Source organism: Aedes aegypti, chromosome 2, assembly GCF_002204515.2.
Source record: "Aedes aegypti strain LVP_AGWG chromosome 2, AaegL5.0 Primary Assembly, whole genome shotgun sequence".
NCBI classification, from domain to species: domain Eukaryota; kingdom Metazoa; phylum Arthropoda; class Insecta; order Diptera; family Culicidae; genus Aedes; species Aedes aegypti.
The window spans coordinates 374,058,807-374,130,895 of record NC_035108.1 but is presented as its reverse complement, the minus strand read 5'-3'; the positions used below and the strand labels follow the sequence as shown (position 1 = coordinate 374,130,895).

Genomic DNA, 72,089 nt, shown 5'->3' with positions numbered 1-72,089 from the left:
AGTAATCAATATCAAACTTTGTATTGAGCTTCTCAATTCCATTTTTTTGTTTCAACCCAGTCACTAAGGAAAACAAATAAAAAAAATATAGAGGGGGGGGGGTGTGCTCAATATGCTACGTATTTTCCAGGGGGGAGTACCAGCATTTGTGACGAAATGCTACGAGGGGGGAGGGGGTGTAAAAAACAGTGAAAAAATGCTACGTCATTTATGGACGGCCCCTTTATGGCTTTACAAATTGGACAAATAAACAAGATGTCAGAATGCTTTCTTCAGCGGGACCTTCCACAGAGAAACGAATTTTTCAACATTGCGTTCTACGTCGTTGTTCTGCTGGTGCTCGAGCTAAGTCAATCTATGGAGTGAACCTATTTTTTCTCCCCCACTTTTAAGAATCGTTCGATTGTACGAAATTAATAGAAAATAGTACCAAACTATTTCCATATACTAGCCTTCTACGTCTAGCTCACTCTAAAAGTCGGTGGTGTTGAATGAGGTGTCAAAACTCGACACACAAATAACAGGTCAATACTAGTCATCTCATGTTACTCGAGGTGGCAGCAACTCGTTTTTAACTCCCCTGATTCTCAGAAGAACCCTATGCGTTTGAACAAGTCTTCCAGAATATTCCGATTGGGCTACCAATCATGTACGGCTCATATTCATGGGCGCTACCATATTGGTCCATACTAGGCATGTTAGAGAATGATGCATATTCTTATCGTATCCATTATTTTGCTCATCCCGAAGTTTTTAAGATTCAGTCATTGTATTCCTAAAAAAAAATCAAATACTGAAAAAAAGTAAAATGTTTGAAAACAAGAAACTGAAGCTCCTGTAACTACCATTATAAGTACAAACAAATGTAAATAGTGAAAATTCTTAACAGTCCAATCAACAATCTTAAATAACAGCCTACTGAGATCAAGCTATAAAACGTGTTGGCAAGAAATGTCAAATAAAATTCACCCCCTGTAGTTTTATAGCTAGCGTAAAAAGCTGGTTACGTGAACATAAACATAGGATACCGATTTTCTTTTTGTAATCGCAATACGCAAACCAGACACGAACCTGATTTCGTCGCTCGCTCAACACGAGCATGCAACCGATTCAACGGACAAGACCAGAAAAGTGATCCACATGTTTGAGCAAATCAAAAAAGTCGTTTGTGTTCTCGAGACTGTTGGAACTTGTAACATTATCTATGGAGCTGTGTGGAGATTTACTTCGTCAGTATGTACTACGGGCGATGGAAACCAACCAGCCTCCACTTTGAGGGAGGTTTAGGATTCCATTCACCAGCTCAAGAACAATAAAGCTGCTGGTAATGATGGTATCGGAGCTGAACTCATAAAGATGGGCCCGGAGAGGCTGGCTATATATCTGCACCGGTTGATAAGCACAATCTGTGAAACAGGATAGCTACCGGGGTAGTTGAAGGAAGGGGTAATATGCCCCACCTACAAGTAAAGCGACAAGTCAGATTGTGAGAACTTTCGAATCATTACCATTCTAAATGCGGTCTACAATGTATTATCCCAGATCATTTTCAGTCGTCTGTCACCTGTAGTAAACGAGTTCGATGGAAATTATCAAGCCGACTTCGTTGACGGCCGATCGACAACGGACCAGATCTTTACTGTACGGCAAATCCTCCAAAAATGTCGAGAATACCAGGTCTCTCCGCATTACCTTTTCATCGATTCCAAGGCAGCATACGATAGTATCGACCACATAGAGCTATGGAAAATCATGGACGAGAACAGCTTTCTTGGGAAGCTCACAAGACTGATAAGAGCGACCTTATAATTTAACCTTTGATGTGACAATTCCGCAATCCGATACAAATGATTGATATTTTTATGAATTTCTTGCATAATTTTAACTTCTAGCTCAATTTTGAAGCATACAGATTTAAAATACAGATATTTTGTTCTAGGATACAGATATACAGATAATTGGAAGAAATAATACAGATTTAAATGTGGCAAATTTTACACTTCAAATTCGAACTCCCTGTTTTACACTCCTATCTTTATTTGCGTTCCTCCAAGAGGCAGCGTAGAAAAGGTTCTGCTCTCTTAGTCTAAGGATTTTCCGTGAATTATGACATAAAGATCTTTTCCTTTAACTGTTCCTTTGAGTTCAAGTTGGAGAATACAAATTCTTTGTCACTTCCGTGATAAAATTTTGTTAGCATCCTTGTAGAATATATTACACAGTTACATAATGTTCAGTTATTTCTAAAGATACATCGATCAAAGAAAATTTCATCTCAATCAGCACTACTCGAGATAAAACGCAACTCATGACAGAAACCATAGCGAAGAAAAAAAATGGCACACCACTGCTACAAGGCATCGGCTGCGGCGATTACGATCTTGGAGTATGCGCGCACAAACAAAATGGAGCTACCTAGTTTAACACATCCATAAAACATCCTGTGATCGGTTCGTCTGCACAAACCCCAAGAAGACAGACCGGCACAGTTGGGAGTAATTTGTTTACGTGCACTGGAAAACAGTCTCCTATCAATCTCTCTAAACTCTCAACGATGAATGTTCAATTTATCATTGTAATCAATCATTTTGTGAAGTCTTAAATGTTATCATTTTGCATTGAGGTTGCAGCGTCGCACGATAAACCCTAGGGACCAAAGAAATAGAACCATGTGTAACCGTGTAGACTGACTGGGGTCTGGCTGGGGTAGAGCATCAATAACCACATCATCCGCGCTATAGCTATTAGTCTCCTGTTTGTGAGGAAGCGTCTGCCGATCGGTTGGATCACTCGCTAGAGCGAAGCAAGAGTATGATATTAAACGTTGAGTAGCTTATTTTTTTCGTCATATATTATACGTTTTTTTTTCTTCCACATTTGCCATAGGCCTATTTCTGCACATAGTGACAACTAGCGACGCCTGGTATATGGATTCTACTAGCAGTTGCGCTTCCGCCAGTGTGACAAAAATGAAGAATTACCTACTGTAGGTCTCTGAGTGGTAACCGTTCAGGAGTTTCGCGACAAAATCAATTTATTAGAGTGGATCAAAATATATTTAAATTATAACAAACTTCGAATATTTGTAGTTTCAAACAAGTAAAGTGTGCATTGTAATTCATCATATACAGGTCGGACTCGATTATCCGGAGTATCGATTTTTATTTCACTCCGGATAAACGAATCCTCCGGATAATCGAATCACTAAAAAAACAATTAAAATCATTGACAAAAGAACTTAAATAATATCTTTTTTTGTTATTTTATTTATATGATGCGGTGGCGTAGCCAGAATTTTTTTTTCTAGCAATAGTAGGGGTCTTTACAAGAAAAAAAGAATTTGACCAGCATACACAAAAAATCACTTTTTCAAACCCCTGTTTTCTTAAATATGTTCTAAACTGCAAAACCATTCATATTGTATATTGCAATACCCAATTATCTCAGATTTATGGATAAAAATTGAAAAACAAGAACATCAAAAAACAAATTCCGGATAATCGAGTCTAAAATTCCGGATAATCGAATCCCGGATAATCGAGTCCCCGGATAATCGAGTCTCCGGATAATCGAGTCCGACCTGTATTATTCCCACTCTATTCAAAAGCTCTTTATTTGAAACATCATGCTAGATACAAATTTAACTCTCAAAAATCAATTTGAGGGCATTCAAGCTAATTGTAGCAAACAGGTCGACCCGTTAATAAAATGTCTGTATCTACACATTAACAGAACATCATAACTTTCTCTCAATAACAAGTTTTTTTAAATAACAGAAAGGCATCCATATTTTGACTAAAAATGAATGTAAGAAATTTTTTGTTTCGTATTACCCTAGCATGTGCAACGATGCACGCGTAAACCTCCCATTTAGGAGCAGGTCGTTCTTGAAAGACCGTACATAACGTCCCCGGAGGCGTCCACAGTCTGGATAGACCGGCGAAGCTTATGCGCCACCACACTATTATTACACCCTATGATACCGGCTACAGTACGACAGGGTCCAATCGAATGTCATCTGAAATGATAATGCGTTCAACAATCTATCAGTTCGAACTTTATCTTGAGAAAGTAAGTAATTGATTTTCATATTTTTAAGTTTATCAAATTACATTTTTCAGTTTAGATCCACTTTGTCGTATACTTCGAAGGTTACTTCAACCATGTCCTATCCCTACTTCTAGGGAGGCACGCACCCCGCTCAATTAAGACGGCGTCTGCATTCGCATTCCACCCGATAAGACATTGATGGAGCAAATATCGAGGCAACGTGCAATAATAACTCTTGTGGTCCACCAGTTTTCGACCTTCCTGGCAGCTCTCATCGGATGGCATCGCTCGCATGACAGGTATTGGACTAGTAGTGTGACGACGACGGATGGAGCGAGATACACAATAATGACTAATGCGCACGCAATTGCGCAGTCAACAGCTGCGTAGGTAAGGGGGAATCCGACAAAATGCTCCACAACTTAATTGTTCTAAACCTTATTTCAAGGTGGGACGATACCTTACTCACCTTGATACCTTGGCTACAGGATTGCATCACGTCATTGCCGGACCTATTGTAGACCTCCATCTAAGTCGATCTTGGGTGATAATTTTCCACTGTAATCTCCAGTTGCTCGAACGTCGATCCCCAAATCCTCTTTCACTGCATAAGGTGTCGGCCAGGGTAGACGCGTCACGCGAAGCGACGCGAAAATTGCACGGGAAGGAATAACAATTATTAATAATGAAATGTCAAACTCCAAAGGATTTTCGCGTCGCTTCGCGTGACGCGTCTACCCTGGCCGACACCTAAAGCTAGCGTATGCGTGGCTTTACATGAAAACGACGACCTTTACCTGGTTTCATGCTAAATATTGTGTTCGTGATTCTTTCTTCCAATACTCGCACTAAAAGACCAGCCCACTGAAGTTTTATACAATCAACAATATTCCTTTCTTTTTACACTCGTGATCAATGCGTCTGCGGCACATTTTTTAGTTTCCCCCCAAATATTGTGTGCAGCACTTTATGCTCGAAAACGCCAAACGTTTCCCGGTCTGCCACTTCAAGTATAAATATTTCATGTAGGGTGAATTTTGTTTCCATTTGCAAGTTGCGAGACCTAAACTGCCCGTACTCGCATAACAGTTATATTATATGGGATTTCCTATATAAATGGGACTGCGAATATAGGCAGTAAACTATTTACGTAACTCGTGAGAAGCATGATCCGCAACCGTAACAGTTTTTTTACTTCACAGGAAACGCCATTGTCACATGTCACAGAAGTCCAAAATATTCAAATTTCTTGCAGAAAGTCAGATATGGGTATTTTTTCTGTTATGATAGCATAATATGTTTTTTATGGATCATCATACTTCATATATCTTCTTCTGATTGTGAACAAATCTCCATCAAACTCTACCTTTACAACAACTTCATCTATCTATACAGTAGAAGCATTAGCCTTAGATTGTTAATGTCGCGACTGTTCATGTGATCAACATCTAGTTTGCCACGCTCTGACAGCTTGAGTATCGGGATTATAAGTGTCAAATCAATTTGTTTAACCAAGATAAAATATTCTCTACAACATTGCACTTAATAAACAGTCAACAACTTCAATCGTAAGTATTAAGAAAATAATTCTGTTTTGTGATAACAGCGCCGTTAGCGTCATACTACTTATATTTCTATTTTCTATACCTGCAACCACGTACTTCATTGCGGTAGAATTAATATTCAGGCCTATCCTCACTTTCTCTCTTCAGAGGCACAAAGGCCACTTCCTCTTACCTACGATCAATTCCAATGAGGACGATACCGTCCGCAAAGCAGAATCCTTTAGGGTGATCCGTTAGTTGTGGGTGTTTCTGTAGTTGCGGTAGTGCCATTTACACTGATTTAATTGAATTAGCTGCAAATCCAACACCGCCAATCGACGTATTGACTTAGTGATACACGAAATAGCTGAAATCATCGTTCAAATTACTTCAAAATTGATAAAATACCACCAATATTACCTAAGCTTTCCAACTTGTGCCAATAGTTGCGGTAAAGTGTTCCTATTATGGAGGATCCCATAAAAAATAACGGATACCACAACTATGGGAACAACAATTTAACCTCAACTAAAGGGACAGTATACCAATGGTGAAGGTATTATTTTCCACTGATATGCCTATGGTTACTGCGATGAAATCCATTTTCTCATTAAGTGAATAGTCAGTAATTTCATTGAACTACTTGAATTTTGAGGGGTTAAACGAAGTTGGACCGTGCTTAGTACCTCCACTATTGGAACATTTACCCTATACCACCCTCTATAAAGTTAAATGGTGCCCAGTAAATTTGAAAGGGCTTCTCCATGGTTTGATCTGTCAAACGTCACAAACAAGGTTGATATCTTGCATATAAGCCGGACACCTAGATTCAAACCATTCATTGTCATTATTAGTTGATTTATAATACGGGCAACGGCCTAATTAGTTTCGCCGGAGAACCATATCCAGATATTATCTGACAAAGCTCATTTCTTTTCACTGAATCTTACGCTGCCTTGTAATCGATATACATATAATATGGCGGATCAGGCGGACACTCAGATCATTTTTGCGAAAATTTTGAGATTGACAGCATCCTGACTGCTTGTTGATTTCCATTTCGCATCCCCCAGGTTACTACTAACAGCATTATTAAGTAAAATGCAATATTTGGAGATGCTATTTGCTCTGATATATACAGTATCAAAGTCAAAAATGAATGCAAAAATTGAACTTTTCAGCGAAAAAACCCTTTTTCTTCAAATTCATCACACAATTACATTTTTCATTAATTCATTAAAGGTTTTACATAGGCTTTCTGCTGGACTATTAAAATCAATATCAATATCATGAATAAAAACAATATTGAAAATGAAATAAACTGAGAATTTCCGAAAATAATGCCAATTTTAAACTTTGATAGTCAAGAACTTGTTTCCTCGCATTTCCCCACACTTCAATTAAGATAGAAATCAAGCTTAAAACTTCAACAAACATATCCCGCAGAAAAATATTGCAACAAATTGCAACTTAATATTTAATATCCTAATTTTCTATGTCTTTTGATTTTTTTTAACGTGTATGCTTGAAATTAGTTTCCTTTCACGTTAACAAAATTGGTCAGAATCTCGTTATTTTTAGTTGGCCCACAGACTTTTGATTTATTTCGGGCCAATATTTTATTTTGCCTTTAGGGTGATCATTTTCATGATAGGGTGGCCAGAAAACATGATTTCAGAATATATAAATTGTTAGGGGAAGTGGAGTAGAAATATAAGTAGTAGAACGCTAGTGGCGCTGTTATCACAAAACAGAATAAGTTTATCAATACTTACTATTGAAGTTTTTGATTGTTTATTTGGTGTCATGTTGTAGAGAATGTTTTATTTTGGTTAAACAAATTGATTTGACACATATAGACCCGGTACTCAAGCTGTCAGAGCGTGGCAAACTAGATGTTGGTCACACGAACAGTCGCGACATTAGCATTCTAAGGCTAATGCTTCTACTGGAAGTGGTGGTAAAATGAACAGGGGTGGTAAAATGAACACCTTGCCGAGATTTTAGAAAATCACATTTGAAAATTAGAACTGACGTAACTTTTATCTGTGGTGAACATTTTACCACCAACCGCTGTTCATTTTACCCACACACTGCACTGCCAATAACTGCAAAACAGTCACATTCGACATTTTTGACAAAATGGAGTTAATACCATGGAGAGTCATCAAATGATAAATATTTTCGATCAACTTACTGAAATCTGTGAGATTGTTCTAGAAAATTCGAAAAAATACCCAGTTGTTTTGTCACATTGGTAATTATAATCGCATAACAGTCACATTGAGATTATAAATGAGCCTCGTAATGTGATAGCAATGAAATTTCTATCAGAATTATTTTCTGACAATTCACCTAGTATGCGATATGAGTTATACAAAATATCAGCCTCAAATAAGCATTTTTGAGTTCCCGGTAATTTTTTGAAATTTTAGTTTCCTTCCATACTGCCATAAAATGCACATTTGGTATTCCATTTACTCAATGCCTACTTTTGTCGAATGTTACAAATATGCAGTTATAGGCAGGCTGCAGGTCCGTTTTGATTCATATTACGGACAGCTTCTTATTCCGGACACTCTATTTTGTATGGGAAACTTTTCACATGAAATGTTTCAATTATTGCCGTTCAAAAGTTCACAATTTCGAAGTTCGTTTAAGTAAGCTATTTCCATAAATATCTATACAAATTTATTATGCCCAACTGCCTTAGACGTCTCCTTAGTGGTTTAACGATTTCAATTGTTGATTTGACTTTGCCATTAATGATTTTCATGAGATGTCCGGATTTTGAATCAAAGTGTCCGGAATATGAAGCAAAAGTGAGGAAACGTCCGGAATAAGAATCATCAAATAGCCATACATATCGATTTATTTAAAATTATTCAAGTTGCGGAAGCGTCCTCTTTACCCACCATTCGAAAGTTAAGGGTTTTTGGCGCTCGATAACGTTGAGGAATGGCTAAAATATTAACGTCCCATAAAAAAATATAAAATTTCCATAAAAAATGCAAAATTTGCCAGTAAAGAAACAAGGGTAAAATCAACAGAAAAGTGTAAAATTTACATAAAAAATAAAGAAGTGCATAGGAAAAACAAAATTTTCCATAAATAAAAAAAATTTGAGCAATAAATAGATTCAAAAGTGCAGTAGAATCGACAATAATCTCACTAAAAAATATCGAATTTTACATTTGAAAACCTCAAAATGTCCCTATTTTCTTCACAAAAAGCAAGAAATAATTATAAATTTTCCACAAAAAAAGCCAAAATTTGCAATAATAAATAATAATTCGCCCACAATAAATCAAAAATTTCCATTCAAAAAATCAAAAAGAGCAATAGCAGTAAATGCAAAGTTGCAATAAACAAACCCAACTGAGCAATTCAAAATGACAATCAATACATGAAAATGTTGTAGAAAATTCCAATATTTAAGTAAAACTTTCCATAAAAATAACGTAATTTTCCAATAATTTTCAGTCAAACTGAAGCATTGTTTTCACAATTGGAGCTAATTGGTCGTCGTTTGTAGATGTAGTAATTGCATTTTAGAGTTCGATAATTAATTACGTAAGAATTTAGGGGAGGGGAGAGCGGGGAGATTGGCCGGGTTTGAAAAAATATTTCTTGCCATATAGAAAAAATTAATGTTTCATACAAAATATCATACATGGAGGGGAGGCGAGGTTTCGAAAAATCACAAAAAAATGTTTTTAATACACCCCATCGTTAGGCGCTACAATTTTAATTATTTCGGCAAAGTTGAAATGAAACATGGAACATGGGATATCTAATCTTTCAATATTAGGAACACTTATGTCACTGCTTGGGTTATGTCCAACTACATTGATGAGCGTATTATTTTTTTCTATATGGCAAGAAATATTATTTTTTTCTATATGGCAAGAAATATTTTTTCAAACCCGGCCAATCTCCCCGCTCTCCCCTCCCCTAAATTCTTACGTAATTAATTATCGAACTCTAAAATGCAATTACTACATCTACATATGTACGACGACTAATTAGCTCCAATTGTAAAAACAATGCTTCAGTTTGACTGAAAATTTATGAAATCCATTACACACATTATTACTCATTGTTGGAAAATTACGTTATTTGTATGGAAAGTTTTACTTAAATATTGGAATTTTCTACAACTTTTTTATGTATTGATTGTCATTTTGAATTGCTCAGTTGGGTTTGTTTATTGTAACTTTGCATTTACTGCTATTGCTCTTTTTGATTTTTTGAATGAAAATGTTTGATTTATTGTGGGCGAATTATTATTTATTTATTGCAAATTTTGGCTTTTTTTGTGGAAAATTTATAATTATTTCTTGCTTTTTGTGAAGAAAATAGTGACATTTTGAGGTTTTAAATGTAAAATTCGATATTTTTTAGTGAGATTATTGTCGATTCTACTGCACTTTTGAATCTATTTATTGCTCAAATTTTTTTTATTTATGGAAAATTTTATTTTTTCTATGCACTTCTTTATTTTTTTATGTAAATTTTTAACTTTTCTGTTGATTTTACCCTTGTTTCTTTACTAGCAAATTTTGCATTTTTTATGGAAATTTTATATTTTTTTATGGAACGATTAATTGTCTGCCTTGAGGAATCATACAGAATGATTTATTTTGTGTGCTCTATGCTGCGTTATACTTCCATGAGGCCTTAAGTGTCCGTAATATGAATCAAAACGGTAAAATGAACATTCGCATCGCTTTTTGATAGCGATGAAAATATGTGAAAATTTAGCTATTTTAGGCTGAATCCATGTCGCTGCTATAGATTACATCCCTATTTTTGATATTGTGCAATAGAACTATACAAATTCCTTGTTTTTCTATATAAAAACAAGATGATTTCCTTATGGTGTTCATTTAACCACCCCTTCCCCTGCTTGTTTATTTATAATCACGACCACCACTATGTGTTTCGGAATAACACTTCTCCATTTAATACCTATAGGACACATGAATCGCTCTTTGTTGAGCACAAACAAAAAAGTGCTTGTTTGATTTCTTCGACAACAGTCACTACCTAATACTGGCAATTGAATTTTATATATGAGTAGAGCATTTAACTGTCAGCGCTTCTGAGAATGATGCTATTGTTGAAAAACTAGAACAAGTGTGAGCACCGGCAAAAATCGTGTTAAGTGAAGCTATAGATCAGCGATTCACAAAGTGGGCGAATTCACCCCCCTGGGGGCGATTTTCGGGTTAAGGGGGGCGAAAATTTGTAAAACTGAATTTGGGGGGCGAAAATGCAAAGAAAGGGGGTGAAAGTACTAGTACTTATCTATGTTACCTTTATTTAATGAAATTACAGAATCATGCAAATTATAGGAGACTTATCTATGTTACCTTTATTTGTTTATACTTTTAAGCATCTTTATGTTTCAATCCTGACAGAAAAAAACTTGATGAATGTCAAAAACAAAATGTTTGTGTTTTTGGAACATGAATCAGATACTGAGATTTTATCAAAAGATAACGAAGATTTGAATAATTTTTAGTCAGATATATCATTGAAAGTATTTTTAAAGTGAGACATTTGGAGCTGTTGGATTTTTTTGGAACCAGAACAAATATTTAGTTACTTTTTTGTAGGGATACTTAAAATTAGGTAGCTCAATTTTTTATTGGTGGAATCAGGTTTTTCACAAAAAAAAATCAACATTATTAATTTTGTAGTTTTATCAGTTATCATGATACCAACTATTTTAAAACTTTTGTCAAATTTGACTGACGGGTTCGATGGATAAATACACTAATTGCCAAAAACGGACAATTTCAAACATGGCTGATACAAATATTTATTTTTTATTATGTCACACACCATCCAACTCCTTCAAAATGTAGAAAAATATGGAAGGGAGAAAAAAAAACATTATATTTGTGACTTCCATAAGATATTTAAAATCTTTAAGTCACTAAGCCCGGTAAAACGATGATCGAAAATGGTGCGCTATTTCTTATGTGTTTCTTCCATAGATTTGGAAATAGAAGCTCGTTGAATTAGCTTTTTTGCTTTCAATTTTTTAGTTCCTTATTTACGTTTAACATGTTGTGGAAATCTGTAATGTGATTGATATGCGGATGCGTTTCGTTACGGGACAATTAAATATAGTGGTTTTCCTAATCTTACTGAAGAAATATTTTGGTATTGTTAGTGCAGCTGAGAGATTAATGGAAAATAGGTTGAAAAATGACATCAATTTAATTTGGACGAAAATGTATTGGACTGATTTGCAATTCCAAATTATAGGGTGTCCGCAAATTATCCGAACAGCATAATATGGGAAAGATGATCTCGCACTCAAAACAATGAAAAATTAATGTCAGTGTACGTTTTATAATACATCTATATGGTAATACAACACACAACTTTAAATAATTTGGGATGGATTGCTTGTTACTGAGATATGCAAATTTAATTTTTTCTACTACGTTTTTCCTGAGGGCCGCTAGTCATGCAGGAGATGTGTTGTCCCTAAAATCTAAAAGAGATGAATCCAAATGTCCTACTATTATTTGAAGTAACCTACAGTTTAGTGGCTTCAAGTTAGGCTTGAAATAGAAAATTATACGGTTCAAATCCAATGAGTTCAGTGGACATTTCTCTTCTGTCATAAAACTCGAAAAGCAGCTTATTTTTAGAAACCTCTACACAATTGGCTTGGTTTTGCAAATATTTGAAATAGGAAATGTGTCAAACTTACTTCTTAAGGATATAATTAGCCAATGTTTGAAACCATACAAACATTTTGGTTATATTATGCTCGATTGTAAAGAGCCATGTCTTCAAAGTTTGTACGGATAATTTGCGGACACCCTGTACTACACTAGTAAACCTGATATCTTCGAAAATTCAACTCATAATGGCGTTTTATGCATATATACATTTAGGGGGGGAATCTGAAATATGTTGGCCTCAAGGGGACGAAAGTCAAAAAAGTTTGGGAAACACTGCTATAGATAATCGCGCGTTTATATCTGTTTTCGATGTACAATTAAAACTTATAGAAAATGTTGAAAATGCCTTCAAACATATTTGTGCGAATTTCGGAGTAGCAGAAGATGAATATGATAACTTAAAAGACAAGTTATATAAATTGCAGTGTACGCTTGTAACAAAGTGGAAGGAAGCTTATCGTATTGAAAACCGTTTTGAGAAAATAAATCAAAGCTGGTTTCGCTTCTTAGGCAGCGTCCATTTATTACGTTATGCTAAATTGACAATTTGCGATCCCCTCCCGCTCGTCCGTAACACTTTATGTATAGAAAAAATAAAACTTTTATTGATCCGTAATACTTGAACGTTAAATATATTTTGCTTAAAACAAATGAAAAAACACAATAAAACTAAAAAATATGTTCGACCGCCCGGTTGTATGGGGATCCCCCATAGTGAGATGATCAGCCTGGTTGGTAAGTGCTGGGCATGTAATTCTCTCAACTTCATCGGGTGCACACGCTTACTCTAGCATGTAATGTATGTAATTCTCTCAACTTCATCGGGAGCACACGCATACTCTCCGATGTGCTGAAGGACCGCAGATTCGGCATAGTAGCGTTGCAGGAAGTGTGTTGGAAAGGATCAATGGTGCGAACGTTTAGATGTAATCATAGCATCTACCAAATCTGTGGCAACACGCACGAGCTGGGAACAGGTTGGCCAAGAGGAGGAGATCAGACTGACAATTGGAAAGTTCAGCACTCACCAGCTGACGAACGAAAACGGTTTACAACTAATTGATTTCGCCGCCTCCAAGAATATGGCAGCACCTATTTCCAGCACAGCCTTTCATACCTGGAAATCACCACAGTAGACAGAATCACAAATCGACCACGTTCTGCATGATGGACGGCACTTCTCTGACATTATCGACGTCAGAACTTATCGTGGCGCTAACTCTGAACACTTTCTGGTGATGGTTAAACTGCGCCCAAAACTCTCCGTCGTTAACAACGAACGGTACTGACGGCCGCCCCGGTATGACCTAGAGTGGCTTGAGTAACCGGATGTCGCAACTACGTACGAGCAGTACCTCGAGGATGCATTACCGGAAGAGGGTGAGCTGAATGAAGCCCCTCTTTAGGACTGCTAGAGAACAGTAAAAGCAGCCATCAACGATGCAGCTGAGAGGAACGGCGGATACGTGGGGCGGAGTCCATGGAACGATTGGTTCGCCTCTTCCGGAAAAAAACGCAACCGGGTGGAGACGGATTGCGAGGAGATGGAACAACTATGCCGGTCTCAGGAACCACGCAAGTTCTATCAGAAGCTCAAGGCATCCCGCAACTGCTTAGTGCCACGAGTCGAGATGTGTAAGGATACGGATGGGAGCATCTTGACAGACGAACGTGAGGTGATCGAAAGGTGGAAGCAGCACTTCGACGAACACCTGAATGGCGCTGATAGCACAGGCAATGAAGGTCGAGACAACGGAGGAATTGCCTTCGTCAGTGCTGCGGACGATGGAAACGAACTAGCCCCCACTTTGGGGGAGGTTAAATATGCCATTCATCAGCCCAAGAACAATGAAGCTGCTGGTAAGGATGGTATCGGAGCTGAACCCATAAAGATGGGGCCGGAGTGATTGGCCATTTGTCGGCACCGAAATAGGCACAATCTGGGAAACAGAACAACTACCGGAGGAGTGGAAGGAAGGGGTAATATTCCCCATCTACAAAAAAAAGCGACAAGTTAGATTGTGAGAGCTTTCGAGCGATCACCATTCTAAATGCGGCCTACAAAGTATAATCAGAGATCATCATCTGCCGTCGGTCACTTTTAGTAAATTGGTTCGTGGTAAGTTATCTAGCCGGCTTCGTTGACGGCCGATCGACAACGGATCTGATCCTTAATGTAATGATCTTTAATGTACGGTTAAAGCTCCAAAAATGTCGTGAATACCAGGTCCTTTTCCTCGATATCAAGGCGGCATACGGTAGTACAGGTCGGACTCGACTATCCGGAGACTTTATTATCCGGGGACTCAATTATCCGAGGACTCGATTATCCGGGGACTCGATTATGCGGGATTCGATTATCCGGAATTTTAGACTCGATTATCCGGAATTTGATTTTTGATGTTCTTGTTTTTCAATTTTTATGCATAACTCTGAGATAGTTTGGTATTGCAATGTACAATATAAATGATTTTGCAGTTTAGAACGTTTTAAGAAAAGGGGGGGGTTGAAAAAGTGGTTTTTGTGTATGCTGGTCAAAATTATTGTTTCTTGTAAAGACCCCTACTGTTCCTAAAAAACATCTGGCTACGCCACCGCATCATATTAATAAAATAACGAAAAAAGATATATTTAAATTAATATTTAAGTTCTTTTATCAAAGATTTCAATTTTTGTCTAAGTGATTCGATTATCCGGAGGATTAGATTTAAAAGATTTAAAACATTAGATTAAAATCGATACTCCGGATAATAGAGTCCGACCTGTATTGACCACGTAGAGCTATGGAAAACCATGGACGAGAACAACTATATTATTCACTACCCAGCTAACAAATTTGTTCACACAGCAGAGTTTCAACTCAGAAATGTGAACGCTTATTCGGAAATGATAGATTGTTTAAAATGCATAGATTCCCTCTATGTGACCAAATCTGAAGGCCATATACGTACATTCCTGAAAATTCAGTGCGGTAAATACAACTTACGACGAGTGCGTTTGATGCTTTCTGTTACTTCGCATATGATAGTGTTTTGCATTTTATGTAAGTTTGTTTTTACAAACAAACAAAACATAAAAAAGGTAAAACATGTAGGTGTAAGCCTCCATGCAATGATCTTCAGATCGCTAATCATACAAGCTACCACAGTGCCGTTGAGTCATTATTGAATGACACGGAAATTCTGCAAATATAAATCCAACAATATAGTTCATCTGCACTTATTCTACCCTATTCATACTGCCACATATGTGCAAGAGAATTTGTCATAGGTATTTTTCATAATTACATCAATTATCTCCAAGTATTACACAGTTTTGAAAATGCATGAATACCCACGATTCACATAAATATGGAGGCCATAGTATTAGTTCTAGTGTGGAACCTCAGATAAACTTTTGTAGAAGCCATGAAGATTTTACTTGAAGGAACATACGAGAAATTGTTTGGAAGAACTGCAGGAATAATTTCGCATGAAATGTTGGACAAATGTTTAGAAAAATTTCTGAATGTGCTTCATGAGGAATCTCAGGTAAAATTTCTGGAAGAGTTTTGATTATAAATCCTCAGATAATCCCATGAAGAATTTTAGGAGCAATTCCTAGGGATAATGTGGATGCCTGCTTCAAGAAATCCATATAATTACTAAGAGGATAACTGGAGGAACTGGCATAGGAATTCTTGTAGATCTTTCTGGTAAAATCGTTAAATGATTTTTTTTAAGAACCGTTCAATATTTTGTTTTAAATCAGTCCTGTAGCGTTGGCAACATTGGAAGATCTTCTATAGTTACAACTGGAGAAATCTTTGCATAAATCCCTAGAAGAATTCCTTAAATTTTTCTTCGAGGAATCTGAAAAGAATTTCCTGAAGAATAAATAATCTCGTGATATTCTAAGAAGGTATCTCTAGAACCTCTTAAAGCAAGAGTCACTGCAAACAGAATAAAGAAAAAAGTGATTTTAAAGAAAATTTTGCCCAAAATAGAGACTTTCAAAACCTACCGTTGAAAATAGAGACTTGCATTGAAAAAGAGACTAAACTTTCAAAATGACATCTACTACCAGTCTTGAATGTATACAAACAAAGTCCCAAAGATGATAATTGATTTATTTTTTCAACTATAATTGAAATGAAAATCGGCTAGTTTAAAATACCTCCAAATCAGTTCCATATACAATTATGGGCCCACATATATACCTAAATCCGTCTGAATTCAAAAATAAACCCAGTTGTCAAGAATGAATTTTGAATAGGTATTTAGGCTACTCTAATCACTAATAACATTGATCAATATCATAATATTAAATAAAATTCTTAGCACACCGTTGACAATAACGTTAACCGTGAAATACGGAGGCGCATCATCAGTCAAAATCAGACCTACTATGGCCTTCACAAGAAACTGCGGTCAAAAAAAAATTCACACCCGCACCAAATGTACCATGTACAAAACGCACATAAGGCCGGTAGTTCTCTACGGGCATGAAACGTGGACGATACTCGAAGAGGACGGTGTGTGGCAGCTCGTGCAGGAAAACGGTGTATGGCGGTGAAGAATGGAACCACGAGCTCGCCCAACTCTACGGCGAACACAGTATCCTGAAGGTGGCCAAAGCTGGAAGGATACGATGGGCGGGGCATGTTGCAAGAATACCGGATCCGGTTGGTACAAGAATGTGAGGAACGCAGCGAGCTAGGTGGGCGGATCAAGTGCGTATCGATTTGGCGAGCGTGGGGCAGAACCGAGGATTGAGAGATGGGGCCACGAACCGAGTACTGTGGCGTGAAATTATTGCTTCAGTGTTATCTGTTTAGATGTTAACTAAATAAATAATGTAACGATCCCTCCATGGACCTCGTCGGATCGTTTTGAAACATTCTCCCCTACTTGGTGACCATTACGACAATAGTGCCTAGCATTCTCCCTCTCTCTCTCTCTTTCATTGTCCTGCTACGCCAATGTCAATCCTTTATCTTCGTCAGCTTTGATCGACTCTCGATCGGGGCATGATTGGCTGAATATGATCGCTAGCTGCGAGGATTTTTATCATCGTGCGAAAAGAAAACGACGCAACGCAAGCAACTTAGGTCATAAAATATAATAACTTTGGTTACGGCTGGCCGTGCGTACCGCACTTCTGCTTTTACACTGATCAAATTAATTGATTATGAATAACCATCGAGCGGAGATAAACGACCGGGAGTTTGAGAATTGATGTCCACCGTTCCTCCCGGCGATGGTGGGGGAGCTGTCGTCATATAAAAACGCTGGGAAGACGCGGCCAGCTCCCGCAAATCAGTGTGATACCCGTTCGGAATCACATAACAAAATTATTACACATTCTTTCATTCTTATCAACATGGCTTCATTCTTAACTCACATATTTTGCAAAAGATTTATAACAACATTTCTTATATTTTTGACATTGTATTTTTTAGTTTGTTGGAAATAACATCTGAAGTTATGAACAATAACATAATTTAGAATCCTTGAAACACATTCTGTAATAATTTTGTCGTATTTATAATAGCATTTGTTATATTCTTGTTTTATTTGATGGACATTTTGTTAGAATTTTTGTTATATCCACTACTAACGGAGCATGTTTTATAACAACTGGTGGTATAAAACATCATATCAGAGAAACACATTCTGCAATAATCTTGTTTCTGCCGTCTGATCGGGTAGCTTGCGACTACGAGTTGCCTGTGTGCTCCTTTTTGTTCGCCGGTTTGCATATAATGGTCACATTATTAGAAGGAGGTTAAAAAACGCATAAACTGGAGATCCCGTTTTGCTATTAAATTAACATAGTATCAATCGGCTAGAGCAGACTGTCGGGAAGGGAAAAAAACGATGCATATCTTGAAACAGCTCAGCTATCACTCAACTCTAGGATAATTTGATGAAATTAGTAGCCACCTCGTTTCGGTTCTGGTCTCCTTGAGTGATTGCGGTAAAGAGATAGTAATTATGTGTCACCTAGTTTTAACAAACATATCACTGAAGTTTGAAAGCTATCTTATCCAAAATACTTAACAACAATTAATTTATTGCTCTTAAGTTGAAGAAAACCAATTGTATAGTAGCATGAATCCAGACAAGTCTCAAAAGCTCATTTATGCCATTCATGATTTTACGACGACGTAAATTCATGATGTTAAAAAAAGATATTTATGACGGCATTAGTTTAGTATATTTTAGAACGATTCAATTTATGACTATTTTTTACGACAGAAATTCAGATCAACGAACGATTTAAAAAACAACCAATATCTTTGAAATAAACCAAATCGTTTCTTCATGTTTCTGGTAGAAAATCTTAAACACATTAATGAACAACATGTTGTAATTGTCAGATTTCTTAAAGACAACTCAACCGATTTGAATGTTTTTTTTTTTTTTTTTTTTTTTTTGAGAAAAGGTTCCTATAGGGTAAGTGTTCCCTTAGTTGTGGGTGTTCCTATAGTTGTAGTAGTGATGTTTTCACTTATTTTAATACATAAGCCACAGAACCGACACTTCCAATCGACGTTTTGGCTTGTTGATACACGGAATAGTTGAAAAGAGTTTTTAAATTGCTTTAAAACTGATGAAATACCACTCAAATTGCTAAAACTTTTCTTGCTTGTACCAATAGTTGCGGTAAAGTGTTCCTAGAGCGGAGGATCCCATAGGAAAACAACGGATACCGCAGCTAGGAACACAAATAAAAAAAAAACCGCGATCAAAGGAACAGCGTACCAATAGTGGAAGTATTATTTTTCATTTACATGCCGTGGATTACTGCGATGAAATCATTTTTCTCATTAAGTAAATGGTCGTTACTTCCCATTATAACATTAACATGTACATTAAATGCGCTTCATGAATTTAGGCGGTTAAATGAAGTTCGACCGTGCTTAGAACCTCCACTATTGGTACATCTACCCTAGTTTATTTAAAAGGCTGACCGAAACAAGTTAGTTAGGAAATATTAACCTCACAAGTTTCATAAATTTGGTGTCCAAATCCACGCTACTACCGTAATCCGGGGTAACATTGATCATTTTTTTTTAATATTTCTTGAATATTTCGTTTGTAAATGCAAATGTTGCAAATTTTATTTTTTTAAAACAAGTACTGCCACCCATAGCTCGTGACTATACACTGCATTTTGTTTTTTGAAAGATTTAAGCATGTTTAAAAAAATGTTTTAGGCGATTTTTTTATTTAGCTGATATGGGGTAACATTGATCACCTATGTAAACAACGTACGGTAATATTGAAAATATCGTTGCTTACTTAAATCATGGCCCCCGAAGCCGAATATGAAGGCCAAACGCTTACACGTCATTTACTTTTTGAGTTATATTAAAATTTAAAACATTCCGAACCACGGAATACGCCTAAAGGTAGGCAATTTCCTAAGGGAATTCTATATTCTTTACAGTAATTCGTTAATGTTGCTAAATTGAGTATACTTATGAAAGTTTTGAAAGAGAAGCACCATTCATGATTTGGAAATGTTTCATCAATAAATGATAACACGAACTTTTGATAAGATGAGTCATTCCGATCAATGTTACCCCGCTGATCAATGATACCCCGGATTACGGTACTCAATTTTGATCTTTGACAATTGATCATCCAATAGATTTATCTGATTGGGTGCTATAGAGTGGGTTACGCATTACACGAGAGCTGACTGTGCAATCAATGTACAACAGATAAACTAAAGCAAGATATTACATTGTTTCTCAATGAAACAGTCTCAACCTAGTTTCCCAACGTATGAAATGACCTAGAATGGAAACGTTTCGCAAACCATCATAACAACCTCTCGTAAAATATGATGTTTAAAGAAGCCACCAATAATATTTTGCCTTTTGAAGTCACAAAGGATGCCGTTGAAACCCACACCACTACGGACGCCGGTCAGCTGAGAAACACAAGCTCTAGTAATTAAAAAATACACAATAATACTAAAGAAGCGTAACGGTTAACGCGTAGATTAAGCTGTTGGTCGTAAAATTCGCTCAACATATAGTGAGCTTCATCCTGGGAGCTCACGGTGCGATCATCTAGGCAGCTAGGATTCCACCCAAGCCTTTAGCGCCTTACCTACTCACATATAGTGGGCCAACAGTGCATGTGCATTCGGGGTGCTGAGTCTTCTTTTTCTCATTATGAATGCAATAACCCCCCGATGATGAATAAAACAGCTATGCGCCGTGCCTTCATCTCTAAAACCAATAATTAGCGCGCGGCGGCTGCTGAGTCCTGCCATTTGTTCAGCCGTCGTCGTTTACCTAGACATGATCTCATTTCCCACCGTAGCCATACAAAACAGATTGCGCTCGGAAAACAACAAGACAGGTGTATTACGTTGCAGCCGGTCTTCTGCTTCTGGCTCGGCTCAGTTCTCGGTTAGTCATACGACGACAGCAATCAGACGGGACACAGTGTCCCATATGTCGATCAGGTTCCCTATAGGGAGTCATAATAGACAAATGCATAGGGCCGTATTTGCGGAGGACCCGAGAGGACTATGGTCCTATTCACAAAAGTTATTAACAGTTTTATTCAACATTTTTTCCAATGCTTCAACATTGGATATTCTATGTAACTCATTAGTACTACACCAGGGAGGGAGCTTCAGAATCATTTTCAAAATATTATTTTGAATCCTCTGCAAAGCTTTGTTCATGGTATTACAACAACTATCTTAAGAGTTCGTTCTACAGCACCAAAAAAGTTTTCTTGGAATAACGCCCTCTCAACACTGAGGCCCCCAGGTCCGCACATTTGTAAATCCGACCCTGCTGCAAATACACATTACAGTTGGGAGACCCGGCAGGGGGGAAGCTTAGTCATGTAACAGTAATAATAATGCGCAATAAAATTACTGGAGTAAATAAGTGAAACATAATCATAACATGTGTAGTTTAGGTGCGGCTGTCCTGAGTTCTGTCCACACGCTGTTCACGTAACGCCGTAACTAATCGGTCATGGAGTATGCAACGGTTCTTTGGGAAGGTGGATAACTAAAGCTTGGTCAAAGAACATAAAAAATTTTCAAACCATAAGTTTTTTATTCGTTGCAGGAATCAAATTTGTTGCCTTTCATTTTCGTTTTTTGAACATTGGACTGCCGTGTTTGGCCTTTTTCGTATTTCGAATACTCATCCTTTCTGCAAATAGCAATACAGTTGCCAGCACCATTCCACCTGGAAATGTAATTGAGAACAATGAACAATTGTTTAAGTTAAACAAAAATAAGTTGCAAATATTAAATTGAGTGTTACCGCACAAAACAAAAAAGGCAGTGGAAACTCCGAAAAATTCCACCGGATGAACTCTTCCACCTGATTGACAAATCGGTTTCTCAATTTTGTGAATCGTGAGGGTTCTCTTGACCAATCCGATCTCCTGAATACGCATCATGCTGTAAAATGAATTCGTAAAAATCACTAGTTGAATCGGGTTACGAACAGTTGATGGTACAAATTTTAGTGATCTTGACTGGTATTTTTGTGAATATAATTTTGGATTTCGGCTTGCAGTCACAATCAAAAGCGTTGATAATTTTAATTCATCCCCGACGTTTCGATCCTATGGTTTGGATCTTCTTCAGGGCTCGAAGTTAACCAACTTGTTAAGTACCGTAGCTTTACACGGAGATATGTCGGGTTAGTTTCCTCATTTTCAAATGTGGTACCCTCACTGGTCATAACGGGTAATTGCCAGGTTTGTACACACGTCTCGCGCACGGATGTTTCACAGCCGGAGAAGGGAATTATAACTTCGAGCCCTGAAGAAGATCCAAACCATAGGATCGAAACGTCGGCGATGAATTAAAATTATCAACGCTTTTGATTGTGACTGCAAGCCGAAATCCAAAATTATGTTGATGGTACAGTTCTTACGTAATTCGAAACATCTCCGTGTACATACTCCTCTTCGGTAGCACAAAACTCATCAATCGCAGATCGTTGAACAATCCCTTTGCCTTTCGAAGAAACAATAAATAAATTTAGGTGATCAAAAGCACACATCATGCACGATTCGATTTATTTATACCGTGCGCAGCTCACAAATGTCATTGGCATCAAATTCGTATGCAATTTCTTGAAATGCTTCCGTCATTTCACAGTGAAAAGCGTATCCGCCACGTTTGAGGAAGGGAACAATCGTGACAACATCCGTGTATACCGGGGGAAGATCCTTACCTTCGCGTGATGGTCTAACCTGTGGTAGAATTTAAATAATTATTTTAACGACCATATTCTTAGATCTGTGTAACACAATAAAAATCGTATGTTTTCGTTTTATGTACTTTATACTGAGAAAAGCATTTTGCTGGCTTAAACAACATAAAAAATGGGTTGGCTCAAGAATAGATACGCACTTATTTAAAAAATGGCATTGCACGACAAAATTTTTAATGATAATAAATCTTCGAGCTGTTTAGTAGAATACCTATAAGTAGATGAAAACCCGAATTTAGTACTATACCATTTAATTCCACTAGAGTTGTATCCTTTGATAGATACGCGTATTTCGACCTCAACTGTAAGGCCGTCTTCAGTGTCGTGTTCTAGCCAAATCTAGTACACGACACTGAAGACGGCCTTACAGTTGAGGTCGAAATACGCGTATCTGTCAAAGGATACAACTCTAGTGGAATTAAATGGTATAGTACTAAATTAGTTTTTTCAATCTACTTAAAATTTTCAAATTTTCCTTTGGTATACAAGCTCTGAACCGTTTTTTGGTAGTAGAAATATTTTTTTCAAAACGCAAAAAAAATAAATACAAATTTCCTTTAATTGTGGTCAAGTTGCGTGTAATATTAAATAGATCAAATTTATTTGATTATATGTAGATGTTTTCGGCGAAATAGTTAGAAAAAAATCATTCCATTTTCTCTTTGAATTTTTTCTCAAATGGTCGGAAGGGTTTCTGTTAAAATAAATACTGAAACAGATGTTGTCAAAATTGCAGTATAGATTCTTCATGCAATTACTGATGGAGATTCCATAGACATATCTGGAATGATTGGTGAAAACATTTATTGATGAGTTCCTAACAAAATATTAAAGAATTGTTTGCAGAAATTTTGACAGAGTTTACTATTAAATGTTTTGTAGTTGACGAAAATAAAATTTTAGAAGCTACGAAATATTTTCAAGTATAAGTTTTCAATCCAACGTATATGCTAAAACTAAACAAATCTAGATTTGCTTTGCATGTGCTTGACAAACGCATAATAAATATATTTAATCTACAACGTATTTCTAAAACCATTTTTTGAATAAATTTAAATTATGTCCTATGTGCACTTTGCTCGATGTGTTTACCTAGCTACATACACCGTAAGTTTTAATAAGTAACTCATCTGTCAAACTGTCGATACTAGCACATACACCGTACATAGCGCATAGTAAAACGACTTATGTGCAGACTCAAAACATGAATTTCGATCAACAGATACGTTACACTGCTTATAAATCACTAAACATGTGGAAAATTGAGAGATTCGGAGATTAAGCAGCTGGCGTACCGGCAAACTGATGAGGAAGATCTTTTGTATTCTGTTTGAGGCAATATTCCTCACAAATCTATCTAAATAAAATGACTATGTTAGCTGACTACACCCATTCTTAAAATTACCATGGAATTTCAGTGCAAATAATATATTTATATATAGCTCTCAGTTAATAACGATGGAAGTGCTCTAAAAACGCTACGCTGAGTAGCCGGCCCTGTCCCAGTGGGGACGTTAATGCCAAAAAGAAGAATATATTTATATTACATTCCATCCATTTACACAAAGCACTTGACGAAATAGCATCATTTCTGTTAACCTTAGTTAGATACTGGGGTCATAATGACCCAAAATCGAATTTCAACCTGCAATATCTCTGTTGTTATCAAACGGATCTTTCTGAAATTCCCTGACTTTTAATATTTTGTGGAAACGAAGCGCAAGACCAAAAAAAATTTTTCTTAAGGTGATTCTAAGATGGCGCCACAAAAAAACAACTTAATAAGATACTGGGGTCATTATGACCCAGAAATGTATACCTCTATAAATCAGCGAAATATCAACCGAATAATGAAATTTATGCCGCATTCGAAAGATATACTCCTCAAGATTCTGATCACTACCTGGAATACCGGTTCCAGATCCAGTGGCCACCGGGAATCGGCTACGAAGGGGACCATGTTGGCCACGTGGAATTTCAGTACACTCAGTCCAGAAATCTGCAGTCATCACCAAATTGTATAAGATGCAGGCCATATAGGAATGTACTGTCTTCAGCAAACTTGCTTCGGGGACCAAGAACTTCCACATGGGATACAATTTAGTTCAGAACTCGACCACCGCGTGGCGCTAGCGTCGATACGAACTTCCGGTAGAGGCTAATTATGCGATAACTCGAGAATGCGAACACATAGAAGGATGCTGTCTTCGGCAAAGTTGCTAGGGAGGATAAGCACTTCCTCATGAGATACAATTTAGTTCAGAACTCGACCGCTGCGTGGCGCTAGCGTCGATATGAACTTCCGGTAGGAGCTAATTATGCTATAACTCGAGATTGCGAGCACATAGAAGGATGCAGTCTTCAGCAAAGTTGCTCAGGAGGATAAGAACTTCCTTTTGAGATACAATTTAGTTCAGAACTCGACCGCTGCGTGGCGCTAGCGTCGATATGAACTTCCGGTAGGAGCTAATTATGCGATAACTCGAGATTGCGAGCACATAGAAGGATGCTGTCTTCGGCAAAGTTGCTCAGGAGGATAAGGACTTTCACATGAGATACAATTTAGTTCAGAATTCGACCACCGCGTGGCGCTAGCGTCGATATGGACTTTCGGTAGAGGCTAATTATGTGATAACTCGAGAATGCGAACACATAGAAGGATGCTGTCTTCGGCAAAGTTGCTAGGGAGGATAAGCACTTCCTCATGAGATACAATTTAGTTCAGAACTCGACCGCTGCGTGGCGCTAGCGTCGATATGAACTTCCTGTAGGAGCTAATTATGCGATAACTCGAGATTGCGAGCACATAGAAAGATGCAGTCTTCGGCAAAGTTGTTCATGAGGGTAAGGACTGCTACATAAGATACAATTTAGTTCAGAACTCGACCGCTGCGTGGCACTAGCGTCGATATGAACTTCCGGTAGGAGCTAATTATGCGATAACTCGAGATTGCGAGCACATAGAAGGATGCTGTCTTCGGCAAAGTTGTTCAGGAGGATAAGGACTTCCACATGAGATACAATTTAGTTCAGAACTCGACCGCTGCGTGGCGTTGGTGTTGCTATGAACTTCCGGTAGGAGCTTATTATGCGATAACTCGAGATTGCGAGCACATAGAAGGATGCTGTCTTCGGCAAAGTTGCTCAGGAGGATAAGGACTTCCACATGAGATACAATTTAGTTTAGAACTCGACCACCGCGTGGCGCTAGCGTCGATATGGACTTTCAGTAAGGGCTAATTATGCGATAACTCGAGATTGCGAGTACATAGAAGGATGCTGTCTTTGGCAAAGTTGCTCAGGAGGATAAGGACTTCCACATAAGATACAATTTAGTTCAGAACTCGACCACCGCGTGGCGCTAGTGTCGATATGAACTTCCGGTAAGGGCTAATTATGCGATAACACGAGATTGCGAGCACATAGAAGGATGCTGTCTTCGACAAAGTTGTTCAGGAGGATAAGGACTTCCACATGAGATACAATTAAGTTCAGAACTCGACCGCTGCGTGGCGTTGGTGTTGCTATGAACTTTCGGTAGGGGCTTATTATGCGATAACTCGAGATTGCGAGCACATAGAAGGATGCTGTCTTCGGCAAAGTTGCTCAGGAGGATAAGGACTTCCACATGAGATACAATTTAGTTTAGAACTCGACCACCGCGTGGCGCTAGCGTCGATATGGACTTTCAGTAAGGGCTAATTATGCGATAACTCGAGATTGCGAGTACATAGAAGGATGCTGTCTTTGGCAAAGTTGCTCAGGAGGATAAGGACTTCCACATGAGATACAATTTAGTTCAGAACTCGACCACCGCGTGGCGCTAGTGTCGATATGAACTTCCGGTAAGGGCTAATTATGCGATAACACGAGATTGCGAGCACATAGAAGGATGCTGTCTTCGACAAAGTTGTTCAGGAGGATAAGGACTTCCACATGAGATACAATTAAGTTCAGAACTCGACCGCTGCGTGGCGTTGGTGTTGCTATGAACTTTCGGTAGGGGCTTATTATGCGATAACTCGAGATTGCGAGCACATAGAAGGATGCTGTCTTCGGCAAAGTTGCTCAGGAGGATAAGGACTTCCACATGAGATACAATTTAGTTTAGAACTCGACCACCGCGTGGCGCTAGCGTCGATATGGACTTTCAGTAAGGGCTAATTATGCGATAACTCGAGATTGCGAGTACATAGAAGGATGCTGTCTTTGGCAAAGTTGCTCAGGAGGATAAGGACTTCCACATGAGATACAATTTAGTTCAGAACTCGACCACCGCGTGGCGCTAGCGTCGATATGGACTTTCAGTAAGGGCTAATTATGCGATAACTCGAGATTGCGAGTACATAGAAGGATGCTGTCTTTGGCAAAGTTGCTCAGGAGGATAAGGACTTCCACATAAGATACAATTTAGTTCAGAACTCGACCACCGCGTGGCGCTAGTGTCGATATGAACTTCCGGTAAGGGCTAATTATGCGATAACACGAGATTGCGAGCACATAGAAGGATGCTGTCTTCGACAAAGTTGTTCAGGAGGATAAGGACTTCCACATGGGATACAATTAAGTTCAGAACTCGACCGCTGCGTGGCGTTGGTGTTGCTATGAACTTTCGGTAAGGGCTTATTATGCGATAACTCGAGATTGCGAGCACATAGAAGGATGCTGTCTTCGGCAAAGTTGCTCAGGAGGATAAGGACTTCCACATGAGATACAATTTAGTTTAGAACTCGACCACCGCGTGGCGCTAGCGTCGATATGGACTTTCAGTAAGGGCTAATTATGCGATAACTCGAGATTGCGAGTACATAGAAGGATGCTGTCTTTGGCAAAGTTGCTCAGGAGGATAAGGACTTCCACATAAGATACAATTTAGTTCAGAACTCGACCACCGCGTGGCGCTAGTGTCGATATGAACTTCCGGTAAGGGCTAATTATGCGATAACACGAGATTGCGAGCACATAGAAGGATGCTGTCTTCGACAAAGTTGTTCAGGAGGATAAGGACTTCCACATGAGATACAATTAAGTTCAGAACTCGACCGCTGCGTGGCGTTGGTGTTGCTATGAACTTTCGGTAAGGGCTTATTATGCGATAACTCGAGATTGCGAGCACATAGAAGGATGCTGTCTTCGGCAAAGTTGCTCAGGAGGATAAGGACTTCCACATGAGATACAATTTAGTTTAGAACTCGACCACCGCGTGGCGCTAGCGTCGATATGGACTTTCAGTAAGGGCTAATTATGCGATAACTCGAGATTGCGAGTACATAGAAGGATGCTGTCTTTGGCAAAGTTGCTCAGGAGGATAAGGACTTCCACATAAGATACAATTTAGTTCAGAACTCGACCACCGCGTGGCGCTAGTGTCGATATGAACTTCCGGTAAGGGCTAATTATGCGATAACACGAGATTGCGAGCACATAGAAGGATGCTGTCTTCGACAAAGTTGTTCAGGAGGATAAGGACTTCCACATGAGATACAATTAAGTTCAGAACTCGACCGCTGCGTGGCGTTGGTGTTGCTATGAACTTTCGGTAGGGGCTTATTATGCGATAACTCGAGATTGCGAGCACATAGAAGGATGCTGTCTTCGGCAAAGTTGCTCAGGAGGATAAGGACTTCCACATGAGATACAATTTAGTTTAGAACTCGACCACCGCGTGGCGCTAGCGTCGATATGGACTTTCAGTAAGGGCTAATTATGCGATAACTCGAGATTGCGAGTACATAGAAGGATGCTGTCTTTGGCAAAGTTGCTCAGGAGGATAAGGACTTCCACATGAGATACAATTTAGTTCAGAACTCGACCACCGCGTGGCGCTAGCGTCGATATGGACTTTCAGTAAGGGCTAATTATGCGATAACTCGAGATTGCGAGTACATAGAAGGATGCTGTCTTTGGCAAAGTTGCTCAGGAGGATAAGGACTTCCACATAAGATACAATTTAGTTCAGAACTCGACCACCGCGTGGCGCTAGTGTCGATATGAACTTCCGGTAAGGGCTAATTATGCGATAACACGAGATTGCGAGCACATAGAAGGATGCTGTCTTCGACAAAGTTGTTCAGGAGGATAAGGACTTCCACATGGGATACAATTAAGTTCAGAACTCGACCGCTGCGTGGCGTTGGTGTTGCTATGAACTTTCGGTAAGGGCTTATTATGCGATAACTCGAGATTGCGAGCACATAGAAGGATGCTGTCTTCGGCAAAGTTGCTCAGGAGGATAAGGACTTCCACATGAGATACAATTTAGTTTAGAACTCGACCACCGCGTGGCGCTAGCGTCGATATGGACTTTCAGTAAGGGCTAATTATGCGATAACTCGAGATTGCGAGTACATAGAAGGATGCTGTCTTTGGCAAAGTTGCTCAGGAGGATAAGGACTTCCACATAAGATACAATTTAGTTCAGAACTCGACCACCGCGTGGCGCTAGTGTCGATATGAACTTCCGGTAAGGGCTAATTATGCGATAACACGAGATTGCGAGCACATAGAAGGATGCTGTCTTCGACAAAGTTGTTCAGGAGGATAAGGACTTCCACATGAGATACAATTAAGTTCAGAACTCGACCGCTGCGTGGCGTTGGTGTTGCTATGAACTTTCGGTAGGGGCTTATTATGCGATAACTCGAGATTGCGAGCACATAGAAGGATGCTGTCTTCGGCAAAGTTGCTCAGGAGGATAAGGACTTCCACATGAGATACAATTTAGTTTAGAACTCGACCACCGCGTGGCGCTAGCGTCGATATGGACTTTCAGTAAGGGCTAATTATGCGATAACTCGAGATTGCGAGTACATAGAAGGATGCTGTCTTTGGCAAAGTTGCTCAGGAGGATAAGGACTTCCACATAAGATACAATTTAGTTCAGAACTCGACCACCGCGTGGCGCTAGTGTCGATATGAACTTCCGGTAAGGGCTAATTATGCGATAACACGAGATTGCGAGCACATAGAAGGATGCTGTCTTTGACAAAGTTGCTCAGGATAATAAGGACTTTCACATGGGATACAATTTAGTTCAGAGTTCAGAACTTCCGGTAGGAGCTAATTATGCGATAACTCGAGATTGCGAGCACATAGAAGGATGCTGTCTTCGGCAAAGTTGTTCAGGAGGATAAGGACTTCCACATGAGATACAATTTAGTTCAGAACTCGACCGCTGCGTGGCGTTGGTGTTGCTATGAACTTCCGGTAGGGGCTTATTATGCGATAACTCGAGATTGCGAGCACATAGAAGGATGCTGTCTTCGGCAAAGTTGCTCAGGAGGATAAGGACTTCCACATGAGACACAATTTAGTTCAGAACACGACCACCACGTGACTAATTTTTAATGAAAACAAAGAAATAAATTGCTGAAAGAAATTCGTGAAAAACTCCAAAAAGACCTTAATAGTAATATAGGGAGTAATTTTTAAAATCATTGGATAAATAAATAAATTGATAAAATTACGCCTTGAGTAGTACTGGGGGTGTCTCTCCTAGGAAATAATTTATAAGGATGTCACCGAAAAAAAAATTCTGTGGCGTATCCCTAGAAGAAATAAGAGATAGAATTCCGAAAGAAATTCTTGAGCACATTTCATAAGAAACTTCCTACATTTTCTTACCCCTACTTAAAAAAGTGCACGTCATAAAATTTAATTTGAACGTAATCTTTTGTTTGAGTTGTGATTATCTAATCACCTACACTATTCTTCGCAAGTTAGAGTAAGTAGATTTGCGAGCATGACTTGAAGTATAAAGATGTGAATGTGTTCGGATAGTGATAATTATCAATATTATTATTGAAATAATTAAAAGTTTATAGTACAGTGAAACCTCCATGAGTTGATATTGAAGGGACCATCGACTCATGGAAATATCGGGTCATGGAACAGCATTCCTTTGGATAGCAGCTTCTAGGGACCATCATAGTAACCATGAAAGTTTGTTTTTACTATGGTCCCATGAGTCGATATCGAGTCATGGAACATCGACTCATGGAGGTATCACTGTAAAATCAATAGAGTGTGTGAATTTGATTTAACGTAAAATTTAGTGCTGAAGTAGTTGATTTGATTCAGAATCAATTATTTTTGCGTAAGTAAAAATAATTAACAGGATAGTAACGCCAACATAAAACATTCTTCTCCATTAACTTCTGGACATTTCTTTTGAATCAGCTTCTGCAGAAATTTCAACAAGAATTTGCATACAGGTTTTGTATGATAACAATATTGGCAGGAAGAACTCAGAAAAATTTCGTCAGATTTGTAAAATAATTAAGCAATTTCGCAAACGCCAATGAAAAAATCCCAAAAACCCAAATTTCTCGTAGAATTCTATAATAAAGGATTAGAAGAATCAAATTAGACTCATGTAGAACTTCGAGGAGACCTTCAGTAGATTTCTGGAACAATTGAATAAATGACCGTGGAGGAATTCATACATTAACTCGAACGAATGTTGGAAATATTTTATGGACTTATACTAGAAAGAACAGCTGGAGGAATTTCAAAAATAGCTTCATTGGGACGCATTATTAAAAACTACTCTGAAGTGTTTTTAAAAAATCCTCTTGAGCATATTCAAAATTATCCTTTAGAAAAAAAATCAGACTATTATTCCGTCAAATCCAAAAATAATAACTTGAGAAATACCGAAAACAATTTTAAAATCAGATCGTAGAAGAATTCAATAAAAAAAAAAATACCTGTGAGAGAATTGCAAAAACTCTGAAGAATTCACTCCAGATAGATTTCTCCGGGAATTAATCCATCCTCAGGGAAGTTTTCCAGGAATTATTGCATAGATTACTTCAAGCACTTCTCCAGCGATTTTTCCAAAGATTCTTCAAGCGATTTCTCCTGAAATTCCTCTAATAAAAAATAAGAGATTCCCCTAAGGATTCCTCCAAGAAGATCTCTACAGAGATTTTTGCAGAATGTCAGCGGTTTCTCTAAGTAACATTTCTTCAAGGATTACTTAAAATATTTCCACAGTGAATTCTCCAGACATTCCGCTGGTAGTCCTCTCAAGATTCCTCTAGGATTTACTTCTAAGATTTCCTCCAGGGATCGCTCCGAAATTCTATAACGAATTATTCCAGAGATTCTACCATTCAATTGGGGATTTTACAAGAAATTATTTTAGGAGTTCTTATAGGGGTCGCTGGAGAAATTCTTGCAAGAGCCCATGAAGGGATTCTCGAGGAAAGCTCTGGAGAAATTCCTTACAAAAATCCCCGGAACAGCATACATGCTTTTCAGTTACGCAGTCTTTATTTTTTTCAACGTTCTATTTATGATGAAGAGTGCGTAGACGAAACTCATATTTCATTTATTTATACAGTCAAATCTCTACCAGTTCATTCCTGAAACGATATCTACAGGAAACCATGTAGAGATTTTTCTGAAGCGATCCTTGGAGAAATTCCTGAAGAAAAAGCTGGAGAAATCTCTGCAGGAATTCCTGTAAAGATTTGCTTAGAGAAATCTCTGTAGAAGTCTTTGGATAGACTCATGTTCTGCCCATAACTGCATATTTGTAACATTCGACAAAAGTAGGCATTGAGTAAATGGAATACCAAGAGTACATTTGATGACAGTATGGGAGGAAACTAAAATTACTAAAAATTACCAGGAACTCAAAAGTGCTTATTTGAGGCTGATATTTTGTACAACTCATATCGCATACTAGGTGAATAGTCAGAAAATAATTCTGGTAGAAATTTCATTGCTGTTACATTACGAGGCTCATTTATAATCTCAATGTTACTGTTATGCGGTTATAATTACCAATGTGACAAAACAACTTGGTTTTTTTTATCGAATTTTCTAGAACAATCTCACATATTTCAGTAAGTTGATCGAAAGTATTTATCATTTGATGACTCTCCATAGTATTAACTTCAATTTGTCAAAAATGTCGAATGTGACAAATATGCAGATATGGGCAGTGTAGGCATCCATGAAGGACTCTTGGAGACATCTTTGGAGGAATCACTGATGAATGGACGTATCCTAGGAAGAATCGATGTAGAAATTTTGCAGGTGGAATCGCTAGAGAAATCCCTGGAAAAACCCCTGTAGATTTTTTGCTGGAAAAACCCCTGTAGATTTTTGTTGGATAAATCCCTGAAAGAATCCTTATAGGAGTATTAAAATAGAAAAATTTCTCGAAAAATCTAAGGAGAAATATCTAAAGAAATCCGTGAAAAGATTTAAAAAAAAAATTATAGAGATTTTACTGTAGGATATGTAGAGATTTTTTTTAATGAAATCCATGGAGAAATTTTTAGCATAAGTTCTGATAATATTCTAGCAGGAATTAATGGGAGAATCTCTAGAGAAATTTCAAGAAGAACTCTTGGGGGAATCCATGGAGTATTATTGAAGACCCAGTACGAATCCCTGGAGAAATTCTTGGGGAATCCCTGGAAGATTATCTTGAGAAATTCTTGAGGCTTTTCATGAAATTTCCTTGAGGAATTCGTGAATATTAGAACACCTGCAGAAATTCCTTGTGGAATCCTTGTAGAATTTCCTCGTAGAATCATCCCTGGAGGAATCCCGGAATAACGAATCTCGAGAGAACTGCTTGGGGATATTTTTGTATGTATCCGTGGAGGAATCCTCGGAAAAATTTCTGCAGATATCATTAGAGAAAGATCTTTAGTAATCCTTGAAGAAATTGTTTTAAGTGTTACTCCTGGAGGAATTCCTGAAAAAAGCCTTGAAGATATCTGTGCAAGAATCCTTGAAGACATTTTCTTAGAGAAATCCTTGCAAAAGTCTGTGGAAAATTTTATAGAGGAATACTAGAAGAAATAACTTAAAAAATCCCTGGAGGAATCGCCGGAGAAATTTCGAAGTATTCCTGAAACGAATGCTGGAGGAATCCTTGGAAAAACTCCTGAAATCCCAATCCCAATAAAGATTTTTCTGGAGGATTCTATGAAGGAATCACTAAAGACATTTCTGCTGGAAACCTTTGCGAAATCTCTAAAGAAATCCTTAACCATATTTTTTTGTAGGAATCCTTGTAAAAATTCCATGTCAACTTCCTGGAGGAAGCTATTCCATGCATGGCAAACAAGAGTTCTTCCTGAAAGAATCTCTGGCAAAAGTCCTAGGGAACCCCAGAAGAAATCATTGTAGAGATTAAGGTACAGAATAGCTTGGATTATTTTCTGGTAAAATACTTGGAGGAATCTTCGAAAGATTTCCTGGAAAAATCTTTGGGAGAGTCTCTGGAGATATTTCGAGAGGATGAGGACAGAAGGGCATGGGTTTGTATTCCATCGGATGAGCTCTCGGTAAATAACTGTAGAATCCATCATACAAATCATTTAAGGTTACTGGACTATATCCTTTGAATAACTCCGATGTGAACTACGTCTTGAGATCTAGATAACTTTTTGGAGGAAATCCAGAAGGAAATACTGGTATAAAGTCATAAGATTCCTCCGGATCCAATTAAAAACTAAAGTGCACAGTTACTGCAACAACTTCTAAAGAAAATTAGAAGTAATTGTTTTTGCAACTTCATGACGTTATCTGTATCTGAACTCTTGTTGGAATTTTAGAAGTGAGTACAATATAGTTCATATCATATCATAGAGCTCATTTTATATTATATACAATCGACTTTCCACAACTCGATATTCTATAACCCGATATACTCTATAACTAGATAGATTTTCTGTAACTCGATATCTCCACAAGTTGATGTTACGTGAGATGTGAATTTCTCTCCATAACTCGATATTTATTTAATTCTTTTTATTTTTTGGGGAAACGTGATCTAATTTTTGTTTGAAGGTGAATAAATACTTACAAGTTGTAATGACATGAAAATGATAAAAACTATTGTCAGTAAAAATAACGTGATTTTTCGAGCACTTCGAAAAATGTTTTCAAATAATAGTTTGTAAAATGCTATCAACAAAATAATATTGCTTTCTTACAAAAATGATAATAAAAATATTGAAAATACATAAATTTGTTCCTTCGATTTTGTGTCGGTATATTCTATTATAACATAATTCTATAAGTCGATGGTCCCTTGAATATCGAGTTATGGAGAGTCGACTGTAGTTTATATCGTAACATATATTTACTACGCAGAATTAAAAAAAACTGAACAACTTTGCCGAAGATAAAACCTTCAAAAAAGAGTTCCTTCTGGAAATACATATAGACGCCAGCACCACATGCTGGTTAAATTTTGAACGTATGTTCATGACTAATTCCTTATTCTCTCGAACAATTTTACCGCAGACAGCATCCTTCTATAAGTCGGGTCTCGGGTTTTCAAACCCGAACTCGAATGGTGCGGGACGGATTTGAAGGCTAGAACATTTTTTTCGAGTACGTCGGAATCGGGCTTGTAAAAATTCGGATTTAGGTGGACTTTAGTAAGAGTTATGGTAAGAGTAACAACCAAAAAGCTTCCTTATGCATCAGAAACGATGAATTTATCTATTTTTAAAAATAGGTCTTTTCTTACAAAATATGTTTAGGTTTCGAGTCAGATTCGGATTTGAACAGCGGATTTTTTTTTTCAAGTTCGGGTCAGGTCTGAGTACGGGTCGGGTCCGGGTTTAAAAAATAAAGTAAGTCGGGTACGGGTCGTGTTTGGGCTCAAAAAATGTGAAACCCCCCTCTAATAATTAACCTCTATCGGAAATACAAATCGACGTCAAATCCACCGGGTGGTCGAGCAACTTTGTGGAAGACAGCATCCTTCTAAATGACCCATAACGCGGGTACGTCATGGTTTCGTGGTGCGTTATGGAGAAAAGATAAACCAGTAAACCCTAGTCATGACTGCTTCAAACGAAGAGAACAGGATGTTCGAGTAATGAAAGGAACACTTATTAGTCCTTGTTACATTTTAAACCTTGTTGAAAGTGACAAGTCGCGGATCCCCAGTTGCAGAGAATGATCTGACAATGATAGAGACAAGGAAAAAAATGAAGTCGAATTGAACAATTTGTTTCATAATCCTTCATTCATTTGATTCTCTAGTTTGAAGAAGTAGGGACTATGATTCTGATGCACGGACAATATCTGTGTAATTTCTACCGAAAGTCCATATCGACGCTAGCGCCACGCGGTGGTCGAGTTCTGAACTAAATTGTATCTCATTTGGAAGTCCTTATCCTCCTGAGCAACTTTGCCGAAGACAACATCCTTCTATGTGCTCGCAATCTCGAGTTATTGCATAATTAGCATCTACCGGAAGTTCATATCGTCGCTAGTGCCACGCAGCGGTCGAGTTCTGAACTAAATTGTATCTCATGTGAAAGTCCTTATCCTCCTGAGCAACTATGCCGAAGACAACATCCTTCTATGTGCTCGCAATCTCGAGTTATCGCATAATTAGCCCCTACCGGAAGTTCATATCGACGCTAGTGCCACGCAGTGGTCGAGTTCTGAACTAAATTGTATCTCATGTGGAAGTCCTTATCCTCCTGAGCAACTTTGCCGAAGACAGCATCCTTCTATGTGTTCGCATTCTCGAGTTATCGCATAATTAGCTCCTACCGGAAGTTCGTATCGACGCTAGCGCCACGCGGTGGTCAAGTTCTGAACTAAATTGTATCTCATGTGAAAGTCCTTATCCTCCTGAGCAACTTTGCCGAAGACAGCATCCTTCTATGTGCTCGCAATCTCGAGTTATCGCATAATTAGCCTCTACCGGAAGATCGTATCGACGCTAGCGCCACGCGGTGGTCGAGTTCTGAACTAAATTGTATCTCATGTGAAAGTCCTTATCCTCCTGAGCAACTTTGCCGAAGACAGCATCCTTCTATGTGCTCGCAATCTCGAGTTATCGCATAATTAGCCTCTACCGGAAGATCGTATCGACGCTAGCGCCACGCGGTGGTCGAGTTCTGAACTAAATTGTATCTCATGTGAAAGTCCTTATCCTCCTGAGCAACTTTGCCGAAGACAACATCCTTCTATGTGCTCGCAATCTCGAGTTATCGCATAATTAGCATCTACCGGAAGTTCATATCGTCGCTAGTGCCACGCAGCGGTCGAGTTCTGAACTAAATTGTATCTCATGTGGAAGTCCTTATCCTCCTGAGCAACTTTGCCGAAGACAGCATCCTTCTATGTGTTCGCATTCTCGAGTTATCGCATAATTAGCTCCTACCGGAAGTTCGTATCGACGCTAGCGCCACGCGGTGGTCGAGTTCTGAACTAAATTGTATCTCATTTGGAAGTCCTTATCCTCCTGAGCAACTTTGCCGAAGACAGCATCCTTCTATGTGTTCGCATTATCGAGTTATCGCATAATTAGCCTCTACCGGAAGTTCGTATCGACGCTAGCGCCACGCGGTGGTCGAGTTCTGAACTAAATTGTATCTCATTTGGAAGTCCTTATCCTCCTGAGCAACTTTGCCGAAGACAACATCCTTCTATGTGCTCGCAATCTCGAGTTATTGCATAATTAGCATCTACCGGAAGTTCATATCGTCGCTAGTGCCACGCAGCGGTCGAGTTCTGAACTAAATTGTATCTCATGTGAAAGTCCTTATCCTCCTGAGCAACTTTGCCGAAGACAGCATCCTTCTATGTGTTCGCATTCTCGAGTTATCGCATAATTAGCTCCTACCGGAAGTTCGTATCGACGCTAGCGCCACGCGGTGGTCAAGTTCTGAACTAATCTGTATCTCATGTGAAAGTCCTTATCCTCCTGAGTAACTTTGCCGAAGACAGCATCCTTCTATGTGCTCGCAATCTCGAGTTATCGCATAATTAGCCTCTACCGGAAGATCGTATCGACGCTAGCGCCACGCGGTGGTCGAGTTCTGAACTAAATTGTATCTCATGTGAAAGTCCTTATCCTCCTGAGCAACTTTGCCGAAGACAGCATCCTTCTATGTGTTCGCATTCTCGAGTTATCGCATAATTAGCCTCTACCGGAAGTTCGTATCGACGCTAGCGCCACGCGGTGGTTGAGTTTTGAACTAAATTGTATCTCATGTGAAAGTCCTTATCCTCCTGAGCAACTTTGCCGAAGACAGCATCCTTCTATGTGTTCGCATTCTCGAGTTATCGCATAATTAGCCTCTACCGGAAGTTCGTATCGACGCTAGCGCCACGCGGTGGTCGAGTTCTGAACTAAATTGTATCTCATGTGAAAGTCCTTATCCTCCTGAGCAACTTTGCCGAAGACAGCATCCTTCTATGTGCTCGCAATCTCGAGTTATCGCATAATTAGCCTCTACCGGAAGATCGTATCGACGCTAGCGCCACGCGGTGGTCGAGTTCTGAACTAAATTGTATCTCATGTGAAAGTCCTTATCCTCCTGAGCAACTTTGCCGAAGACAACATCCTTCTATGTGCTCGTAATCTCGAGTTATTGCATAATTAGCTCCTACCGGAAGTTCATATCGTCGCTAGTGCCACGCAGCGGTCGAGTTCTGAACTAAATTGTATCTCATGTGAAAGTCCTTATCCTCCTGAGCAACTATGCCGAAGACAACATCCTTCTATGTGCTCGCAATCTCGAGTTATCGCATAATTAGCCCCTACCGGAAGTTCATATCGACGCTAGTGCCACGCAGTGGTCGAGTTCTGAACTAAATTGTATCTCATGTGGAAGTCCTTATCCTCCTGAGCAACTTTGCCGAAGACAGCATCCTTCTATGTGTTCGCATTCTCGAGTTATCGCATAATTAGCTCCTACCGGAAGTTCGTATCGACGCTAGCGCCACGCGGTGGTCAAGTTCTGAACTAAATTGTATCTCATGTGAAAGTCCTTATCCTCCTGAGTAACTTTGCCGAAGACAGCATCCTTCTATGTGCTCGCAATCTCGAGTTATCGCATAATTAGCCTCTACCGGAAGATCGTATCGACGCTAGCGCCACGCGGTGGTCGAGTTCTGAACTAAATTGTATCTCATGTGAAAGTCCTTATCCTCCTGAGCAACTTTGCCGAAGACAGCATCCTTCTATGTGTTCGCATTCTCGAGTTATCGCATAATTAGCCTCTACCGGAAGTTCGTATCGACGCTAGCGCCACGCGGTGGTTGAGTTTTGAACTAAATTGTATCTCATGTGAAAGTCCTTATCCTCCTGAGCAACTTTGCCGAAGACAGCATCCTTCTATGTGTTCGCATTCTCGAGTTATCGCATAATTAGCCTCTACCGGAAGTTCGTATCGACGCTAGCGCCACGCGGTGGTCGAGTTCTGAACTAAATTGTATCTCATGTGAAAGTCCTTATCCTCCTGAGCAACTTTGCCGAAGACAGCATCCTTCTATGTGCTCGCAATCTCGAGTTATCGCATAATTAGCCTCTACCGGAAGATCGTATCGACGCTAGCGCCACGCGGTGGTCGAGTTCTGAACTAAATTGTATCTCATGTGAAAGTCCTTATCCTCCTGAGCAACTCTGCCGAAGACAGCATCCTTCTATGTGCTCGCAATCTCGAGTTATCGCATAATTAGCCTCTACCGGAAGTTCGTATCGACGCTAGCGCCACGCGGTGGTCGAGTTCTGAACTAAATTGTATCTCATGTGAAAGTCCTTATCCTCCTGAGCAACTTTGCCGAAGACAGCATCCTTCTATGTGCTCGCAATCTCGAGTTATCGCATAATTAGCCTCTACCGGAAGTTCGTATTGACGCTAGCGCCACGCGATGGTCGAGTTCTGAACTAAATTGTATCTCATGTGAAAGTCCTTATCCTCCTGAGCAACTTTGCCGAAGACAGCATCCTTCTATGTGCTCGCAATCTCGAGTTATCGCATAATTAGCCTCTACCGGAAGATCGTATCGACGCTAGCGCCACGCGGTGGTCGAGTTCTGAACTAAATTGTATCTCATGTGAAAGTCCTTATCCTCCTGAGCAACTTTGCCGAAGACAGCATCCTTCTATGTGCTCGCAATCTCGAGTTATCGCATAATTAGCTCCTACCGGAAGTTCATATCGACGCTAGCGCCACGCAGCGGTCGAGTTCTAAACTAAATTGTATCTCATGAGGAAGTGCTTATCCTCCCTAGCAACTTTGCCGAAGACAGCATCCTTCTATGTGTTCGCATTCTCGAGTTATCGCATAATTAGCCTCTACCGGAAGTTCGTATCGACGCTAGCGCCACGCGGTGGTCGAGTTCTGAACTAAATTGTATCTCATGTGAAAGTCCTTATCCTCCTGAGCAACTTTGCCGAAGACAGCATCCTTCTATGTGCTCGCAATCTCGAGTTATCGCATAATTAGCCTATACCGGAAGTTCGTATCGACGCTAGCGCCACGCGGTGGTCGAGTTCTGAACTAAATTGTATCTCATGTGAAAGTCCTTATCCTCCTGAGCAACTTTGCCGAAGACAGCATCCTTCTATGTGCTCGCAATCTCGAGTTATCGCATAATTAGCTCCTACCGGAAGTTCATATCGACGCTAGCGCCACGCAGCGGTCGAGTTCTAAACTAAATTGTATCTCATGAGGAAGTGCTTATCCTCCCTAGCAACTTTGCCGAAGACAGCATCCTTCTATGTGTTCGCATTCTCGAGTTATCGCATAATTAGCCTCTACCGGAAGTTCGTATCGACGCTAGCGCCACGCGGTGGTCGAGTTCTGAACTAAATTGTATCTCATGTGAAAGTCCTTATCCTCCTGAGCAACTTTGCCGAAGACAGCATCCTTCTATGTGCTCGCAATCTCGAGTTATCGCATAATTAGCCTCTACCGGAAGTTCGTATCGACGCTAGCGCCACGCGGTGGTCGAGTTCTGAACTAAATTGTATCTCATGTGAAAGTCCTTATCCTCCTGAGCAACTTTGCCGAAGACAGCATCCTTCTATGTGCTCGCAATCTCGAGTTATCGCATAATTAGCCTCTACCGGAAGTTCGTATTGACGCTAGCGCCACGCGATGGTCGAGTTCTGAACTAAATTGTATCTCATGTGAAAGTCCTTATCCTCCTGAGCAACTTTGCCGAAGACAGCATCCTTCTATGTGCTCGCAATCTCGAGTTATCGCATAATTAGCCTATACCGGAAGTTCGTATCGACGCTAGCGCCACGCGGTGGTCGAGTTCTGAACTAAATTGTATCTCATGTGAAAGTCCTTATCCTCCTGAGCAACTTTGCCGAAGACAGCATCCTTCTATGTGCTCGCAATCTCGAGTTATCGCATAATTAGCTCCTACCGGAAGTTCATATCGACGCTAGCGCCACGCAGCGGTCGAGTTCTAAACTAAATTGTATCTCATGAGGAAGTGCTTATCCTCCCTAGCAACTTTGCCGAAGACAGCATCCTTCTATGTGTTCGCATTCTCGAGTTATCGCATAATTAGCCTCTACCGGAAGTTCGTATCGACGCTAGCGCCACGCGGTGGTCGAGTTCTGAACTAAATTGTATCTCATGTGAAAGTCCTTATCCTCCTGAGCAACTTTGCCGAAGACAGCATCCTTCTATGTGCTCGCAATCTCGAGTTATCGCATAATTAGCCTCTACCGGAAGTTCGTATCGACGCTAGCGCCACGCGGTGGTCGAGTTCTGAACTAAATTGTATCTCATGTGAAAGTCCTTATCCTCCTGAGCAACTTTGCCGAAGACAGCATCCTTCTATGTGCTCGCAATCTCGAGTTATCGCATAATTAGCCTCTACCGGAAGTTCGTATTGACGCTAGCGCCACGCGATGGTCGAGTTCTGAACTAAATTGTATCTCATGTGAAAGTCCTTATCCTCCTGAGCAACTTTGCCGAAGACAGCATCCTTCTATGTGCTCGCAATCTCGAGTTATCGCATAATTAGCCTATACCGGAAGTTCGTATCGACGCTAGCGCCACGCGGTGGTCGAGTTCTGAACTAAATTGTATCTCATGTGAAAGTCCTTATCCTCCTGAGCAACTTTGCCGAAGACAGCATCCTTCTATGTGCTCGCAATCTCGAGTTATCGCATAATTAGCTCCTACCGGAAGTTCATATCGACGCTAGCGCCACGCAGCGGTCGAGTTCTAAACTAAATTGTATCTCATGAGGAAGTGCTTATCCTCCCTAGCAACTTTGCCGAAGACAGCATCCTTCTATGTGTTCGCATTCTCGAGTTATCGCATAATTAGCCTCTACCGGAAGTTCGTATCGACGCTAGCGCCACGCGGTGGTCGAGTTCTGAACTAAATTGTATCTCATGTGAAAGTCCTTATCCTCCTGAGCAACTTTGCCGAAGACAGCATCCTTCTATGTGCTCGCAATCTCGAGTTATCGCATAATTAGCCTCTACCGGAAGTTCGTATCGACGCTAGCGCCACGCGGTGGTCGAGTTCTGAACTAAATTGTATCTCATGTGAAAGTCCTTATCCTCCTGAGCAACTTTGCCGAAGACAGCATCCTTCTATGTGCTCGCAATCTCGAGTTATCGCATAATTAGCCTCTACCGGAAGTTCGTATCGACGCTAGCGCCACGCGGTGGTCGAGTTCTGAACTAAATTGTATCCCATGTGGAAGTTCTTGGTCCCCGAAGCAAGTTTGCTGAAGACAGTACATTCCTATATGGCCTGCATCTTATACAATTTGGTGATGACTGCAGATTTCTGGACTGAGTGTACTGAAATTCCACGTGGCCAACATGGTCCCCTTCGTAGCCGATTCCCGGTGGCCACTGGATCTGGAACCGGTATTCCAGGTAGTGATCAGAATCTTGAGGAGTATATCTTTCGAATGCGGCATAAATTTCATTATTCGGTTGATATTTCGCTGATTTATAGGGGTATACATTTCTGGGTCATAATGACCCCAGTATCTTATTAAGTTGTTTTTCTTAACATCCGCGGAAGGTTAATCAATATATGCTCTACCACTAGGCATGATTTTTTTTGGAACAATATCAACAATAACAGGATTAACAAGGAAATATTTCAAGAAAGTCAGAGTAAATATTCACAAGGTATAAAACATTGGCTTTGCAAACATTGTTTGAATTTTTCCCATGTCGTGGAAAGTTATTGGGAGCATCAATAAACTATCAAATCGTCATGTTTCATAAAAATCTTGGGATTTGCTTGGCTTAAAATTGTTGTTTTATTAAAATAATTGATCACAGGTCTTATTTTTACGACTTTTATTTTACTATAATGTTTTGATTTGTATATTTTATAACATTAAAAAATAAAATAAATATTTGGAAAAGTGAATAGACATGAACCACACATATTTCAACACGTACCAGTGACAAGTTCACTACATAATCTTTAAAAAAATAGTTTCCGTCATGTTTTACATGAATTTGCAGTACAAAACAATTGCATCCTTCAATTGCTAAATATACTACTCTTGAGCTAGCTCTAAACCATATTACAAACGCAAACTTTTCTTTCTTTACGATCTCACAAAACTTTACTTCAAAGATTGCGTTTTTAATGAAAATTACTTTCAAGTTACAGGTATTAATGTGATCCTTCTACATAACGTTTGTATAACCGTAAGAATATAAAAGACAGTATTTGTACATAACTCATTAACCATCGCAGTACACAGTTAAAAATAATGAAATTACACGTCATGTAAACTTCATTTAGGCGATGTAAACATGACGTCATGTAAATTTAAGTTTGAAATCATGTGAAAATGTGTTATATGTCATGTAATCACACATAATCCTGCTGGATTACATGACATATAATTGAAGTTTACATATATGTCATGTAAATCCATGATATTCCACGCTCCAATTATGTGCACTATATGTCTCAGAAATTTACACGTTTCGTTTGAACTGTGTACCTAGTAGTTACATCGTTCGTTTATTTCAACTTAAAAATGAAGCATTCATAGCTGATAGTTCCATTTAAGAGGAAGTTGACAGTTTAAGTTTAATACAGGTATGTTCCGTTTTTATCAACACGATCGGCGATTTTCAGTTGACAAAAACGGAACCGTGACAAAAACGGAATAATTTTCTTAGACAAAATGTTTAACAAATTTGAAATGAAAATTGCAGTTCTGTCAGGATAAAACCCATTTTCATCACATTAATGCACAGTATTGACGTTTAAGAGCTGTGCCGACCATTTAAATTGTTTATTATTATAGGCTCGTAATGAAAGTTGATTGCAGATTCCTATCAATCAATATGATTTTGATATAAATCATTAATATTTTCAGTTTTCTTAGTTAGAATTTCAATAAAAATAATATAGAATATTGAAACGATAATCACATAAATGTCCTATGCATCACAAGGTACACCATATTTGTAAAAATAACTACAAGTAAGTGAGGCATCATTTTTTTAAAGAAAGATTAAACAAGAAACAACTTCTTTTTCTACTGTTAATCCTCATCTTTCTTCTTCTTCTCCTTCTTCTTTTTCTTCTTCTTCTTTATGGCATTATATTCCAACTGAGAAAGAGCCTTCTTCTCATCTTAGTGTTCTTATATACACTGCCGCAACTATCAACTTAGAGCTTTTTTGCCAAGGTACCCTAATTCGGGGTGTAGTTGATCATTCCCATACCCTCATGTATAAACTGTCAAGAGAGCTATGATCCGATTTCAAATATCACAATTTATGTGATGTCGCTTTACCTGATAGCTGCGCTTGATGTTCCTAAATTCGGTTTGACATTCAAGATAATTATACCATGGAAAATAGATTTTTTAGGAAATGTTTTATGAACTGTATAAAGACACCATTTAAAAAAACTGTTTCATTCATTCCAGATATGTTCAGTGAACCCAGTTTTTAATTAGCATTGAGGATTAAAATTAGTTTTCAGAGAAAAACTATGTTCTTTTAGTGAGCGAGTTACTAATTTCGAAGAAAATTGCATATCTTTAGGCGTTTAATGTGATGTATTCTGCAATTAACAACATTTAATTCTAAATTTGACCGATTTATCAAAAAAGTTTGATTTTTCGAGTTTTGATTCGGATTTAGTGAACTCAAATTTAGTGAATAACATATCTCTTTAATTTATGAAACCTATCGCAGTAACTGATCAACATCACCCCGGAATCAAGAAATCCAATTCTGAAAAATGTTTCTGTTATTACGATAAGATTTTGTCAAAATTCCGTTTGTATAATTAGATACACATCCATTCAGTACAGATTTAAAAAATATTTGGATGATAATACATGCATCCTACTTGGAATTATAGAACAGAATCTCTCAAAAGTGATCAACTTCACCCCATTTTACGGTACATTTTTTTTTTGCATTTTTGGTCACAATCGATTGATGATTGAGCGTAAAATCATGTACATGAAGGGAATGCCAGAAATGTCGCAAATTTACATGTCACATCGTGTAAAATTACAATTACATCATGTAAGTTTCCGCTAGACATCGTGTAATCTAGCATGGACTCTAACCGATTTCGCGACAATTAGCATAAATTTTCATGATTTTGGTGTAACTTTACACGATGTGTCATGTAAATTTGCGACAAATCTGGCATTCCCTTTATATGCATTATTTTACGCTGAAATTTACATGGATTTCTTTTTCTGTGTACGGTTTCCTGAGCTTTGAATTGCCAAATTTAACATTAAAATGATTGTGGTGATCTTTCTTTTAAAGTTATTACTACCAACTTCGACAAGGATGCACTAATCGCCAATATAGAACAGCACAACCATCGACTTTTAGCTTTAAGGCCCAAACGCAATGATAGCGGAACGGCAACGGAAAGATCGCCAGCATGAACTGTAGCATGCTTGTCGACCCAGACTTAATTCACTTTCGTTCGTTGACAGCTCAGTTGAGATGGTGTGATTCATGGTGGTGAACCGGTTCCGCTTTCCGTTGCCGTTCCGCTATCATTGCGTTTGGGCCTTAAAGCTAAAAGTCGATGGTGGTGCTGTTCTAGATTGGCGATTAGTGCATCCTTGTCGAAGTTGGTAGTAATAACTTAAGAAGAAAGATCACCATTTTAATGTTAAATTTGGCAATTCAAAGCTCAGGAAACCGTACACAGAAAAGAAATCTATGTAAATTTCAGCGTAAGCGGTAACGGGGGGAGGCGGGGGATTTGAGATATCTTAAGGTGAAGATGAATCGAAGCCAAACTTCAAATTTTTAAGAGCACGGATCTGGAGAACCAAACACACGTTTGAGCTGAAAACCTAATCGATTGGTCACCACCAGCTAGTGACCAATCGATTAAGTTTTCAGCTTAAACGGATGTTTGGTTCTCCAGATCCGTGCTCTTGAAAATTTGAAGTTTGGCTTCGATTCATCTTCACCTTAAGTGCCATAGAAATTCGTTTTTTATTTTCATACAAAAAATCATACCATAGGGGGAGTATATATGTCTATCAAATTTACATAGAAAATTCTTTTAAGCCATACTATATAAGAAGAAGGAGAGGTCTCTGCAACTCTTATAAGTACGTTGTTGCTAGGACGTGGCCAGAGCAACTCTCGATTGTTGAAAGATGGTCCAATCTTATCCAACAGAACATGCTACGTTTGAAAACTCAAATTGAATAATTGCATAGGAAGAAGTCGATCCTTGTTAAATCGTATATGACTTGACATCTACCATGTATCGTAGATGCTCAATATTAACAAAATGAAGAAAATTCAACTCTGTGGCTATTAAAAAGCATTTCAATTGCTTCAAAATAAGTATTTAGTTTATATTCGAAACATTTTGAGAATTAAAAAAAAAAAACATTTTTTTGTGTTGATAAAAACGGAATAATTTGTTGACGAAATCGGAACGTGACAAAATCGGAGCGTGACAAAATCGGAACGTGATAAAAATGGAACATACCTGTACTGCAAACTGAAAACAGTGAATAGCATGTTTCGCTGAAATTTGTTATATATGTGCAATTGTTTCGAGCTTCGCAATTTCTTAAATTATGTTTATCAATGAAAAAACGTTCAATGACATCACAATGGGCGATAATCTATAGAATCAGTTTGAAGTTTACGAGGAAAAATCATTTCATTACCAAATTGTGAAAATGCTCAAAGTAGTCCCTTTTATGTCTTGAAGGATACACTTCTCGCATACTCTGAGATAACGCCCTAAAAGCCATTGGTAGCCACGTGTGTAGCTCGTTGTTTCTGAGCAAATGAAAGAATAAGCATCCAAACCAACATCACGGGCAGGTAAATAATGATTCTTTCTTCCACATAGCATTGTTAAATAACATGAAAATCCATTCAAATGCTCAGAAACAACGAGCTACACACATGGTTACCAATGGCTTTTAGGGCGAGATCAGAAGTTATGCGAGACTTTTTCGCTATTCAAGCATTTTTGTTATTTCTTGATGGATTTGCCTCATATTTTGCACATGTGTTACGTACATATACAACTTAAATATATGCAAGGATTATCAATATCTATCCATAATTCTAAGAGTTACAAATCCTCAGAGTTGAAGAGTGTAAAAATAATGTCAAAAGAAGCCCCGTCTGACGGTACGTTTTAAATGTATGCTGATCAAGAGAATATCTAGATTAATTCCTTATGAAGCTTCTAGAGTAATTTGTAGAGCTTTCATTAGAGGAACTCTGGTTTGAATTCTTGGAAGATTTATTTTTAATACATGAATTGATACTACTGCTTTGCTTCCAACCCGCTCAAGTTTACCATGTTTTACTTTATTTTTGAAACCAAAGTTTCGCGAGATTCTGTTTGAACGTTTAGAAAACAAATATAATAATATCTAGTATTTTTATTGACTATTTTGTTGTAATTTTGATGGATTATTTTCTTAAGAAATAGTTTTCAGTCTTGAATAATACTCATATTTTGAACAATCGTCTGAAAATAATTATTGTTCAGATGTAAGTCACTCAAAAATCCTCCCATTAAAAAGATTAAAAAATATTAATTTTAGTTTTCTAAATCTGCACTATAGCAATGACCAAAATTTGAGATAAAATGGTATATCTGGTAAATTTTTTAGATGCATAACAAACTAAGAATGGATTACTAGACGCTTTCATGAAGAGCTTTTATAAGTTATCCTAGTCATTTAATGAAAAGTTCCATTGAAATTGATAATTTTCGAAATTTTAAGCGCAATTCGATATACGCTGTGAGATTCTTGTTGATCTACACGGGTAGAAATCAGAATAAAAAAAACAAGATTTTGACTCATGATATCATTATTTCAGAGTGTTTTCAGCTTATGAAAATACACCATGATTTGGACTCATGATATCATGAGTCATATTGCCGTAATGCAACACACGCGTTATGTTTTTATTGCGGATTGCTTGGAATGATGAATTACATGCCTAAAATCATAAGTCGCGCATCCGTTTATGATTGACAATATGAAACAATAAATAAAAAATAAAACCTAGAGCAAGATTCGAACTAAGAACTTTCTGAATGAGATTCCATCACCACCGTACCACATTAACATGTTGAAATGAAGGTGATCGAAACGAATGAAGTTATGCAATGCACCTCATGTTTATGACTCCAGGAACCATGATTTGTTGTCCTGATATCATAACCTAACCAAATTATGAATCTCATGACAAGTAAATCATGATTTGGGAAACAGATTTCCTTCCATGTGTTTCTGGTTAAACTATAAACTGACGGCAATCTTCGAAACAAATTTTTTCTAAGAAAGTCTGAAGCTTTTATTTATTGGGGTTTGGATAACATATAAATAAATCTCCTATGGGGAATGATATCCCTTTAATTTCTACAGAGTGTTTATTGTACAGTTATTTTAGATTTATAAAGATTTCGCAGATTCACGAAATGCTTTTAAAAATTTCACAAATAAAAATACAAACCAAATAAAAATAGGAGCCATACCAAATGTTAACTTTACTTGATATCTATTTTAAAAACTAATCTTTTTTTTCTTGGGTTTACGTCCTTATTGGGATAGTGAAAGAAATCACCTAAATATCCAAGCATAATTTTTCACAACGACGTATCTAACACTACGAGGAAATCGAGAAAAATGCGATGCAGTGTATTGTAAAGCATTTCAAATCCTGTTTAAAATGTTTTGCATTTTTTCTATTGCTATATCTACTGTTAATTTAGAAACAGGACACTAATTCTATCCACTTCTAAGCAATGTAGGTTTGTTGTGAATTAGATTGAAAAAATGATAAAATTAACAAAAAACCTTGTTGCTTTGTGTTTGTCATATACACCATGATGATTTGTCGATATGATAGAGAAAGTATACCAGTTGTTTTAGATATCAATAACTTTCATATTTTACATCTTTTCGAATGTTTAATCATCAAGATATATCCAATATCTTACTGCCAAAACACACAAAACCTTTCAAAATGTTAAAACATTCACATAAAATGTATGTTGAAGTATGGAATCACAGTAACCATAATTGGAACACCCACCCTACTTTGATTGTTACATACACCTTGCTTGATGCGTCATGACGAATTGTCCAGATTGTACACCTTCCGGGACTCCAAGAACCGGTTCCGCATGGACCATACTGTACCGAATATTTCAAGGGATGTGCACCGGTAATTGGTTCCTTATTACAGAGAAATTTTATGTCAAAACATCCATCAACCAAATAGTATCGGTGTGAATTGCATATACAAAACTGCGATGGAAACTTATTTTTCGGATGTTTCGGGTTTCCGGAACCGGGTATGAATAACCAAATGATTTGAGAATCTATATTTATAGTCCACGTAAATATCTACTCAATAATATGAGGACGGTTCAGATTACTTGTTTAGTTATAAAACTACAGGTTGTCAAGGTAAGGGTCTCTAAAGAGACTTTTTTCAGACGTAGCAGGTTCCCTGTGGCTACAGTGACCAAACCCGGTTCTCCGGGAGGGTTTCTGAAACTAGACATATTTGCCTTACATTTAAGCCCAACAGAACTGAATTCGGTAAACAAACTGATTTTTTCGAGCTGTTTGAATTTTCGGGTCGAAAACGACCCTAAGTCACAATTTGTAACTTTTTTATTGAAGCTCCCCTAGGGGCCATTCAAAACTTTTGTTTCCGCAAAAATAAATGTTCCCACAATAATATACTTAATTGTCAGAAAACGTCAAATTTCTAGGTTATTTTAATCAAAAGTTATAATGATTTGAATTTTAAAATGGGTCGAAAACAATCTGGTTAATAGAATTATTAGGAGTAGAACGCTAATGGCGTAGTTGTCACAAAACTGATTTCAATTTTTATTACCTTAAATTATGGTTTTTCATTGTTTGATCTATACCATGATGTTGTTTTGGTTCTTAAAATTAATCTGACACTTTGAGGCCCGGTACTCACGCTGTCAGTTCGTGGCAAACTAGATGTTGGTAACACGAACAGCAGCGACATTAGCATTCTTAGGTTAATGCTTCTACTTTCTGGTTGCAAACGAAAGGGGACAATCATGGCTTTCTTGTGTCAAAATTTCAGACATGCCGATTTTTTTGTTTTGAAATTGCTCTGCGAAACACACCGTGGTCAGTTTCACAGTTCGTTTTGCTCTTGCGTCACATCAGATACACCGCTATTTGTTTTGAAGTTGCACATACGTCGGTTTGTGAATTCGCATGAAAAATTTATAAAGTAAATTTATTCATCAGTTGCTACACGCAAAAAAAGTGCAGTTAAAAAGTAGAAGCATTAACCTAAGACATGGTATTGAACAAACAATGATAATACATAATTTAAGGTAATAATAATTAAAATCAGTTTTGTGTTAACAACGCCACTAGCGTTCTACTACTAATATTTCTATTTGTTAAAACTACCATTTTAGGGGTTTAACCCAAGCGCTCCCGACGGCAATTTTCAGCTGACCAAAAATAGAGCTTGATTTTACCATATATGTAGTCTAAATAATATTGATGAAAATTATTTCTGTAAAATGTACCGTTTGATATTTTTTTTAAAGTAAATCTGAATATTTCTGCACCCTGTTTTGAAGATTTTCTATTTATATTTTTAAAACAAGTACTGGTATCTCAGCTATCGACTGCAGTTAAAAGATTGCTTAACGAATGGAATGAATGGACTAATAATTTTTCATATTATCAAACATATATTTTCGGTTTTGAGGTAACTTTGATAATGGGTATGTAAACACATGAAAATCGACACCCAAACTACTGTTTAGCTTCCGTCCAGTTAAAACTTGATTGAAAAATGTTAATAGAGAACGTGGATAAGGTTTTGTTTATAAAATAACAGAATTTATAAAAAAATCACATACAAATGTGTTTATGGTTCAAATATGCATGACAAACACCATTATAAGTCTGTAGGAATGGGTATACAATAATTGTATACAATTGGACATTGATTTCAACATAAATTAAATGTTTTTGAAATATAAACAAGTTTATTTTGAACAAGACCGAATGAGTTATTTAGAGCAAATAGGGCTTTACATACCTCTGGGCGTTTAAAATTATATGCAAATTTCGGACTTCGATTACATAAATATCCCCAGTATGTACAAATTATTATCGCTAAAAAAATTTGAGACTGAAATAATGTGTTACTATAACTAAGCTGTAAGGGATAAGGGACTAACCCTTTAAAATTTCATCAAATAATGTTCAGATTGTTTGTAAGGATTTCAAAAATGCTAGAATTTCATCAATTTTAAATATACGAATATAAAGCTTAAAACGTTATCGATTCCAACAAAAATAGTCCTGACATGAAGTGTCATACTAATACTCTTTACTTTTGTATTCGTTTTGCTTAACTGATTAACCTTCCGCGGATGTTAAGAAAAACAACTTAATAAGATACTGGGGTCATTATGACCCAGAAATGTATACCCCTATAAATCAGCGAAATATCAACCGAATAATGAAATTTATGCCGCATTCGAAAGATATACTCCTCAAGATTCTGATCACTACCTGGAATACCGGTTCCAGATCCAGTGGCCACCGGGAATCGGCTACGAAGGGGACCATGTTGGCCACGTGGAATTTCAGTACACTCAGTCCAGAAATCTGCAGTCATCACCAAATTGTATAAGATGCAGGCCATATAGGAATGTACTGTCTTCAGCAAACTTGCTTCGGGGACCAAGAACTTCCACATGGGATACAATTTAGTTCAGAACTCGACCACCGCGTGGCGCTAGCGTCGATACGAACTTCCGGTAGAGGCTAATTATGCGATAACTCGAGATTGCGAGCACATAGAAGGATGCTGTCTTCGGCAAAGTTGCTCAGGAGGATAAGGACTTTCACATGAGATACAATTTAGTTCAGAACTCGACCACCGCGTGGCGCTAGCGTCGATACGAACTTCCGGTAGAGGCTAATTATGCGATAACTCGAGATTGCGAGCACATAGAAGGATGCTGTCTTCGGCAAAGTTGCTCAGGAGGATAAGGACTTTCACATGAGATACAATTTAGTTCAGAACTCGACCACCGCGTGGCGCTAGCGTCGATACGAACTTCCGGTAGAGGCTAATTATGCGATAACTCGAGAATGCGAACACATAGAAGGATGCTGTCTTCGGCAAAGTTGCTAGGGAGGATAAGCACTTCCTCATGAGATACAATTTAGTTTAGAACTCGACCGCTGCGTGGCGCTAGCGTCGATATGAACTTCCGGTAGGAGCTAATTATGCGATAACTCGAGATTGCGAGCACATAGAAGGATGCTGTCTTCGGCAAAGTTGCTCAGGAGGATAAGGACTTTCACATGAGATACAATTTAGTTCAGAACTCGACCACCGCGTGGCGCTAGCGTCGATACGAACTTCCGGTATAGGCTAATTATGCGATAACTCGAGATTGCGAGCACATAGAAGGATGCTGTCTTCGGCAAAGTTGCTCAGGAGGATAAGGACTTTCACATGAGATACAATTTAGTTCAGAACTCGACCACCGCGTGGCGCTAGCGTCGATACGAACTTCCGGTAGAGGCTAATTATGCGATAACTCGAGAATGCGAACACATAGAAGGATGCTGTCTTCGGCAAAGTTGCTCAGGAGGATAAGGACTTCCACATGGGATACAATTTAGTTCAGAACTCGACCGCTGCGTGGCGCTAGCGTCGATATGAACTTCCGGTAGGAGCTAATTATGCGATAACTCGAGATTGCGAGCACATAGAAGGATGCTGTCTTCGGCAAAGTTGCTCAGGAGGATAAGGACTTTCACATGAGATACAATTTAGTTCAGAACTCGACCACCGCGTGGCGCTAGCGTCGATACGATCTTCCGGTAGAGGCTAATTATGCGATAACTCGAGATTGCGAGCACATAGAAGGATGCTGTCTTCGGCAAAGTTGCTCAGGAGGATAAGGACTTTCACATGAGATACAATTTAGTTCAGAACTCGACCACCGCGTGGCGCTAGCGTCGATACGAACTTCCGGTAGAGGCTAATTATGCGATAACTCGAGAATGCGAACACATAGAAGGATGCTGTCTTCGGCAAAGTTGCTCAGGAGGATAAGGACTTTCACATGAGATACAATTTAGTTCAAAACTCAACCACCGCGTGGCGCTAGCGTCGATACGAACTTCCGGTAGAGGCTAATTATGCGATAACTCGAGAATGCGAACACATAGAAGGATGCTGTCTTCGGCAAAGTTGCTCAGGAGGATAAGGACTTTCACATGAGATACAATTTTGTTCAGAACTCGACCACCGCGTGGCGCTAGCGTCGATACGATCTTCCGGTAGAGGCTAATTATGCGATAACTCGAGATTGCGAGCACATAGAAGGATGCTGTCTTCGGCAAAGTTACTCAGGAGGATAAGGACTTTCACATGAGATACAATTTAGTTCAGAACTTGACCACCGCGTGGCGCTAGCGTCGATACGAACTTCCGGTAGGAGCTAATTATGCGATAACTCGAGAATGCGAACACATAGAAGGATGCTGTCTTCGGCAAAGTTGCTCAGGAGGATAAGGACTTCCACATGAGATACAATTTAGTTCAGACCTCGACCACTGCGTGGCACTAGCGTCGATATGAACTTCCGGTAGGGGCTAATTATGCGATAACTCGAGATTGCGAGCACATAGAAGGATGTTGTCTTCGGCATAGTTGCTCAGGAGGATAAGGACTTTCACATGAGATACAATTTAGTTCAGAACTCGACCGCTGCGTGGCACTAGCGACGATATGAACTTCCGGTAGGAGCTAATTATGCAATAACTCGAGATTACGAGCACATAGAAGGATGTTGTCTTCGGCAAAGTTGCTCAGGAGGATAAGGACTTTCACATGAGATACAATTTAGTTCAGAACTCGACCACCGCGTGGCGCTAGCGTCGATACGATCTTCCGGTAGAGGCTAATTATGCGATAACTCGAGATTGCGAGCACATAGAAGGATGCTGTCTTCGGCAAAGTTGCTCAGGAGGATAAGGACTTTCACATGAGATACAATTTAGTTCAGAACTCGACCACCGCGTGGCGCTAGCGTCGATACGAACTTCCGGTAGAGGCTAATTATGCGATAACTCGAGAATGCGAACACATAGAAGGATGCTGTCTTCGGCAAAGTTGCTCAGGAGGATAAGGACTTTCACATGAGATACAATTTAGTTCAAAACTCAACCACCGCGTGGCGCTAGCGTCGATACGAACTTCCGGTAGAGGCTAATTATGCGATAACTCGAGAATGCGAACACATAGAAGGATGCTGTCTGCGGCAAAGTTGCTCAGGAGGATAAGGACTTTCACATGAGATACAATTTAGTTCAGAACTCGACCACCGCGTGGCGCTAGCGTCGATACGATCTTCCGGTAGAGGCTAATTATGCGATAACTCGAGATTGCGAGCACATAGAAGGATGCTGTCTTCGGCAAAGTTACTCAGGAGGATAAGGACTTTCACATGAGATACAGATTAGTTCAGAACTTGACCACCGCGTGGCGCTAGCGTCGATACGAACTTCCGGTAGGAGCTAATTATGCGATAACTCGAGAATGCGAACACATAGAAGGATGCTGTCTTCGGCAAAGTTGCTCAGGAGGATAAGGACTTCCACATGAGATACAATTTAGTTCAGAACTCGACCACTGCGTGGCACTAGCGTCGATATGAACTTCCGGTAGGGGCTAATTATGCGATAACTCGAGATTGCGAGCACATAGAAGGATGTTGTCTTCGGCATAGTTGCTCAGGAGGATAAGGACTTTCACATGAGATACAATTTAGTTCAGAACTCGACCGCTGCGTGGCACTAGCGACGATATGAACTTCCGGTAGATGCTAATTATGCAATAACTCGAGATTGCGAGCACATAGAAGGATGTTGTCTTCGGCAAAGTTGCTCAGGAGGATAAGGACTTCCAAATGAGATACAATTTAGTTCAGAACTCGACCACCGCGTGGCGCTAGCGTCGATACGAACTTCCGGTAGAGGCTAATTATGCGATAACTCGATAATGCGAACACATAGAAGGATGCTGTCTTCGGCAAAGTTGCTCAGGAGGATAAGGACTTCCAAATGAGATACAATTTAGTTCAGAACTCGACCACCGCGTGGCGCTAGCGTCGATACGAACTTCCGGTAGGAGCTAATTATGCGATAACTCGAGAATGCGAACACATAGAAGGATGCTGTCTTCGGCAAAGTTGCTCAGGAGGATAAGGACTTCCACATGAGATACAATTTAGTTCAGAACTCGACCACTGCGTGGCACTAGCGTCGATATGAACTTCCGGTAGGGGCTAATTATGCGATAACTCGAGATTGCGAGCACATAGAAGGATGTTGTCTTCGGCAAAGTTGCTCAGGAGGATAAGGACTTTCACATGAGATACAATTTAGTTCAGAACTCGACCACCGCGTGGCGCTAGCGTCGATACGATCTTCCGGTAGAGGCTAATTATGCGATAACTCGAGATTGCGAGCACATAGAAGGATGCTGTCTTCGGCAAAGTTGCTCAGGAGGATAAGGACTTTCACATGAGATACAATTTAGTTCAGAACTCGACCACCGCGTGGCGCTAGCGTCGATACGATCTTCCGGTAGAGGCTAATTATGCGATAACTCGAGATTGCGAGCACATAGAAGGATGCTGTCTTCGGCAAAGTTGCTCAGGAGGATAAGGACTTTCACATGAGATACAATTTAGTTCAGAACTTGACCACCGCGTGGCGCTAGCGTCGATACGAACTTCCGGTAGGAGCTAATTATGCGATAACTCGAGAATGCGAACACATAGAAGGATGCTGTCTTCGGCAAAGTTGCTCAGGAGGATAAGGACTTCCACATGAGATACAATTTAGTTCAGAACTCGACCACTGCGTGGCACTAGCGTCGATATGAACTTCCGGTAGGGGCTAATTATGCGATAACTCGAGATTGCGAGCACATAGAAGGATGTTGTCTTCGGCATAGTTGCTCAGGAGGATAAGGACTTTCACATGAGATACAATTTAGTTCAGAACTCGACCGCTGCGTGGCACTAGCGACGATATGAACTTCCGGTAGATGCTAATTATGCAATAACTCGAGATTGCGAGCACATAGAAGGATGTTGTCTTCGGCAAAGTTGCTCAGGAGGATAAGGACTTCCAAATGAGATACAATTTAGTTCAGAACTCGACCACCGCGTGGCGCTAGCGTCGATATGGACTTTCGGTAGAAATTACACAGATATTGTCCGTGCATCAGAATCATAGTCCCTACTTCTTCAAACTAGAGAATCAAATGAATGAAGGATTATGAAACAAATTGTTCAATTCGACTTCATTTTTTTCCTTGTCTCTATCATTGTCAGATCATTCTCTGCAACTGGGGATCCGCGACTTGTCACTTTCAACAAGGTTTAAAATGTAACAAGGACTAATAAGTGTTCCTTTCATTACTCGAACATCCTGTTCTCTTCGTTTGAAGCAGTCATGACTAGGGTTTACTGGTTTATCTTTTCTCCATAACGCACCACGAAACCATGACGTACCCGCGTTATGGGTCATTTAGAAGGATGCTGTCTTCCACAAAGTTGCTCGACCACCCGGTGGATTTGACGTCGATTTGTATTTCCGATAGAGGTTAATTATTAGAGGGGGGTTTCACATTTTTTGAGCCCAAACACGACCCGTACCCGACTTACTTTATTTTTTAAACCCGGACCCGACCCGTACTCAGACCTGACCCGAACTTGAAAAAAAAATCCGCTGTTCAAATCCGAATCTGACTCGAAACCTAAACATATTTTGTAAGAAAAGACCTATTTTTAAAAATAGATAAATTCATCGTTTCTGATGCATAAGGAAGCTTTTTGGTTGTTACTCTTACCATAACTCTTACTAAAGTCCACCTAAATCCGAATTTTTACAAGCCCGATTCCGACGTACTCGAAAAAAATGTTCTAGCCTTCAAATCCGTCCCGCACCATTCGAGTTCGGGTTTGAAAACCCGAGACCCGACTTATAGAAGGATGCTGTCTGCGGTAAAATTGTTCGAGAGAATAAGGAATTAGTCATGAACATACGTTCAAAATTTAACCAGCATGTGGTGCTGGCGTCTATATGTATTTCCAGAAGGAACTCTTTTTTGAAGGTTTTATCTTCGGCAAAGTTGTTCAGTTTTTTTTAATTCTGCGTAGTAAATATATGTTACGATATAAACTACAGTCGACTCTCCATAACTCGATATTCAAGGGACCATCGACTTATAGAATTATGTTATAATAGAATATACCGACACAAAATCGAAGGAACAAATTTATGTATTTTCAATATTTTTATTATCATTTTTGTAAGAAAGCAATATTATTTTGTTGATAGCATTTTACAAACTATTATTTGAAAACATTTTTCGAAGTGCTCGAAAAATCACGTTATTTTTACTGACAATAGTTTTTATCATTTTCATGTCATTACAACTTGTAAGTATTTATTCACCTTCAAACAAAAATTAGATCACGTTTCCCCAAAAAATAAAAAGAATTAAATAAATATCGAGTTATGGAGAGAAATTCACATCTCACGTAACATCAACTTGTGGAGATATCGAGTTACAGAAAATCTATCTAGTTATAGAGTATATCGGGTTATAGAATATCGAGTTGTGGAAAGTCGATTGTATATAATATAAAATGAGCTCTATGATATGATATGAACTATATTGTACTCACTTCTAAAATTCCAACAAGAGTTCAGATACAGATAACGTCATGAAGTTGCAAAAACAATTACTTCTAATTTTCTTTAGAAGTTGTTGCAGTAACTGTGCACTTTAGTTTTTAATTGGATCCGGAGGAATCTTATGACTTTATACCAGTATTTCCTTCTGGATTTCCTCCAAAAAGTTATCTAGATCTCAAGACGTAGTTCACATCGGAGTTATTCAAAGGATATAGTCCAGTAACCTTAAATGATTTGTATGATGGATTCTACAGTTATTTACCGAGAGCTCATCCGATGGAATACAAACCCATGCCCTTCTGTCCTCATCCTCTCGAAATATCTCCAGAGACTCTCCCAAAGATTTTTCCAGGAAATCTTTCGAAGATTCCTCCAAGTATTTTACCAGAAAATAATCCAAGCTATTCTGTACCTTAATCTCTACAATGATTTCTTCTGGGGTTCCCTAGGACTTTTGCCAGAGATTCTTTCAGGAAGAACTCTTGTTTGCCATGCATGGAATAGCTTCCTCCAGGAAGTTGACATGGAATTTTTACAAGGATTCCTACAAAAAAAATATGGTTAAGGATTTCTTTAGAGATTTCGCAAAGGTTTCCAGCAGAAATGTCTTTAGTGATTCCTTCATAGAATCCTCCAGAAAAATCTTTATTGGGATTGGGATTTCAGGAGTTTTTCCAAGGATTCCTCCAGCATTCGTTTCAGGAATACTTCGAAATTTCTCCGGCGATTCCTCCAGGGATTTTTTAAGTTATTTCTTCTAGTATTCCTCTATAAAATTTTCCACAGACTTTTGCAAGGATTTCTCTAAGAAAATGTCTTCAAGGATTCTTGCACAGATATCTTCAAGGCTTTTTTCAGGAATTCCTCCAGGAGTAACACTTAAAACAATTTCTTCAAGGATTACTAAAGATCTTTCTCTAATGATATCTGCAGAAATTTTTCCGAGGATTCCTCCACGGATACATACAAAAATATCCCCAAGCAGTTCTCTCGAGATTCGTTATTCCGGGATTCCTCCAGGGATGATTCTACGAGGAAATTCTACAAGGATTCCACAAGGAATTTCTGCAGGTGTTCTAATATTCACGAATTCCTCAAGGAAATTTCATGAAAAGCCTCAAGAATTTCTCAAGATAATCTTCCAGGGATTCCCCAAGAATTTCTCCAGGGATTCGTACTGGGTCTTCAATAATACTCCATGGATTCCCCCAAGAGTTCTTCTTGAAATTTCTCTAGAGATTCTCCCATTAATTCCTGCTAGAATATTATCAGAACTTATGCTAAAAATTTCTCCATGGATTTCATTAAAAAAAAATCTCTACATATCCTACAGTAAAATCTCTATAATTTTTTTTTTAAATCTTTTCACGGATTTCTTTAGATATTTCTCCTTAGATTTTTCGAGAAATTTTTCTATTTTAATACTCCTATAAGGATTCTTTCAGGGATTTATCCAACAAAAATCTACAGGGGTTTTTCCAGCAAAAAATCTACAGGGGTTTTTCCAGGGATTTCTCTAGCGATTCCACCTGCAAAATTTCTACATCGATTCTTCCTAGGATACGTCCATTCATCAGTGATTCCTCCAAAGATGTCTCCAAGAGTCCTTCATGGATGCCTACACTGCCCATATCTGCATATTTGTCACATTCGACATTTTTGACAAATTGAAGTTAATACTATGGAGAGTCATCAAATGATAAATACTTTCGATCAACTTACTGAAATATGTGAGATTGTTCTAGAAAATTCGATAAAAAAAACCAAGTTGTTTTGTCACATTGGTAATTATAACCGCATAACAGTAACATTGAGATTATAAATGAGCCTCGTAATGTAACAGCAATGAAATTTCTACCAGAATTATTTTCTGACTATTCACCTAGTATGCGATATGAGTTGTACAAAATATCAGCCTCAAATAAGCACTTTTGAGTTCCTGGTAATTTTTAGTAATTTTAGTTTCCTCCCATACTGTCATCAAATGTACTCTTGGTATTCCATTTACTCAATGCCTACTTTTGTCGAATGTTACAAATATGCAGTTATGGGCAGAACATGAGTCTATCCAAAGACTTCTACAGAGATTTCTCTAAGCAAATCTTTACAGGAATTCCTGCAGAGATTTCTCCAGCTTTTTCTTCAGGAATTTCTCCAAGGATCGCTTCAGAAAAATCTCTACATGGTTTCCTGTAGATATCGTTTCAGGAATGAACTGGTAGAGATTTGACTGTATAAATAAATGAAATATGAGTTTCGTCTACGCACTCTTCATCATAAATAGAACGTTGAAAAAAATAAAGACTGCGTAACTGAAAAGCATGTATGCTGTTCCGGGGATTTTTGTAAGGAATTTCTCCAGAGCTTTCCTCGAGAATCCCTTCATGGGCTCTTGCAAGAATTTCTCCAGCGACCCCTATAAGAACTCCTAAAATAATTTCTTGTAAAATCCCCAATTGAATGGTAGAATCTCTGGAATAATTCGTTATAGAATTTCGGAGCGATCCCTGGAGGAAATCTTAGAAGTAAATCCTAGAGGAATCTTGAGAGGACTACCAGCGGAATGTCTGGAGAATTCACTGTGGAAATATTTTAAGTAATCCTTGAAGAAATGTTACTTAGAGAAACCGCTGACATTCTGCAAAAATCTCTGTAGAGATCTTCTTGGAGGAATCCTTAGGGGAATCTCTTATTTTTTATTAGAGGAATTTCAGGAGAAATCGCTTGAAGAATCTTTGGAAAAATCGCTGGAGAAGTGCTTGAAGTAATCTATGCAATAATTCCTGGAAAACTTCCCTGAGGATGGATTAATTCCCGGAGAAATCTATCTGGAGTGAATTCTTCAGAGTTTTTGCAATTCTCTCACAGGTATTTTTTTTTTTTATTGAATTCTTCTACGATCTGATTTTAAAATTGTTTTCGGTATTTCTCAAGTTATTATTTTTGGATTTGACGGAATAATAGTCTGATTTTTTTTCTAAAGGATAATTTTGAATATGCTCAAGAGGATTTTTTAAAAACACTTCAGAGTAGTTTTTAATAATGCGTCCCAATGAAGCTATTTTTGAAATTCCTCCAGCTGTTCTTTCTAGTATAAGTCCATAAAATATTTCCAACATTCGTTCGAGTTAATGTATGAATTCCTCCACGGTCATTTATTCAATTGTTCCAGAAATCTACTGAAGGTCTCCTCGAAGTTCTACATGAGTCTAATTTGATTCTTCTAATCCTTTATTATAGAATTCTACGAGAAATTTGGGTTTTTGGGATTTTTTCATTGGCGTTTGCGAAATTGCTTAATTATTTTACAAATCTGACGAAATTTTTCTGAGTTCTTCCTGCCAATATTGTTATCATACAAAACCTGTATGCAAATTCTTGTTGAAATTTCTGCAGAAGCTGATTCAAAAGAAATGTCCAGAAGTTAATGGAGAAGAATGTTTTATGTTGGCGTTACTATCCTGTTAATTATTTTTACTTACGCAAAAATAATTGATTCTGAATCAAATCAACTACTTCAGCACTAAATTTTACGTTAAATCAAATTCACACACTCTATTGATTTTACAGTGATACCTCCATGAGTCGATGTTCCATGACTCGATATCGACTCATGGGACCATAGTAAAAACAAACTTTCATGGTTACTATGATGGTCCCTAGAAGCTGCTATCCAAAGGAATGCTGTTCCATGACCCGATATTTCCATGAGTCGATGGTCCCTTCAATATCAACTCATGGAGGTTTCACTGTACTATAAACTTTTAATTATTTCAATAATAATATTGATAATTATCACTATCCGAACACATTCACATCTTTATACTTCAAGTCATGCTCGCAAATCTACTTACTCTAACTTGCGAAGAATAGTGTAGGTGATTAGATAATCACAACTCAAACAAAAGATTACGTTCAAATTAAATTTTATGACGTGCACTTTTTTAAGTAGGGGTAAGAAAATGTAGGAAGTTTCTTATGAAATGTGCTCAAGAATTTCTTTCGGAATTCTATCTCTTATTTCTTCTAGGGATACGCCACAGAATTTTTTTTTCGGTGACATCCTTATAAATTATTTCCTAGGAGAGACACCCCCAGTACTACTCAAGGCGTAATTTTATCAATTTATTTATTTATCCAATGATTTTAAAAATTACTCCCTATATTACTATTAAGGTCTTTTTGGAGTTTTTCACGAATTTCTTTCAGCAATTTATTTCTTTGTTTTCATTAAAAATTAGTCACGTGGTGGTCGTGTTCTGAACTAAATTGTGTCTCATGTGGAAGTCCTTATCCTCCTGAGCAACTTTGCCGAAGACAGCATCCTTCTATGTGCTCGCAATCTCGAGTTATCGCATAATAAGCCCCTACCGGAAGTTCATAGCAACACCAACGCCACGCAGCGGTCGAGTTCTGAACTAAATTGTATCTCATGTGGAAGTCCTTATCCTCCTGAACAACTTTGCCGAAGACAGCATCCTTCTATGTGCTCGCAATCTCGAGTTATCGCATAATTAGCTCCTACCGGAAGTTCTGAACTCTGAACTAAATTGTATCCCATGTGAAAGTCCTTATTATCCTGAGCAACTTTGTCAAAGACAGCATCCTTCTATGTGCTCGCAATCTCGTGTTATCGCATAATTAGCCCTTACCGGAAGTTCATATCGACACTAGCGCCACGCGGTGGTCGAGTTCTGAACTAAATTGTATCTTATGTGGAAGTCCTTATCCTCCTGAGCAACTTTGCCAAAGACAGCATCCTTCTATGTACTCGCAATCTCGAGTTATCGCATAATTAGCCCTTACTGAAAGTCCATATCGACGCTAGCGCCACGCGGTGGTCGAGTTCTAAACTAAATTGTATCTCATGTGGAAGTCCTTATCCTCCTGAGCAACTTTGCCGAAGACAGCATCCTTCTATGTGCTCGCAATCTCGAGTTATCGCATAATAAGCCCTTACCGAAAGTTCATAGCAACACCAACGCCACGCAGCGGTCGAGTTCTGAACTTAATTGTATCTCATGTGGAAGTCCTTATCCTCCTGAACAACTTTGTCGAAGACAGCATCCTTCTATGTGCTCGCAATCTCGTGTTATCGCATAATTAGCCCTTACCGGAAGTTCATATCGACACTAGCGCCACGCGGTGGTCGAGTTCTGAACTAAATTGTATCTTATGTGGAAGTCCTTATCCTCCTGAGCAACTTTGCCAAAGACAGCATCCTTCTATGTACTCGCAATCTCGAGTTATCGCATAATTAGCCCTTACTGAAAGTCCATATCGACGCTAGCGCCACGCGGTGGTCGAGTTCTGAACTAAATTGTATCTCATGTGGAAGTCCTTATCCTCCTGAGCAACTTTGCCAAAGACAGCATCCTTCTATGTACTCGCAATCTCGAGTTATCGCATAATTAGCCCTTACTGAAAGTCCATATCGACGCTAGCGCCACGCGGTGGTCGAGTTCTAAACTAAATTGTATCTCATGTGGAAGTCCTTATCCTCCTGAGCAACTTTGCCGAAGACAGCATCCTTCTATGTGCTCGCAATCTCGAGTTATCGCATAATAAGCCCTTACCGAAAGTTCATAGCAACACCAACGCCACGCAGCGGTCGAGTTCTGAACTTAATTGTATCTCATGTGGAAGTCCTTATCCTCCTGAACAACTTTGTCGAAGACAGCATCCTTCTATGTGCTCGCAATCTCGTGTTATCGCATAATTAGCCCTTACCGGAAGTTCATATCGACACTAGCGCCACGCGGTGGTCGAGTTCTGAACTAAATTGTATCTTATGTGGAAGTCCTTATCCTCCTGAGCAACTTTGCCAAAGACAGCATCCTTCTATGTACTCGCAATCTCGAGTTATCGCATAATTAGCCCTTACTGAAAGTCCATATCGACGCTAGCGCCACGCGGTGGTCGAGTTCTAAACTAAATTGTATCTCATGTGGAAGTCCTTATCCTCCTGAGCAACTTTGCCGAAGACAGCATCCTTCTATGTGCTCGCAATCTCGAGTTATCGCATAATAAGCCCTTACCGAAAGTTCATAGCAACACCAACGCCACGCAGCGGTCGAGTTCTGAACTTAATTGTATCTCATGTGGAAGTCCTTATCCTCCTGAACAACTTTGTCGAAGACAGCATCCTTCTATGTGCTCGCAATCTCGTGTTATCGCATAATTAGCCCTTACCGGAAGTTCATATCGACACTAGCGCCACGCGGTGGTCGAGTTCTGAACTAAATTGTATCTTATGTGGAAGTCCTTATCCTCCTGAGCAACTTTGCCAAAGACAGCATCCTTCTATGTACTCGCAATCTCGAGTTATCGCATAATTAGCCCTTACTGAAAGTCCATATCGACGCTAGCGCCACGCGGTGGTCGAGTTCTAAACTAAATTGTATCTCATGTGGAAGTCCTTATCCTCCTGAGCAACTTTGCCGAAGACAGCATCCTTCTATGTGCTCGCAATCTCGAGTTATCGCATAATAAGCCCCTACCGGAAGTTCTGAACTCTGAACTAAATTGTATCCCATGTGAAAGTCCTTATTATCCTGAGCAACTTTGTCGAAGACAGCATCCTTCTATGTGCTCGCAATCTCGTGTTATCGCATAATTAGCCCTTACCGGAAGTTCATATCGACACTAGCGCCACGCGGTGGTCGAGTTCTGAACTAAATTGTATCTTATGTGGAAGTCCTTACCCTCCTGAGCAACTTTGCCGAAGACTGCATCTTTCTATGTGCTCGCAATCTCGAGTTATCGCATAATTAGCTCCTACCGGAAGTTCATATCGACGCTAGCGCCACGCAGCGGTCCAGTTCTGAACTAAATTGTATCTCATGAGGAAGTGCTTATCCTCCCTAGCAACTTTGCCGAAGACAGCATCCTTCTATGTGTTCGCATTCTCGAGTTATCACATAATTAGCTCCTACCGGAAGTTCATATCGACGCTAGCGCCACGCAGCGGTCCAGTTCTGAACTAAATTGTATCTCATGAGGAAGTGCTTATCCTCCCTAGCAACTTTGCCGAAGACAGCATCCTTCTATGTGCTCGCAATCTCGAGTTATCGCATAATTAGCTCCTACAAGAAGTTCATATCGACGCTAGCGCCACGCAGCGGTCGAGCTCTGAACTAAAGTGTATCTTATGTGGAAGTCCTTATCCTCCTGAGCAACTTTGTCGAAGACAGCATCCTTCTATGTGCTCGCAATCTCGTGTTATCGCATAATTAGCCCTTACCGAAAGTGCATATCGATACTAGCGCCACGCGGTGGTCGAGTTCTGAACTAAATTGTATCTTATGTGGAAGTCCTTACCCTCATGAACAACTTTGCCGAAGACTGCATCTTTCTATGTGCTCGCAATCTCGAGTTATCGCATAATTAGCTCCTACCGGAAGTTCATATCGACGCTAGTGCCACGCAGCGGTCGAGTTCTGAACTAAATTGTATCTTATGTAGCAGTCCTTACCCTCATGAACAACTTTGCCGAAGACTGCATCTTTCTATGTGCTCGCAATCTCGAGTTATCGCATAATTAGCTCCTACAGGAAGTTCATATCGACGCTAGCGCCACGCAGCGGTCGAGTTCTGAACTAAATTGTATCTCATGAGGAAGTGCTTATCCTCCCTAGCAACTTTGCCGAAGACAGCATCCTTCTATGTGTTCGCATTCTCGAGTTATCACATAATTAGCCTCTACCGAAAGTCCATATCGACGCTAGCGCCACGCGGTGGTCGAATTCTGAACTAAATTGTATCTCATGTGAAAGTCCTTATCCTCCTGAGCAACTTTGCCGAAGACAGCATCCTTCTATGTGCTCGCAATCTCGAGTTATCGCATAATTAGCTCCTACCGGAAGTTCATATCGACGCTAGCGCCACGCAGCGGTCGAGTTCTGAACTAAATTGTATCTCAAAAGGAAGTTCTTATCCTCCTGAGCAACTTTGCTGAAGACTGCATCCTTCTATGTGCTCGCAATCTCGAGTTATAGCATAATTAGCTCCTACCGGAAGTTCATATCGACGCTAGCGCCACGCAGCGGTCGAGTTCTGAACTAAATTGTATCTCATGAGGAAGTGCTTATCCTCCCTAGCAACTTTGCCGAAGACAGCATCCTTCTATGTGTTCGCATTCTCGAGTTATCGCATAATTAGCCTCTACCGGAAGTTCGTATCGACGCTAGCGCCACGCGGTGGTCGAGTTCTGAACTAAATTGTATCCCATGTGGAAGTTCTTGGTCCCCGAAGCAAGTTTGCTGAAGACAGTACATTCCTATATGGCCTGCATCTTATACAATTTGGTGATGACTGCAGATTTCTGGACTGAGTGTACTGAAATTCCACGTGGCCAACATGGTCCCCTTCGTAGCCGATTCCCGGTGGCCACTGGATCTGGAACCGGTATTCCAGGTAGTGATCAGAATCTTGAGGAGTATATCTTTCGAATGCGGCATAAATTTCATTATTCGGTTGATATTTCGCTGATTTATAGAGGTATACATTTCTGGGTCATAATGACCCCAGTATCTTATTAAGTTGTTTTTTTGTGGCGCCATCTTAGAATCACCTTAAGAAAAATTTTTTTTGGTCTTGCGCTTCGTTTCCACAAAATATTAAAAGTCAGGGAATTTCAGAAAGATCCGTTTGATAACAACAGAGATATTGCAGGTTGAAATTCGATTTTGGGTCATTATGACCCCAGTATCTAACTAAGGTTAATAAAAGTGCTGAAAGCTCAAAATTGCTCAGATTAATATTTACGCTGCAAATATTGTCTGTTTCACGGACAACAAAACGCGCCGCCAACTTTCAAACAGACCGACAAAATCGTCGCCAGCAAACAAATCAAAGGAGGTGGTTTGCCGTTATGTTGGTAAGACTGTTCAAACGTCAAATTTGCAGCGATTGGTAGGCTGGCAACGATTTTGGCGACGGTTTCACCGGCGACGATTATAAATCGTCGCGTCCGATAAGGTGCGAAATTTACAATAAATACAAAAGGTGAGTGCCCAAAGGAGCCCCCGGAATCAAAAGTAGTCCCGTCCGACGGTAACGCTACAAGTAGAGTTTTTTTAGATTACCTATTGCAAAACCAATGTGAGTACTGTACCTTATAAATCGTTCCTAATTGCTATTGACAGATACGTGTACTTTATCGAAATACGCGCATCTGTCTAGAGGTAAGCAATTTGGGCAAAATTAAAAGGTACAGTACTTAAATCTACTACTGTTTTTCGAGAGGAACAATAAATGTAGAGATTTTGACACCGCCAAAATCCCATGCAAAACATCTACCATTTGAACTCAAAAAAGTCTTCTACCTTCTTCTAAGTTTAGTAGGGGAAGGGATGGTAAAATGAACATCTTACAGATATCATCTTGTTCTGATAGAAACACGAGGAATTTGTATAGTTCTATCGCACAGTATCAAAAATAGGGATGTAACCTATAGCAGCAACATTAATTCAGACTAAAATAGGTAAATTTTCATATATTTTAATCGCTAGCAAAAATAAATTCTAATTCTAATTTTCATTGCGTTTCAGAAAATATATCCATAAATAGTTGTTACCCATTCAAAAAGGTACCAGATTTCACATTTTATCATAACGATATTCACCTCACTGAAAAACCAAGCTAAAAGTTACGTCAGTTCTAATTTTCAAGCGTGGTCAAGCGTTGATATTTCCATTAAAATTGACCTCCGAATCAACCCGAATTCTGGTTTATGCTCTAAATCGTCCGTGCGTGGTAAAAATTCATTCAAATTTGTTTCTTCTCGGTAAAAGGCACGGTGTTAATTTTGCCACCACCAACCTTAAATTCAAATTTAAGAGGAATATCGAAAACTCAAAAGTCTACCGAACTTAATCATGAAACAAACTTATATATGCTTACCTTTATATCATATAATTCCCGTATGATAGGAACTTTTGTTTCCTATGAATTAGATGAAAACACAATTAGTTTCCAATTCATGATGGATTTAAAAACAGCACGTACCCTGAACAATATTTTATGATAGCCGATATCGCGAAACGAGACAATCAAAGGACTATCGATGATCTCCCTTACGGTTTCCGGTCCACTGCCAGGAGAACTGAGCAATCCTCCCACTACTACCGACGTATAATAGTTGTAGACCACCAACACCAATAGGAGCAATGAGGAATAAGCAACCTTCAGGGAAAATCTCGGCGAAATTATACCCGGAATACCCTGTTGAGATAAGGTCCCAACGACGATCGCAATATATGCTGCCCAGGAAAGATTTAGCTCATTTTGAAATGTTTTGAAAAGCAATGTTCCGGACAACTTCAGTACGATCACTATCAACAGAAGGGTCAATAATAATGCAATCCAAACGGAGCTGCCGAACGGTTTGAAGAAATCTCCACCACCAGCAGCATTGGTCAATTCCGGTGTTATACGATAGATAAACCCAGATCTGGAAAAGTGTTTGATAGATTTGAGTATTTCCCGTTTATTTGTAGAAGACTCTTACTTGAATTCCCAACTCTGATGGATGATATCAAACTCCGCATGCCGATTTATCCTTTGAAATATCCCGGTGGCTGCTACGTCCGCTTCGTTACGAGCAAGAATTCCCACCACTCCAAGTCGATATCCACTTTTAAGACGCCCAGACCATCCTCGCGCCACTCGATATTTTATGCTGAAACCAATGAATTTTGTTTCACTGAACATTGCAAAAATGGTGCTATGAAAACCTTACGTGAAGTTATGGTAGTTCCGTAAAAAATTTAGTAATGCGTAATGGTACTTTACAAAAACTACAATTCCTGGCTCGCTTCCAGGAACTGATAGAATATTGTCCACGTCATCTCCCGTGACGTTATCACGATCAATCTAGGAAAATTTATAAATTCAATTTATTTGAATATCACCTCACAGTTTAATCTTTAACTTACTATAGTCGCACCACGTAACTGTATTCCTCCAAAGTTACCTCTCGCATAGTAACGGTTATAACTACGATCAATTACTAATCCATCACTGGGATTCCATTTGCCATATATGATATGGAATACATCTTTGCACAAATGTTTGCCTATAGTATGAACATCTTCCAGTTCGTAGTTCGTTTCATTTGTCATGATAATCGGTTTCCCAACGGTAACATCAGAATTCATTTGTATGGCATCTAGCTTATGAAGAATTTCTTTTTCATCAATTATCGAATTATCAATGCTCAGAAACAACCAACTGTAGGTAATGTTGAAGTACCTATTTACTGAAAACTGTTGAAATGTTAAAAAAAAAACTACTATTTACTATTCAATCCAGTTCATGAACCTTCTGCAAAACAACCAAAGATTCGTTGCAGCTGTAATCGAAAATGCACGCTGTTCTACCATAATATCCTTGGGGAAGCACTTCCGTCGCTAACAAGTTCTTGCTTTTTGCTATATTGATGAATCTCGATGAAATATTAGTGTATCTCATCGCTTGGTAGAGCTCATATGCTAAAACAGAAATGTTTAAGATTTGTCTGGCACTCGAAATATCTCATTCAAACTGACATTCCCTTTCATTGCAATGGAAAATCACCACACTTTTTGATTGTTTCATGTTGAGAAAATCGACAACGAAATCCGTGTTGAAAGCATACGTGTGTAAACAGAAGAAAATCCCCAAGAAAAGTTGATGGGACCACATTATACTGGTTGAGTGACATTCTTCCGGTGATTTCGTTATTTATAGAGCCGATTATGTATGGGGTCTTCTGGATGGATGATTGATTGATGGGAAAGTGCATCAGAATTGGTTCCAAGAAAAAAAAAACATCCAGAGTTGATTTTTTCGTTCTATAATAAGACTCAATAAGCATGATTTTCAATTTTTGGTTAGTTACACAGTTGTTTGCTTCTGTGTTTTGAAAAGTATTCTTCGAAAAACATTTGTTTTATAAATGTTTGAAGTTATACTTAGTTTGATCAAATGTAATAAATTTGTGATGGCCAATATATTTTTCTTTAACCTTCAAAGCAACATTAAATCTCATAACGAAACATTTAATTTTTTCCCTTAAATTTCCCTTTTCGGCTTTATAAGGAATTGCTATTAGAGTTACCCCAGGAATTAGTTCAGAAGCTTTTTTCTGGTATTACCCTAAAAATTTCTCTGTTACTTTTTTATATTCTTTCAGAAAGTTTGTACAGATTAGCATTAAGCATTTCGCATAAATTCGTAGGTGGTACAGTCCTACACCATTGTAAAAGGGTTGCCTCCTTCCTTGTCCGTTACCATCAGAATTTTGGGACTAACCTCTAACTCTTAGAAAAATTGACGCATCCTTCAATAACACAGCGTAACAAAAATGACATTTTTGCGTGTCTCAAGGATCAAATTATGTGTTTCTAGTAGATTTGGGGCTGCTGAATCTGATGCCGTTGTCAGAAATGTTCCAGCACGTCGCAATTTTCAGCTACAGGTCGCCAAAGTTGCATAAAACACAGGTTTTATTGATGTTTACATAAAAATTAAACAATGATTTATCAAAAATTTTTGGGATCTATTCCACCAAACATGCAAAATAAGACTTCAACTTTTATTTCAGATATTATTTGGTTGGAATTGCATGGTAAAATTTAGATTAAACCGATTTTTTCAATATGCTTACAGTCTACATACAACATTCTTTATTTCTTCTATATGGCAAAATACAATACTTTTCTAAACCATCAAAAAATAACTTTTGAGCATCGGAAGTAGGGGAACTTACGTATTCTCGGCAGCTTAAGCCGATGCCGTGCTTCTTTTGTAATTTTCTCGGATATCAGCAGACAAATTCCGTGTTTGTCTATTTACATTTATGCGTTGCTCAATCCTCTATCGATTCACACCGACAGAATTGTCAAAATGCTTTTGGAAACGTTTTTACAACGCTGCGAACATCCCTTGTCAGTGTGACTATTGTCGGCAGCCTCAATCTCTTCGGCAACTTTCCCATAGAGTAAAGTGGGGCAAAAGTTCGAGTGGGGTAAAAGTTTCTTTTTAAGATTTCTAGCTCAATTTAAAACAAATCTTATAAATGTCATGGTGGTTCGAAAGCTATTCAAGTAAGAGACTTTCAATCCAAATATCATAAAAATCGATTGAGATTTGGAAAAGTTATGGCTATTTGTTGTTTTTCGACGTGAATATTGTAATTTTTGGTCAAACTTTCGTTGCATGGAATCAATTAGCTTAGCTTAGCTTAGCTTAGACTGACTACACATATCAATGGTTGCTATTCCGTGATTGACCGAAGTCAGTGAAAATGCACAAAGAATCAACTAGAAGTTCGGCTGGGATTGGCCATAATCTTCTTCAGTGTGCATAATTCAGTGCCTCTATTTATACAGGGTCAATAACGGCGCCGGCCACGTCCTTGCAGTCAGGTGGGATTGGGGGAAGGAATGTTAGTGTGTAACCTTTGCTTTTTGGAGACCGTGTTTGCCTCTGCATCTCCACAAAGGTTACTGGGAGGGATGTTTGTTAATGGGGAGGATCGTTGGGTCATAGGATTCACTTTGATAAGCGATTAGACCATGATAAACAATGATTTGTGAGATATATACATGCTTATACGTAAATATAATATTTTCATTTGATATGAACAATTTCTATGTAGAGGAAAATTATGCCGACACTTGAGGTGACGAACCATTCAAAGTTTGTTGAACAAATACCTAAATGTAACATTCCTACAGCTGTCAGGACGAAAGCATGTGTTATTATATTTTACTCATTTGAAAAGAAACAAAAAACTCGATTGGTTGGGACATCATAGAACACTCTTATTATTATGCCGACACTTACAGTGGCGAACCATCCAAAGTTTGTTGAATAAAGTAAACCTTTCGCAACTCTACACTTGTAGTGTCGAACCATTCAAAGTTTTTTTTAATTACAAAAATAAAGGTATATAAGAGGTGTTCTGAAAAAAAAAGTTAAACATAAATAAATCATGAATCAGAGTTTGTGTCGACACTCACAGTGACGAACCATCCATAGTTTGTTGAAAAATCATATTTACATCCCACCATTGTAACGATTGAATGTGCAGTCATACATATTTTATAGATTAGAAATAGTAGCATGAAACGAGCTCACCAATTGATCCGTTATCCTTGACTGAGCAGCCACAATCCACTTTCGGCTTCACTTGTTTGCTCGGCTATAAAAAGCACTCAGGAAAAAAAATAAGCGCGCGACCCAAAAAGAATAAAAAAAAAAACTGTTCGGGCTTTCTTGACGCACTGCCCAGGAGCAAGCGTCAAGGTCGAAGGATCAAACAGAACTAACCGATCGCGGCACTTTTTCAGTTACTCCAACCGAACTCACCGATCACGCCACTTTTTCACTTACTAGACCAACGCGCGACATGTTTGATCCTGCCCTCGTCGCTCGCCCCGGCAAAAGCAAGTGTCAAGGTCGAAAGATCAAACAGAACTAACCGATCGCGGCACTTTTTCACTTTCT

The 72,089-nt window shown here is 38.8% G+C and overlaps 1 protein-coding gene across 1 annotated transcript; it reads right to left on the bottom strand.

Moving 5' to 3' along the window:
* Positions 1 to 21,390: 21,390 nt before the first annotated feature.
* On the bottom strand, positions 21,391 to 69,141 carry LOC5577298. Its single transcript, XM_021839636.1, has 10 exons — positions 68,919 to 69,141; positions 68,534 to 68,863; positions 68,338 to 68,471; positions 68,107 to 68,277; positions 67,605 to 68,049; positions 67,500 to 67,541; positions 22,366 to 22,533; positions 22,212 to 22,294; positions 21,591 to 21,730; positions 21,391 to 21,512 (listed from the first exon to the last, which is right to left on the bottom strand). Exons 1-10 carry the CDS (start codon positions 69,066 to 69,068, stop codon positions 21,409 to 21,411), a joined length of 1,767 nt encoding a protein of 588 aa, XP_021695328.1. The 5' UTR covers positions 69,069 to 69,141; the 3' UTR covers positions 21,391 to 21,408.
* Between the last annotated feature and the right edge of the window lie 2,948 nt (positions 69,142 to 72,089).

Coding starts and splice junctions, on each gene's coding strand:
- LOC5577298 (XM_021839636.1), bottom strand. CDS start 69,068: ATGAGATACACTAATATTTCATCGAGATTCATCAATATAGCAAAAAGC. Junction 68,050..68,106: donor CATCAGAGTTGGGAATTCAA/GTAAGAGTCTTC, acceptor ACACTTTTCCAG/ATCTGGGTTTATCTATCGTA. Junction 21,731..22,211: donor ACGGAGATGTTTCGAATTAC/GTAAGAACTGTA, acceptor TTCATTTTACAG/CATGATGCGTATTCAGGAGA.